The sequence below is a fragment of the Oncorhynchus gorbuscha genome, linkage group LG11 (assembly GCF_021184085.1).
Source record: "Oncorhynchus gorbuscha isolate QuinsamMale2020 ecotype Even-year linkage group LG11, OgorEven_v1.0, whole genome shotgun sequence".
Lineage (NCBI taxonomy): Eukaryota > Metazoa > Chordata > Actinopteri > Salmoniformes > Salmonidae > Oncorhynchus > Oncorhynchus gorbuscha.
In genome coordinates this window covers 52,147,221-52,208,304 of record NC_060183.1, presented here as the reverse complement: position 1 = coordinate 52,208,304, position 61,084 = coordinate 52,147,221, and the positions used below count along the sequence as shown (strand labels likewise).

At 41.9% G+C, this 61,084-nt stretch overlaps 1 protein-coding gene across 2 annotated transcripts; it reads left to right on the top strand.

The window, feature by feature from the left end:
* Nucleotides 1-14,887: 14,887 nt before the first annotated feature.
* LOC124048898 (hamartin-like) lies at nt 14,888-44,824 on the top strand. Of its 2 annotated transcripts, none has more exons than XM_046370066.1 (22): nt 14,888-15,088; nt 28,546-28,792; nt 28,947-29,050; nt 29,220-29,372; nt 29,557-29,701; nt 30,898-31,052; nt 31,203-31,276; nt 31,429-31,607; nt 31,783-31,901; nt 32,988-33,153; nt 34,528-34,643; nt 34,759-34,852; nt 35,003-35,110; nt 35,294-35,921; nt 36,572-36,615; nt 39,669-39,835; nt 40,186-40,368; nt 40,491-40,601; nt 40,802-40,924; nt 41,937-42,124; nt 42,323-42,496; nt 42,846-44,824. In XM_046370066.1, the coding sequence occupies exons 2-22, from the start codon at nt 28,684-28,686 to the stop codon at nt 43,528-43,530; spliced, it is 3,825 nt and encodes a 1,274-aa protein (XP_046226022.1). In that variant the 5' UTR covers nt 14,888-15,088; nt 28,546-28,683; the 3' UTR covers nt 43,531-44,824. The 2 variants fall into 2 exon arrangements, with proteins under 2 accessions (XP_046226022.1, XP_046226023.1); XM_046370067.1 differs by lacking the exon at nt 14,888-15,088 and adding an exon at nt 15,978-16,115.
* Nucleotides 44,825-61,084: the final 16,260 nt, after the last annotated feature.

The window sequence follows — 61,084 nt, the reverse complement described above, 5'->3', positions numbered from 1 at the left end:
CATAGGTACACTTCAACTACAGACAAAATGAGAAAAAATTTCAGAAAATAACATTGTAGGATTTTTAATGAATTTATTTGCAATTTATGGTGGAAAATAAATATTTGGTCAAGAACAAAAGTTTATCTCAATACTTTGTTATATACCCTTTGTTGGCAATGACAGAGGTCAAATGTTTTCTCTACGTCTTCACAAGGTTTTCACACACTGTTGCTGGTATTTTGGCCCATTCCTCCATGCAGATCTCCTCTAGAGCAGTGATGTATTGGGGCTGTTGCTGGGAGGACAACTCGCTCCAAAATTTTCTATGGGGTTGAGATCTGGAGACTGGCTAGGCCACTCCAGGACCTTGAAATGTTTCTTACGAAGCCACTCCTTCATTGCCCGAGCGGTGTGTTTGGGATCATTGTCATGCTGAAAGACCCAGCCACGTTTCATCTTCAATGCCCTTGCTGATGGAAGGAGGTTTTCACTCAAAATCTCACGATACATGGCCCCATTCATTCTTTCCTTTACACGGATCAGTCGTCCTGGTCCCTTTGCAGAAAAACAGCCCCAAAGCATGATGTTTCCACCCCCATGCTTCACAGTAGGTATGGTGTTCTTTGGATGCAACTCAGCATTCTTTGTCCTCCAAACACGACGAGTTGAGTTTTTACCAAAAAGTTATATTTTGGTTTGATCTGACCATATGACATTCTCCCAATACTCGGCCTTGTCTCAGGATGGTAAGTTGGTGGTTGAAGATTTCCCTCTAGTGGTGTGGGGGCTGTGCTTTGGCAAAGTGGGTGGGGTTATATCCTTCCTGTTTGGCCCTGTCCGGGGGTGTCCTCGGATGGGGCCACAGTGTCTCCTGACCCCTCCTGTCTCAGCCTCCAGTATTTATGCTGCAGTAGTTTGTGTCGGGGGGCTAGGGTCAGTTTGTTTATCTGGAGTACTTCTCCTGTCCTATTCGGTGTCCTGTGTAAATCTAAGTGTGCGTTCTCTAATTCTCTCCTTCTCTCTTTCTTTCTCTCTCTCGGAGGACCTGAGCCCTAGAACCATGCCCCAGGACTACCTGACATGATGACTCCTTGCTGTCCCCAGTCCACCTGGCCATGCTGCTGCTCCAGTTTCAACTGGCCTGGGCCCTAGGACCATGTCCCAGGACTACCTGACATGAGGACTCCTTGCTGTCCCCAGTCCACCTGGCCATGCTCCTGCTCCAGTTTCAACTGTTCTGCCTTACTATTATTCAACCATGCTGGTCATTTATGAACATTTGAACATCTTGGCCACGTTCTGTTATAATCTCCACCCGGCACAGCCAGAAGAGGACTGGCCACCCCACATATGCTCTCTCTAATTCTCTCTTTCTTTCTCTCTCTCGGAGGACCTGAGCCCTAGGACCGTGCCCCAGGACTACCTGACATGATGGCTCCTTGCTGTCCCCAGTCCACCTGACTGTGCTGCTGCTCCAGTTTCAACTGTTCTGCCTTATTATTATTTGACCATGCTGGTCATTTATGAACATTTGAACATCTTGGTCATGTTCTGTTATAATCTCTACCCGGCACAGCCAGAAGAGGACTGGCCACCCCACATAGCCCGGTTCCTCTCTAGGTTTCTTCCTAGGTTTTGGCCTTTCTAGGGAGTTTTTCCTAGCCACCGTGCTTTTACACCTGCATTGTTTGCTGTTTGGGGTTTTAGGCTGGGTTTCTGTACAGCACTTTGAGATATCAGCTGATGTACGAAGGGCTATATAAATAAATTTGATTTGATTTGATTCTTGATCATCCAAATGCTCTCTAGCAAACTTCAGACGGGCCTGAACATGTACTGGCTTAAGCAGGGGGACACGTCTGGCACTGCAGGATTTGAGTCCCTGGCGGCGTAGTGTGTTACTGATGGTAGAGTTTGTTACTTTGGTCCCAGCTCTCTGCAGGTCATTCACTCGGTCCCCCCGTGTGGTTCTGGGATTTTTGCTCACCGTTCTTGTGATCATTTTGACCCCACGGGGTGAGATCTTGCGTGCAACGCCAGATCGAGGGAGATTATCAGTGGTCTTGTATGTCTTCCATTTCCTAATAATTGCTCCCACAGTTGATTTCTTCAAACCAAGCTGCTTACCTATTGCAGATTCAGTCTTCCCAGCCTGGTGCAGGTCTACAATATTGTTTCTGGTGTCCTTTGACAGCTCTTTGGTCTTGGTCATAGTAGAGTTTGGAGTGTGACTGTTTGAGGTTGTGGACGGGTCCTTTTTATACTGATAACAAAATCAAACAGGTGCCATTAATACAGGTAACGAGTGGAGGACAGAGGAGCCTCTTAAAGAAGAAGTTACAGGTCTGTGAGAACCAGAAATATTGCTTGTTTGTAGGTGACCAAATACTTATTTTCCACCATAATTTGCTAATAAATTCATAAAAAATCCTACAATGTGATTTTCTGGATTTTATTTTCTCATTTTGTCTGTCATAGTTGAAGTGTACATATGATGAAAATTACAGGCCTCTCTCATCTTTAAGTGGGAGAACTTGCACAATTGGTGGCTGACTAAATACTTTTTTGCCCCACCGTATGTTAGAAATACAGTCTAGAAGCAAAGAAACATCTAAGCACTTTATAAAGGCACAGATCTGATTAAAAGAAGAATCTGATTAATAAAGCCATGATTGGACTTTTGTTATTATCATGACCTATTGTCAAATATGATCATGTATAAGATTTGAATGGTCATGATTTTAATTGAAGAGCTGATTTAAACAAGTAAATACTTGATTCATTTAATCTTAATATACAGTATATATCCCATATTGTAGACTCAATTAAAGTTTAACATACTGTTTCAAATATGTACCATTTTGAACATACACATACATCGCATATGTAATAATTAAGCAATAAGGCCCGAGGGGCTGTGGTATATGGCCAATGCATTACGGCTGAGGACTGTTCTTAGGCACGACGGGACTCGAAGTGCCTGGATGCTGCCCTTAGCCGTGGTGTTAGCTATGGCACCCTATTCCCTATATAGTGCACTACTTTAGACCAGAGCCCTATGGCACCCTATTCCCTATATAGTGTACTACTTTAGACCAGAGCCCTATGGCACCCTATTCCCTATATAGTGCACTACTTTAGACCAGAGCCCTATGGCACCCTATTCCCTATATAGTGCACTACTTTAGACCAGAGCCCTATGGCACCCTATTCCCTATATAGTGCACTACTTTAGACCAGAGCCCTATGGCACCCTATTCCCTATATAGTGCACTACTTTAGACGAGAGCCCTATGGCACCCTATTCCCTATATAGTGTACTACTTTAGACCAGAGCCCTATGGCACCCTATTCCCTACATAGTGCACTACTTTAGACCAGAGCCCTATGGCACCCTATTCCCTATATAGTGTACTACTTTAGACCAGAGCCCTATGGCACCCTATTCCCTATATAGTGTACTACTTTAGACCAGAGCCCTATGGCACCCTATTCCCTATTATAGTGCACTACTTTAGACCAGAGCCCTATGGCACCCTATTCCCTATATAGTGCACTACTTTAGACCAGAGCCCTATGGCACCCTATTCCCTATATAGTGTGCTACTTTAGACCAGAGCCCTATGGCACCCTATTCCCTATATAGTGTGCTACTTTAGACCAGAGCCCTATGGCACACTATTCCCTATATAGTGCGCTACTTTAGACCAGAGCCCTATGGCACCCTATTCCCTATATAGTGTGCTACTTTAGACCAGAGCCCTATGGCACACTATTCCCTATATAGTGCGCTACTTTAGACCAGAGCCCTATGGCACCCTATTCCCTATATAGTGCACTACTTTAGACCAGAGCCCTATGGCACCCTATTCCCTATATAGTGTACTACTTTAGACCAGAGCCCTATGGCACCCTATTCCCTATATAGTACACTACTTTAGACCAGAGCCCTATGGCACCCTATTCCCTATATAGTGCACTACTTTAGACCAGAGCCCTATGGCACCCTATTCCCTATATAGTGCACTACTTTAGACCAGAGCCCTATGGCACCCTATTCCCTATATAGTGCACTACTTTAGACCAGAGCCCTATGGCACCCTATTCCCTATATAGTGCACTACTTTAGACCAGAACCCTATGGCACCCTATTCCCTATATAGTGCACTACTTTAGACCAGAACCCTATGGCACCCTATTCCCTATATAGTGCACTACTTTAGACCAGAGCCCTATGGCACCCTATTCCCTATATAGTGCACTACTTTAGACCAGAGCCCTATGGCACCCTATTCCCTATATAGTGCACTACTTTAGACCAGAGCCCTATGGCACCCTATTCCCTATATAGTGCACTACTTTAGACCAGAGCCCTATGGCACCCTATTCCCTATATAGTGCACTACTTTAGACCAGAGCCCTATGGCACCCTGTTCCCTATATAGTGCACTACTTTAGACCAGAGCCCTATGGCACCCTATTCCCCATGTAGTGCACTACTTTAGACCAGAGCCCTATGGCACCCTATTCCCTATATAGTGCACTACTTTAGATCAGAGCCCTATGGCACCCTATTCCCTATATAGTGTGCTACTTTATACCAGAGCCCTATGGCACCCTATTCCCTATATAGTGCACTACTTTAGACCAGAGCCCTATGGCACCCTATTCCCTATATAGTGCACTACTTTAGACCAGAGCCCTATGGCACCCTATTCCCTATGTAGTGCACTACTTTAGACCAGAGCCCTATGGCACCCTATTCCCTATATAGTGCGTTCCATACATCATTGGGCTCTGGTCAAACGTAGTGCACTATGTAGGGTATATAGTGCAACTGGTAACACAGCGTCTTCTCCAGAAAAAGAAATGGGCATAGCGAAGCCAAAACGTGTTTCTCTGCCAATTTCTCTTCAAATTAGGATGCTTTCGTTGCCATACGAATCCATCATAAACATGGTTTGCATGAGTTAAAATCTAAAAAATGAACTTCTCTATTCATTAAAAAACATAAAACCTTTGACAGGGACCGTTCAATATTCCACACACTGAAAAAACTGTTTTTGACAACTTTAGCCATCCCAAATGGAACACAAAAGCCCTATGGCCCCTGGTTAGAAGTAGTGCACTATATAGGGAATAGGGTGCTATTTGGGACATATATATCATAATAAAGTTTTAGTTTTTTTAATTTTACACTTTTTCCTCCCCAATTTCGTGGTTTCCAATTGTTTGTAAGTCGCTCTGGATAAGAGCGTCTGCTAAATGACTTAAATGTAAATGTGTTTTGGACCATATACTGTATCACAAATCCCCAGAGGTGCCTTCTTGCTATTATAAACGGGTTACCAACATATACTGAACAAAAATATAAATGCAACATGCAACAATTTCAAAGATTTTACTGAGTTACAGTTCATACAGTATACGGAAATCAGTTATTTTAAATAACTTAATTAGGCCCTAAATCTATAGATTTCACAAGACTGGGAATACATATATGCATCTGTTGGTCACAGATACCTTAACAAAAAAGGTAGGGGCGTGGATCAGAAAACCAGTCAGTTGTGGTGTGACCACCATTTGCCCTATGCTGCGCAACACATCTCCTTCACAAAGAATTGATCAGGCTGTTGATTGTGGCCTGTGTAATGTTGTCCCCACTCATTTTCAGTGGCTGGATATTGGTGGGAACTGGAACACGCTGTCTTTCACGTTGCTCCAGAGCATTCCAAAAATACTTAATGGGTGACATTTCTGTTGAGGATGCAGACCGTGAAAGAACTGAGACATTTTCAGCTTCCAGGAATTGTGTACAGATCCTTGCGACATGGGACCGTGCATCATCATGCTGAAATATGAGGTGATGGCAGAGGATAAATGGCACAACAATGGGCCTCGGGATCTTGTCACGTTATCTCTGTGCATTCAAATTGCCATAGAAAAATATGTAATTGTTTTTTCTAGCTTATTCCTGCTCATACCATAACCCAAATGCCAGCATGGGGCACTCTGTTCATAACGTTGACATCAGCAAACCATTCACCTACACTATGTCATACACTTGGTCTGCGGTCGTGAGGCCGGTTGGAAGTACTGCCAAATTCACTGAAACGGCGTGGCTTATAGTAGAGAAATGAACATTCACTTATCTGGCAACAGCTCTGGTGGACCTTCCTACAGTCTACATGCCAATTGCACACTTGAGACATCTGGGGCATTGTGTTGTGTGACAAAAACGGAACATTTTATAGTAGCCTTTTATTGTCCCCAGCACAAGGTGCATGTGTGTAATGATGATGCTGTTTAATCAGCTCCTTGATATGCCACACCTGTCAGGTGGAAGGATTATCTTGGCAAATGATAAATGCTCACGAACAGGGAAGTAAACAAATGTGTACACATTTTGAAGAAATAAGCTTTTTGTGCATATGGAACATTTTATTTGATTTATTTAAGCTCATGAAACACTTTGCATGTTGTGTTTATATTTTTGTTCAGTGTAAATAGAACAGTAAACAACTATTTTTGTGTAATAATTGTCTGACATATCACTGCTTTCAGCCAATCAGCATCCAGGACCCAAACTACATGGTTTATAATCACATTTATCCCATGTTGGAGACTCAATTAAAACAGTTTCAAATATGTAGTCAGAAAATTGATTAATAGTAGTTGTTCTCTATGATTAATAGAGAACAACTACTCATTTATATATCTTATGGACTAGAAGTATTTTTACTGTAGTATTTTTACTTAGAAAGTAAGTACTGACAGCTACCTTTGGACTGCTTGGATGTGTGCACTGTTAACACACCAACCACCTATCATCATTACCCATACTGTGAATCATTACCTGACTCCTGATCAATGGCCTCAATGTTCTGAGTATCCTACTGCCACTGGAAGGAAGGATGTTTCTGGGTCCTTGACAGTTCTTTGTTTTATGTTCACAATGCTGGTGGGGAAGGATTATTATTTATATTGTTATATTAATACAAATGTAAAAAAAGGTTTGGACGGACTGATGAACCTTAATGATACGTTGACATCCTTCTGCCACACACACACACACAAACTCAAGCACATTCCTTGGTCATTACACTGCAGGGCAACTTTCATCTCATGATAGGGCTCTGAATGGTGGTTTAGCTTACCTGGTACACAGATATTTGCAGTTTTGTAATAGAAAAATATTTTAAAATAATTTTACACTGAGGTACTTATGTCACTCATATTTGGCAATGTTTTTATCATTGGGATAAGTCTTGCAATACTTGTCATAAAAGTTTACTAATACTTTCTTTCTTGTGTTATAGAAACTCTTTAGAAAACAAACTTCTCCTCAGGGAAAACAAAGTTCAGCTCATCTAATCTTTTCATGAATAGTGCCTTCGGAAAGTATTCAGACCCTTTTGACTTTTTCCACATTTTGTTACATTAGTCTTTTTCTAAAATGGGTTAAATGAAATCTTCAACAATCTACACACAATACCCCCTAATGACAAAGCAAAACAGATTTTTAGAACATTTTAATACTGGTCTGAATACTTATGTAAATGTGATATTTCAGTTTTTTATTTTAATAAATTAGCAACAATTTCTAAAAAAAAAAACTTTTATTTGTCATTATGGGGTATTGTGTATAGATTGATGGTTGTCAGTTATTCAGGTGAAGGTATAGAATAGCAAGGATTTAATCTCTAATTTATCTCAACAATCTCATGAAATCACGTGATAAGAACAAGCTTCAATAAAACAGCATAATATTTGAAACAGACTTTGAATTATCGATTGAGTTTGCGGAGTACATATGTAACGGCACTTTAATTTAGCATTTACACTGAACAAAAATATAAACGCAACCTGTAAAGTGTTGGTCCCGTGTTTCATGAGCTTCAATGAGTCGGACGGGAGGATATAATACAAACTCCCGACCAGGCCCAGATCCCCGTTAGGTGATGAGCTGAAATAAAAAATCCCCAAAATGTTCTATAGACACAGAAAGCTAATTTCTCCCAAATGTTGTGCACACATTTTTTTACATCCATATTAGGGACATTTGTCCTTTGACAAGATAATTCATCCACTTTATAGGTGCAGCATATCAAGAAGCTAATTAAACAGCATGATGATTGGGCTCCCGATTGGCGCAGGGGTTATAAGGCACTGTATCTCAGTGCTAGAGGTGTTACTACAGACACCGTGGTTCAAATCCAGGCTGTATCCCAACCGGCCGTGATTGGGAGTCCCATAGGGCGGTGCACAATTGGGTTTGGTCGGGGTAGGCCATCATTGTAAATAAGAATGAGTTCTTAACTGAATAAATAAATAATAATATTACACAGGTGTACCTTGTACTGGGGACAATAAAATGCCACTTTAAAATATGCAGTTTTGTCACACAACACAATACCACAGATGTCTAAAAATGCTTCTAGTCCATAACATTAGAGTAGTTGTTCTACATGAATCCATTGAGTTTGCTGTCAAAGTATTAGAAAGGGCCCTTTAATTGCGTATCCAATATAGGATAAATGCCATTATCGCATATGCAATGTAAATAGGTTTGGAGGGGTGCATTTCCAAAATGTTAAAGTAAAAATGCTTCTAGTGCATAACATAGATAGTGGAGTACTTGGAACCCTGACTTGTTCACCGGACCTGCAGTTTCAACCCTCTCTCTCGCTCTCTTTCTCTCACCCTCTGTTTTTCAGCTGTCTCAGCTTCTGAATGCTCAGCTATGAAAAGCCAACTTACATTTGCACCCCCTTTAACCACTGTGATTATTATTTGACTCTGCAGGTCATCTATGAATGTTTGAACAACTTGAAGAATGATCTGGCCTTAATGACCATGTACTCTTATAATTTCCTCCTGGCACAGTCAGAAGAGGACTGGCCACCCCTCAGAGCCTGGTTCCTCTCAAGGTTTCTTCTTAGGTTCCTTATTTTCTAGGGAGTTTTTCCTAGCCACTGTGCATCTACATCTGCATTGCTTGCTCTTTGGAGTTTTAGGCTGGGTATGTTTATAAGCACTTAGTGACAACTGCTGATGTAAAAAGGGCTTTATAAAATAAATGGGATTAATTGAGTAGTTGCTGACTAAGTATTTGAAAATGTCCTTTAATTAAGTCTCCAATATGAGATACATCACATAGGTAATAATGGAGTTTGTGTATTTTCAAAATAGTACATATTTGAAAAAGTATGCTAAACGTTCATAGAGTTTTCAATATGTGATACATACGAGATGAAACTAACCCAGTAATTACTTATATTGGTAATATATTTGATTATTGAACTCTTCAATTAAAATCATAACCATTCAAATAGTATACAGTATCATATTTGACAATAGTTTATAATCACTATAACAATCTAATCATGGCTTTATTAATCAGAATATGATTTGTATCAGATCTGTGCCTTTATAAAGTGCTTAGATATTTATTTGTTTTTCTGACCTATTTCATGATTTCCAAATGCAGTCATCGTTATGTGCAATCTCAATCACTAAATAGGGACTATCCAAACTACCTCCTGGGAGGCATGTGCTTCCTACCGTTTGGGAGGCATGCAGACCCGGCGTCAGAACGATTCAGTTGGATGGGCCTTTGATTTCCATAGGCGGGCTCATTTTTCCACGCGACCTCCTATGTGTGCACGTGTTTTTGAAATGGGTATAATAGTACTGTCACGCCCTGACCTTAGTTATCTCTGTTTTCGTTATTATTTTGGTTAGGTCAGGGTGTGACGAGGGTGGGTATGCTTGTTTTGTATGTCTTGGGTTTTTAGGGGTTTTGTAAGTCTAGGTAATTGTATGTCTATGGTGGCCTGAATTGGTTCCCAATCAGAGGCAGCTGTTTATCGCTGTCTCTGATTGGGGATCCTATTTAGGTTGCCATTTTTCATTTACATTACATTTAAGTCATTTAGCAGACGCTCTTATCCAGAGCGACTTACATGGGTTCTTGTCTATGTGTGGTTGCCTGTCAGCACTCGTTTAGATAGTGTCACGGGTCGTTTGGTTGTTTGTCCTGTGTTCATTCGTTAAATAAATAGAATGTACGCTTACCACGCTTACCTCCTCCATATAATGACCGTGACAAGTACAAGACAATAGGCAGCTCATGAGTTTCAAGTTTGGGGATTTGATTTATCCTACCATTTCTACCATGCATGCCCGGTATGATTATTTTTATATACACATTTTTGAAGAACAGTTTCATTTCAATAATAGGGCCTAACATTTTTGTTTCTCAAAATCATTGTCACGTGGTTAATCTTACAGATCTGAAGTAAAATCTAAAGTAAAAATGTGACTATGGTGAGAGCAGTAGACCCTGCCATATGGATGCATTAATCCTCTGTGATCCATTGGTGGCTAAAGAAATGAGAGCATAGAACTCAGAGAGCCTATAGGCCAATGCAGCAGTAGGCTCGTAACTTCCATCAACTAACTAAAATACATAGGTCTAAAGCTGACAAATAAAAACAGTAGAAAGTATCCTGATGAAAGAACCAGAATTCTCAATGACATGCATCTCTCTTCTCTGCCTCCCTTTCTATCTGTCTTGACTTGAGCTATTGCTAGTGAAGTTCAACATTGCATCAAATCATCACAGGGTCCAGCCAGAAGCTGTTGCTAATGAACTTGCAACATTGTATCGACTAGCCTATTCCGGGCTCTCAAAGTTTCCTGCACCAGTGAGCTCGGGACAGAAAGCTATTTTTGTTTCCAATGAGTGGTGAACGTGGTGAGTTAAGACTCAGAAATGAGACGTTGCCAAATGGGCGTCTTCCGTCATATACATTCTGGAGAGAGATGCACCATATCTTTGCCCCTCTTCATTTGTATATAATGAAGAGATGCTCATGTCTCCACCCTAACAATGGGAGTCGTTGTCCCAAAGGTGGGAAGGCAGGCGACCCGCTTAAGTCTGCATATTAGTCCTATAAAAATGCATTGGGCTTATACTAGACATATTTTAGGGAGAGCCTCTTTGTCTCTTCCTCTCCGCTGAAACTATATCACCGGAGAAAGCATAGACATATTTGCTGTATGGTCATTTTTGATTTTTTGGTCCAGACTATCAGATTTTACGAGACAGAGGGGCACTGATTTGAACTGAGATTGAGTCTTTCTGTCTGCTCATGTCTCGGTCAAATTATCAACATTTTATTTGGATGGGCAAGGAGGTACTGTAGGGCGGGCCAGGCACCCTAAAGCCCGCTCTTAACTCCGACACTGGAGACATGTGCTTCCACATCATCATCCCACAATTCACTGCTGTCAATTATAAATTACTCCTGTCAAGCTTATTCCCCGTGATACCATAATGTGCAGTGCATGCACACACTAATTCTACAATGCGGATGGCTTGATCGATCATTTTCGTTTGTAGGATCGGTTGACCGCTATTGAGCGTAAAAAAAGATATTTGCTTGCAAACATTTGAGTCTGCTTTATTGCTCTGTGTATAGACTATTGAATTGGTTACAGAGCAGTAGGCCTATAAAGTGAACTCATAGGTTTAAGAGGCTTGATGACTAATAGCCTACAATTCTGAGTTAGTTGCAGGATTGTTTGACTGACACAATGTTGGAAGGAAGGATTGTGAGATTAGGCCTTCATCAAGAGATATAGGCCCAGCCTACATAATGTCTTATGTGCCTTTTTATTTCTATTGCCATGCTCAGTTAGGACATGTCCTGAGAGCACCAATTATCCTGGGTGGTTGATTGTAAAGGTGACCAAGTCCCAAGGGGAAGTGTACGCTAGCACAGTATATTACTGCTTAATGCAGGGTTCTACTTAATTGAAGCATAGGGTAATTGTGGATGTGTAACCTTATTTTTAAAATTAAGATTCCATGCTTAAACCAGAATTATTGATTGGTTAATAATGGTATGGTCCTATTGATTGAGTGTTCCAGCTATGCTATTAACCCCAGGTCATTCCCCTTCTGATGAGACAGGGGTAACGTTGCCACACTCAGGGTATGTTTCAGGCATGATTGAAGCCTGTTTTGATTTATTGACTGGTGAACTTGTTTTTTAGTTTATCTTGAGTGTACATTCATAGTCCTGTTTGTTATTTTTGTTTTAAGTGTGTATTTGTCGCCTATAATTCTTCACTAATAAAAGCCTTCACATTGGGCATTTCACTGGATCCATCCATTTGTATGCCTCCACTGATACCGCCACCGCCTAGAGCGCCTCTGTCACAGAGTCAATGTTTTTATTGACAATATCTTGATCATCTGGGGATATTTTTTGGTCCCAGAAGAGGGCAGTGCAAGCATATTGAATGGTTTGATTTGGTTTATCAAGGAGCATTTTGGGGCAGTAGCGCCTTATGTGCAAGCCAATAATGTACTATTGGGTTTTGGTATCTTCTGTATTATTTTAAGCTTCTTTTTAAATATACTAATTCATAAACAACATTAACAACATTATGCTGCCATTGTTTGATCACTAATACATGTAGCCCTTGCCTAATGTGCACTTTTCAAGACAACATGTAGTTAATCAAATGTAATGTCCATAGAAAGCTACTAATAGGCTAGAAAGAAGAGGCATGGTTTTATAGGGAGGCAACATCTGATGGAACAGTTCAACAATGCCTCCCATAAAACCATGTCTTCCCTCCAGCAAAACCTGGGATCTCCTACATTGGATTTATGTTCACAAATCTGTATCTAAACTAATAGCTGTGGTCAAGGAAATCATATTGATAACGTATTTACCACTCAAAGCAGTTTAAGAGATGCTTGGTTTGTATAATGTAATAACAACATCAGCTAACATTTAGAAAATATTTCTGTGTTGCACATTTCAATTTGTGAGCACAAGAATCGGCTATGATTCATTGATTGGATATGTTTTAAAAAGAAAGTTTGCCCTGCCTACTATTATGATTATGGTCTTTCCGGCATCCTTGGGATAGCACCATACCCTAACCATAACTTTAACTATTTTACATTTCTACTTCAACGGGAGTCGGAACTAGGAAACTCGTACATTTCCGACTTGCTAACCGCTTGTAATTATACACGTGTGGCGTTCAATCAGTTATCAAGTCTGGAATTTCCGAGTTTCGACTAGCTCGTGAACCCGGCATTACTGAGGGGATTCTTTTCATCTAGCCCGGGAGTGTTTTGCAACGGGTGAACGTTGATTGTATTTATTTTGAAACCGGGCTGCCTCCCGGGCGTGAACCAGGTGCCCAGTTCAAATCCCATGGCGAAATTGACTCAAACAAAAGTGGCGTAGTTAAGAACCTGGAGTAGCCTAATTAGTAGGATTCTGTGTTTTCACACGCAAGTGATTGCTTTTTATAAAAACGCGTTATCTGCCTTCCTAACGAAAATTAAGTTGAAAATTCAAAGATGTATTTTATGGAAAAGAGATGTTTCAGGACGATGCGGCATGCTGCCTTTTTGACGGAGATATGCAGATTAGGCTACGGTTAAATTTGAGATTGGTGCTCCTCCTTCACCGCTTTGCCTGTACACGTCACGGGCCATTGAACGGGGCCACGAAGGATTGGGTTTTGATGTTGTATATGGAATAATGGGGACATATTGTATAAAAATACTTCTTCGTTTTTAGAATATTGGTTCCGAAATAATATCCTATTGGTGAGCCAACTTGTAAATGCAGAGGGTGTTTTACTTCATTATAAGGCATTCTTATCACTTTACAAGATCCTTGCAACACCTAAAGATTTTGCAATTGTTTTAGATACCATTCCCTCAGGTGCAACCCTGTTGACTCATCAGTAGGAAACATGTGTTTTTCTTTAAGTCCATTCAACAACAATGGAGCTATAAGAGCCTTGTTTCAACAGGGTGTTGTATCCATCTATACCATATGTTTTGCCTTATTAGAATGGTTTTATTGATAATATGTTGGGAAAAGGTGTGGATGTTGCCACACACATACCTACTTTTTTAAACAACTGAAGAAGGTTTGCTTTAAAATTATTCATAAATATTATCCTGCCAACCACTAAAAACACATCAATTGAAATTGTACCTTTTGTAATGACCACACAGAAACAGTTGCATCTTTTTTAGCATTGTATTCATGTAAGGAATCTGTGGCATGACATCAGTAGATTTATAATTTAATACATTTATGAAGATTTTACACTATTATGGAGAGATGTACTGATTGTTTCAATTTATTTATATCATAAGTAGGTGGCAGAGTAGCCTAGTGGTTAGAGCGTTAGACTAGTAACCGGAAGGTTGCAAGTTCACACCCCAGAGCTGACAAGCTACAAATATGTCGTTCTGCCCCTGAACAGGCTCTTCCTAGGCTGTCATTGAAAATAAGAATTTGTAATTTACTGACTTGCCTAGTTATATAAAAAGGTCAAATAAATAGTAAAGAATCTTATTTAATTCATTTCATAATTCTTTTGGCCAAATTTCATATTCACTTATGTACATTTAGAAACAAAACCCCACATTTTGTTATCTTGCAAAAATAAATTGAACTATATTTTAAGACAATTAAAGAATCTGTTAGAATTATAAATGTGTGTATGTCCTTGTGTATTGGGATATTGTACCCCCTAGCAGATGTCCTTTGCATATTCTTTATACATACGTGTGTTCCCCATGTACTTTTTGTATTGATTTTTTGTTAATAAAAAAATAAAAGGATTGGGAACTATTTCAAAATGGGAAGATTTTTAAATGACACTGTGTTTTAGCATAATCGAATCTGGCCATTGTTAGAAAGTTTGCATTATATATTCAGCGCATGCGCTCACTACCTGACTCATGCCCGTCACGCGAAAACCGCAGTACAGATAAATTCATCCCTCCACCTATGAGAAAAACAATGCCAAGTTTCTCGTGGATTGAGGACATGAGTGCGGTGCACTGAAATATGATTGAAGCAGAATGGAAGTATTTAAATGAGCCTAGCTGTAGCATTATTTAGGTAAATAGACTAGTCAGTGTCATATTCTGAATGGCTCGCTAATAAGGGATTACTTTGCGTGCGAGTCAGCGGAGGTTGATTAAAGAGGGATGGGCTGTGATGTGTTCAAGATGGCGGCGCCCTGTGGAGTGTAGAGACTCTAACAGGTAAACAGGTCCATTTTATTGATATATAGAAATATATACTGGGGAATTTCAAAGGGGGAAAAAATCGTTCGTGTAAGGTGTGTGCATTATTAGGAATTTCTGATGCTCTTTCATGACTGTCAAATATCTATTTTTTTTTCTCTAGGTAGTTGTCGGTAATGACTTGTTTTTCTGAATGACAGCTACCGTTAGCTATATGACGTATTATATTTCTACAGACACTGACAATAATGGTTTGAGTCATCGCTACTTTCATGAACATGCATATGTTGAAATCGTTTTCAGCTTACCAATAATAATTCCTGTAAAACAATCGGCTAAAACAACAAAAACCCTGGCCATTGTTCCCCTGAGTTGTTTACGACAGTCAGTGGTCATTCCAGATAGCTGGCGACACAGCCAGCTAGCTAGCATTTGACTGTCATAGTGAGCTTAGTTACAGTGAATGATGTTACTAACCATTTTGTATTCAGCTGCAACTTCTTGAAATGTTGCAGCTGCTTTCTGCGTCACCTTCTGAGCAAATATTGAGGCGTAACGTAGCTACATCTCACGTCAAGCTAGCTAGCTAGGCTAAAGCTAACCCATTCATAGACGCTAGCTAACTACCTTCAGCGTCCATTGAATATCACTTCTCCGGACAGAAGATACTTTAAGAGCCCGATGTTCGTTCTGAACGTCAAAACGCATTGAATTGGTACAGTTTTGTAAAAATAAGTAACCTATTTTTCATCATCAGCTATACTTTTTTATCTCGTAACTGTGCTAATTGGCTATCTGCGTCTTCGAACACCTGTGTGTTAACGAGGACGGATGCCGACTTGTCCCTGAAAAATACTGTGTTAAAACGGTGTACGGCACGGCACAGTGGTTTGCTGAGGGGAGTATTGCTGATAGTAGAGGCTGGAATGGAATTGTATCAACCAAATGGAAACTATGTTAATGTATTGGATACCGTTCCATTATTCCGGCCATTACTATGAGCCCGTAATTCCCCAATTAAGGTGTCGCTAACCTTGGCTGTACAGTAAGTGTATATTTTGTATTTGTGAAATTATTTTTATGTGATATGGAAGTAGAGTGCTTTGTTTTTAGGACAGTACCGCAATTGACAGTCGATTCACGTTTAGATGGAGTATTAGCCTGTTTTGGCTGTCAGCCAGTTCACCTCTAAACAGAACATGTAAGGTCCTTGGACTATAAAGAGTAATGTTAGGCTCCTTTAGTCCATTATTAGGCTAAAGCTACTGCAATCCTAATTTTACTAAGCATCTTCTGTTACCATACCAAAATTCTGACTTCGATTCCAGGTTTAGCACTAGGATACTTGATACCACAGCAAAAAAAAGAAGGCATATTAGCCGAAGTCACACAATATTAGTTCAATATCATTACATTCTAAAATAAATTGTCAACATTTGAGGCATGTATGCGTTAATGAATCAATTCAACAACCAATTTGACTTTAGTAAAAACAATCGAACTACAGAACACCCAATGGTAATAATTTATTTGAATGGTAAATCTTTCAAGTAGTGTGTGCATGTATTGAGTTATTGAGCTTATTTCATGGGGCTACAGATGACAATCTGTTTCCCTTCCTTTTGGGTCTTTTATTGTACTGATCAACAACCTTTGCATAGATTTATATAAAAGTGTATGCTGTCTCTTTAACCAGTAATGACGTCATTCACGAGGTAAGAGGGGGTGGCCCATCTGAGACCTATTCTCTTTTCACTCTCTCTCACACACACATACAGTCTTGTACAGCTAAACTTGTGGGGACACACAATTCCGTCTCATTTAATATCCTATTTTCCCTAACAATAAACCTAAGCCGTACTCTTACTCTAGCTCCTAACCCTAAAACTAACCCTAGATCCTAACGCCAAAACCTAACCCTAATTCTAACCTTAACCCTTTAGAAATAGCATTTGACCTTGTGGGGACAAACAATGTCCCCAGTTGATACAATTTTAGTTTGTTTACTTTTCTTGTTAGGACTTCTGATCCCCGCAAGAATAGTTAAAACACGTCCACACACGCAGCAATCATATGGGCATACTCCTCTCTTCTCGCCTCCTTAAAACCCATTGGAGGTCAGATGAGAGGGACCTCTGACGTTCTCAAACAATGGGTTTTGAAGAGGGGAGAGGAGTTGAATGCAATTGAGATTCTCTGTCAGTTCGCTGAGACAATAGATAATCTTTGGAAGAGACGTGAGCGAGCAACTGCAAATTAATATGGTTTTGGTGGCATTTTGCGTTATGGTATCACAAAGTACTAGGATAGTGAATAGATTTTTTTTTAGCTTCAGCTGTGAGCTAGCAAGGAAAATTACCAGTAGCTTCCAGCTTTGTAGGCTGGATTCTTGCATTGTAAAGTGACATTCTAGTACCAAACATTTTTTTATGTTCTAGTATTGAAAAAGTACCGAAATGTCAGCATACTGTGCAATACTAACTACAGTAGATGACCATACTATAGCTAATTAATTCATTGCATTCAACTGTAAATAAAAAGGCTTAGCTAGCTACCATAACATAATCATTATTTATTTTCTTTGTGTATTTGGGATTGACAGTGCCTTCAAAGTATTCATAACCCTTGACTTATTCCACATTTTGTTACAGCCTCAATTTCAAAATGGATAAATACTTTTTTTTCACCCATCTACTCACAAAATACCCTATAATGAAAAAATGAAAACATTTTTATAGAAATTCTAGTGAATTTATTGAAATAAATCTAATTTACATAAGTATTAACACCACTGAGTCAATACTTTGTAGAAGCACCTTTGGTGCCTGAATTGTGCAATATTTTCCCATTATTCTTGAGAATTCTTCTAACTCTGTCAAATCGATTGTTGACCATTGCTAGACAACCATTTTCAGGTCTTGCCATAGATTTAAGTAGTTAAAAAACTGTAACTCGACCAGGAACATTCACTGCCTTTTTGGTAAGCAACTCCGGTGTCGATTTGACCTTGTTTTTAAGTTATTGTTCTGCTGTAAGGGGAATTCATCTCCCAGTGTCTGGTGCAAAGCAGGCTGAACCATTGTTTTTGCTTGTGCTTAGCACCATTACGTGTCCATTTTTTTATCCTGAAAAACTCCTCTGTCCTTAATGATTACAAGCATACCCATAACATGATACAGCCACTGCTGTGCTTGAAAATATGGAGAGTGGTACGGTAATGTATGTCATTGGGTTTGCCCCAAACATAATACTTTCTATTCAGGACAAAAAGGGAATTGCTTTGGCAGATTTTTTTACATATTAATTTAGTGCCTTGTTGCAAACAGGATGAATAATTTTATTCAATTATACCTTTACAATTATATGTAGTGTTGGGTACAGAGATGAGGTAGTCGTTAAAAAATCATGTTAAAAACTTGCACCGAGTGAGCCCATGCAACTTGTGACATTTTTACTCCTGAACAACATAACTCAGTTTAAACTATTTTAAATTCAGTCTTTAACAAGAAAATGTGGAAAAAGCCAATTGGGTGTAAATAATTTCCGAAAGCACTGCAGCTAGCTACTCTGAAATAAGTTGATACAAATTGTAGTAGGCTAGATAGGGTCTCTCTTTGCGCAAGTAGTCTATTGCACTAATTAGCCTAGCTAACTCATCCTCCCTCCCTTACAACCAGGTCCATTGTCTCAGATTATGGAGAGCACAACTAGGAAATGACAGAATTATTAGAAAATTCTAGTCCAGTTGAGTCCATAGAACTTACCTAATGGCTGCTTCAAATGAATTGAGCTAAGTATAATGCTTCAGTGATGCCTCTTGCCTAAGGCACTGCATCTCGGTGCAATAAACATCACTACAGTCCCTGATTTGAATCCAGGATGTATCACATCCGGCTGTGATTGGGAGACCCATAGGGCGGCACTCAATTGGCCCAGCACTGTCCGGGTTTGGCCAGGGTAGGCCGTGATTGGGAGACCCATAGGGCGGCACTCAATTGGCCCAGCACTGTCCGGGTTTGGCCAGGGTAGGCCGTGATTGTAATAAAAATTAGTTCTTAACTGATTTGCCTAGTTAAATAAAAATGATAATAGATTTTGTTTCTGGTTATTTATGAGAGTGGGGGTGGTGCTTAAATGGTAGGAAGCATGACTTTTTACCCCACCAATTTAACGACATAGTGTGGTCAAATACTTAGTAACTTAGTTGTCATCACAATCTGGTAGTACAAACAAGTACAAACATAAGTGTGTTTTTGACATATTACATATTTATGAATGTTTTTACGGATATAATCTAAACTACCTACAATGCACTATTTGTCAACACCATATGGAGGATCTTCTCTACTCAAAAAGCTGGGGTCTTTTAATGTTGACTACTATACTGACTGTTTTACAAATCTTTTGGCCATAGTATTTTTTTTTGTATTGTTGGTTTGGCAATTCCACTGTCAGCCAGGAAAATATGCGAAGAAGGATTCACCACAGCACACAAGGTACCTGGAGTCAAATATACATGCTTGGATGAGATTTTTTAGGTTGCAGTTCTGAGTCTTGCCCTCAAGACTAAAAAAATATAAAACCTAAGCCACACCCTGTACAGTGGTTTGTCCTTTTAAAAGTGGCAGCGTACTGTGGCACAGCGTGCTTGGTGCCGCAGAATTCTATGGCACATTATTTAAGTGCCAACCACTGGTACCATTAATGTTAATTTGACCACCAGAGGCCTTTTTTGAGAAGCATTTGATAGCCTTCAATAGTAGCTGTACTAGAGAATTTAAAACCTTTTTTTGTAAGAACATAGTATATGGAACTGATTTTAAGAAATTTTGCTTAATATTATGGTGTTCTATTCAAAGAAAAAAAACCTGTGTTTCCGTTGGGATGGAATGGAAAATATGGTGCTGTACAACAAGTTGGTCGGGAGTAGGCTACGGTACTGGGCTATTTAGCTAAAGAATCCCCGTGTTGTGCCGGCTCATGGGTCTCCCGGTGGTCGGCCGGCACGGGTATCTGTAGCAACGCATTTTGCACTGCAATGCGGTGACTTAGACAGCTGCGCCACTGGGGAGGCCCCATCCACAAAGTATCAAATACAGAGAGGTGTTGGTGAAGGTATATTGTCCTGCTAACGGGCCATAATGGGCTATTATAACACTGTACATGGTGTCCAGGTCAGGATAACCAAAACATTTCTTTATTAAATAATATCAGAAAGATTGTTGGTACTTATTTATTTTGATCCAAAGCTATGAATGAGTCACTCAGCTTGATGTAATTTCCGGCTATATGACTGTGCCAACAACTTGATAATATATAATATTTTGGAGGTTAATTTGTTTTGTTTTTTTAAATGAAAGTGAGTGATTGTAATTTGAATGAAGGGCTAAATAATATATTTCTGTTTTTAGAGGGAGAAATGCTGGGCCAATTGTGCGCCGCCCTATGGGACTCCCAATCATGGTCGGCTTTGATACGTAATACTTTTTGTTGTATTATTTGTTTAGGCTTTTCTAGTGGATTAAACTGAAATTGCAACAAATCATGGCCGGTTGTGATACAGCCAACCTAAGAAATACATTTGACGATATAATTCCCCCTACCCTCCTCCTAGGCAAGTTTATTGTCCAGCTACCTGCTAATAGCCATAATGGCGCTGTACAACGTGACTGTGTTTTGAAAGTATTTTTCAGTAAGCAACCATTTGTTTACCTTCAATAGACAACTTTGTTCCAATATTTCTGTAATTCAGTGATATTTATTCCCATAGTAATTCGTTATGGATCCGTAACTAAATAAACATTGGCATTTTGAAAGTATTTTTTTATCAGTATTTTTGTTAACCTCTGGGATATGTGGGACGCTAGCACTGCGCATGCTCTGATGACGTGGCTAGGGATGCCGCCTGGGCCAGCAGCCTTGCGAGTGTTTTACTCACGTTGGCCACGGAGGAGGAGAGCCCACAGGCTTTGGTAGTGAACGTGTCAGTGGTACTGTATTGTCCTCAAAGCGAGCAAAGAATTTGTTTAATTTGTCTGGGAGCAAGGTGTTGATGTCCAACGGGGCTGGTTTTCTTTTTGTAATGTGATTGACTGTAGACCCTGCCACATACCTCTCGTGTTTGAGCCGCTGAATTGTGACTCTACTTTGTGACACTGCTTGTTTGATTGCCTTACGGAGGGAATAGCTACACTATTTGTATTCGGTCATGTTTCCAGTCGCCTTGCCATGATTAAAAGTGGTGGTTCGCGTATTGCGTGAATGCTGCCATCAATCTACGGTTTTTGGTTAGGGCAGGTTTTAATAGTCACAGTTGGTACAACACCGATACACTTGCTAATAAACTCCCTTATAGAGTCGGCGTATACGTCAATGTTATTGTCTGAGGCTACCCGGAACATATCCCAGTTCACGTGATCGAAGCAATCTTGAAGCGTGGAATCCGATTGGTCAGACCAGCGTTGGATAGACCTGAGCATGGGTGTTTCCTGTTTTAGTTTCTGTCTATAGGCTGGTAGCAACAAAATGTAGTTATGGTCCGATTTGCCGAAGGGAGGCCTTTGTGTGCATCGCGGAAGTTCGAGTAGCAATGGTCCACAAGTCTTCCAGCTCACGTCACGCATTTGATATGCTGATAGAATTTAGGAAGCCTTGTTCTCAGATTAGCTTTGTTAAAATCCCCAGCTACAATAAATGCAGCCTCAGGATATATGGTTTCCAGTTTACATAGAGTCCAGTGAAGTTCTTTCAGGGCCGTCAAGGTGTCTGCTTGGGGGGTGGATATACATGGCTGTGACGAATCAAAGAGAATTCTCTTGGTAGATAATGAGGTTGGCATTTGATTGTAAGGAATTCTAGTTCAGGTGAACAAAATGACTTGAGTTCCTGTATGTAATGATTACACCATGAGTCATTAATCACAAGGCATTCAACCCCGCCCTTCCTTTTACCAGAGAGATGTTTATTTCTGTTGGCGCAATGCATGAAGAAACCGGGTGGCTGTACTGACTCTGACAACATATTCCTAGTGAGCCATGTTTCTGTGAAACAGAGAATGTTACAATCTCTGTCTCTCTGGAAGGCAATTTGTGCCCTAATTTCGTCCACCTTGTTGTCTAGAGATTGGACATTGGCGAGTAATATGTTCGGAAACGGTGGATGGTGTGCTCACCTAAGTATGACCAGTAGGCCGCTCCGTCTGCCTCTCCTGCAGCCACCGCGCTGTTTTGGGTCGGCCTCAGGGATAAGGTCCCATGTCCAGGGTGGAGGTCCGAACAAAGGATCTGCTTCGGGGAAAGTCGTGTTCCTGGTCGTAATGTTGGTAAAATTGTCGCTTTTATATCCAATGGTTCTTCCCGGCTGTATGTAATAGCACTTGCGATTTTCTGGGCTAACAATGTAAGAAATAATACATTGTTTTTTTTAAGGACCTGAAGCGAGGTGACGATATCTGTCGCCGCCATCACATATTTTTTTATGTAGCTATTTTGTGTTGTCAATTATTTATTTGTTTACTCTATTTAAACGGCACTTTAAATGTGTACATGATACTGCAACATTTCCCCACGGTGACAGTGAAGTACTTAGTGCTACAGAGTTCAGACGCTAGCTAGCTCGCTCACTAGCTAGCTCAAGCTGGCAAATGTTATCCACTAGCCATGCTAGCATGTAATTGCATTTCAGACCAAGTGTTTGTGGTGAGTTACAATCCACCAATCACGAGGAAGTGTGATGTGCCCCATCTGCTCCTTGTGTACGTGTTGCCATGCAGCATGCTCTTCACAGACCTTTATGGTTGTGTTGTCTAGTGGGGACCCGTTAGGTCAGGCTATGATGGCTTTTTGCCATGGGCTCACAACGGAGAAAATCATACCTGCTTGCTTTAAATATGTAGTACCTAGTCTGTTCTCCTTCTTTTTTTTTTTTGCTTTTTGACATGTTCTCTGTGAAGTAGGCTATGGGAGTTTTGTAACTTTTTCCACCTTGGACATCTGGAATCGATCTATTTTGGATTTCCCTTACTCTTTCAGCCCGGTGGGGTGCCCACCCCCTGCAGTGGTAGCTAAATCAACCTGCGCTCCTTTAACCTCTCTGGGATATGTGGGACGGTTACGTCCCACCTCTCCAACAGCCAGTGAAAGTGAAGGGCGCCAAATTCAAAACGACAAACATCTCATAATTAAAATTCCTCAAGCATACAAGTACTTTACACCATTTTAAAGATAAAATTCGCGTTAATCCAGCCACAGTGTCTGATTTCAAAAAGGCTTTACAGCGAAAGCACCACAAACGATTGTTAGGTCACCACCAAGTCACAGAAAAACACAGCAATTTTTCCAGCCAAAGAGAGGAGTCAAAATAAAGCACAAATAGAGACAATGAATCACTAACCTTTGATCTTCATCAGATGACACTCATAGGACCTCATGTTACAGTGCATATTTATATCAAATCTCATTTTACATTGGCGCATTACGTTCAGTAGTTATAAAACATGCGGTGACTGTGCAGAGAGCCACATCAATTTACAGAAATTCTCATGCTGAAAATACAAGTGTTATACATGGAATTAGAGATACTTCTCCTTAATGCAACCGCTGTGTCAGATTTCACGTTAAGGAAAAAGCGAACCATGCAATCTGAGTACAGCGTCAGACAACAAAGCAGCCAAAAAGATATCCGCCATATTGTGTAGTCCACATTAGTCAGAAATAGCATTATAAATATTCACTTACCTTTGATCTTCATCAGAATGCACTCCCAGGAATCCTAGTTCCACAATAAATGTTTGATTTGTTCGATAAAGTTCATTGTTTATGTCCAAATAGCTTCTTTTGTTAAACAAACAAATCCAAATGCGCGTTCAGGTCCAGCCGAACGTTGGACAAAAAGTTATTACAGGTCGTAGAAACTTGTCAAACTAAGTATAGAATCAATCTTTAGGATGTTTATCACAAATCTTCAATAATGTTCCAACTGGAGAATTCCATTGTCTGTAGAAAAGTAATGAAACGAGAGCTAACTCTCTCGTGACCACGCCTCACGAGCCTGTGGCACTCTGTCAGACACCTGGTGCATTCCCCCCTCATTCGCCCCCACTTCATAGTAGTATCCTGAAACAAAGTTCTAAAGACTGTTGACATCTAGTGGAAGCCGTAGGAAGTGCAATATGACCCCATTTACACTGTATATTGCAATGGCAAAGAATTGAGAAACTAAAAACCTCAGATTTCCCACTTCCTGGTTGGATTTTTCTCAGGTTTTACCTGCCATAATAGTTCTGTTATACTCAGACATCATTCAAACAGTTTTAGAAACTTCAGTGTTTTCGATCCAATACTACTAATAATATGCATGTATTCGCATCTGGGACAGAGTAGCAGGCAGTTTACTCTGGGCACCTTATTTATCCAAGCTACTCAATACTGTCCCCCTGTCACCAAGAAGTTATGTTTTGCCATGGGATAGGCCCCAGCCATTAATCTGTAAATCTCTGTTCTCTCTTTGCTTTTAATCTGCGGTTATGTTTTTGTTGTGTTCTAGCTGGTCTCCTGTAGTTGGGCTCTAGATTGCTGACCATAACTGTGGTGGTTGGCTAGGCTAAGATGCTGGCTAAGATAACTGCATATACATAACACTCTTTGATAATTGGTATGATGGAGTTATGCATTTCCAAAACATTGGTTTACTTTAATGTAGCTGTAGCGACTGATAGCGACTGTCTGACTCATGCACTGCTAACATATCGTTAGTAGGCTAGTTGGCTAGCAACTTTGCAAGTTGTAACAATACATTCAGAATTTAATTTATTGAAACCAGTAGTCATGAGTGAAGTTACATATTTGAAGTTATTTCTATTGGAGTTTATATTATAGGGAAAAAGCTTCTGACATTTTCCGACATGACTTTGGCGTTCAGATCAGTTTTATGTAGTAACTTGAAAAATAGAGAACTTGAAAAATCCATGTTACATGTGGTTTGTTTATGCTACTTACCCTTTAACAGCTTGTACACAGCTAAATGTAATTTCCGGTGTTTATATGGAAGTTCATGGGGCTGCAAAAAGGCTCTTCCTGAGTGTCCCGGAGCCACTGCTGCTGCTGCTTGAGGTCACTGAAGGTTGTTCCTGTTTGTGCCACTGATTGTGGCCCTGGTCCTGCAAGATGTTAAACATTGAAAACACTCTAATTTAATTAAACACACCCAGCCTAACACTAAGACTAAGGAGCTAATTGACCCCTTGGAGACGAGTGGGGGAGTGCCTCAGAACAGTGATGTCTAACAGTTGTGGCTGCCTGTCAACCTTCTCAGCAGGTGCACACACTGACTCAGGAGAGTAGCCTAGTTACAGGATGGAGGGTAAGACATAGGCTTGATGTAATAATGTCACGAGTGGGAATACGAGTTATTAATAATGCTTGCTGTTTTGTCCAAAATATTGATACCATGTAGTATGCACTTCTGATTTTTAGGTTCTTTCTGCTCTGGTTGGTTGTGTTGTGGCTTGCCTTCATTAGACTGTGTAGGCTAGATGTTGAGGGGAGAGTGGTGTTAAGACCTCCCCTGGGGATAATGACCTGTATATTATGATTATTTATGGCCTCTTTTCCTTTGAACGGTTGAGTCACTGGGAGGAGAAGTTCTGTGAAAACACTCACAGAATATTATGGCAAATCGTTGTGGTAAATGGTGGGTGCAGATATCATAGAGATTATGAATATTATGTTTTTCTGTTCCAGTGGGCCAAATGTGGTCAGAGCAAATTTCTTTGAATTTGTCACTGCTTTAGAACTAGTGTGGTAGATTTCACATGGCGTTATCAAAACTACCATTGGTACCTACCGGTTTCCTTATTTATACCCTTTGCACAGGAACTGCATTGTAACAAGCCTAATAATACCAATATGTATGTAGCTAGTCTAAAGGCCATTTAGAACATTGCTCATGTCCTACATTTTGTCAGTACACTATGACTTTTTAGATTAGGCTATGGGAGGGTCATAATCATGTGGTATTGGGCTGCAATTGATGCTTTTCTAGAATGTTTTATCTAATAGCCTACATACACTACATGACCAAGAGGATGTGGACACCCCTTCAAATAAGTGGATTTGGCTATTTCAGCCATACCCGTTGCTGACAGGTGTATAAAATTGAGCACACAGCCATGCAATCTCCATAGTTAGACATTGGCAGTACAATGGCCTAACTGAAGAGCTCAGTGACTTTCAACGCAGCACTGTCATAGGATGCCACCCAACAAGTCAGTCACATTTCTGCCCCGCTAGAGCTGCCCCAGTCAACTGTAAGTGCTGTTATTATGAAATGGAAATGTCTACGAGCAATAGTGGCTCAGCCGCGAATTGTAGGCCACACAAGCTCACAGAACGGGACGCTGAAGCACGTATCGATGTACAAATCTTCAGTCCTCGGTCGCAACACATACTAATGAGTTCCATACTGCCTCTGGAAGCAACGTCTGCACAAGGACTGTTCGTTGGATGCTACATGAAATGGGTTTCCATGGCTGAGCAGCCGCACACAAACTTAAGATCTCCATGTGCAATGCCAAGTGTCGGCTCAAGTGGCGTAAAGCTCGACGCTATTGGAAATGCATTCTCTGGAGTGATGAATCACACTTCACCAACTGGCAGTCCAACAGACAAATCTGTGTTTGGTGGATGCCAGGAGAACGCTACCTGCCAGAATTCATAGTGCCAATTAAAGTTTGGTGGAGGTGAAATAATGGTCAGGGGCTGTTTTTCATAGTACGGTGTAGGCCCCTTAGTTCCAGTGAAGGTACTAGAGGTTGACCGATTATTGGAGATTTAAATAAAAATTAAATAAAAATTATTTGTAATACTGACAATTACAACAATACTGACTGAACACTTATTTTAACTTAATGTAATACATCAAAATCAATTTAGACTCAAATAAATAATGAAACATGTTCAATTTGGTTTAAATAATGCAAAAACAAAGTGTTGGAGAAGAAAGTAAAAGTGCAATATGTGCCATGTAAGAAAGCTAACGTTTCAGTTCCTTGCTCAGAACATGAGAACATATGAAAGCTGGTGGTTCCTTTTAACATGAGTCTTCAATATTCCCAGGTAAGAAGTTTTAGGTTGTAGTTATTATAGGACTATTTCCCTCTACCATTTGTATTTCATTAACCTTTGACTATTGGATGTTCTTATAGGCACTTCAGTTTTGCCAGTGTAACAGTATAGCTTCCATCCCTCTTCTCGCTCGAACCAGGAACACATCGACAACAGCCACTCTCGAAGCAGCGTTACCCATGCAGAGCAAGGGAAACAACCACTCCAAGGCTCAGAGCGAGTGACGTTTGAAACGCTATTAGCGCGCTAACTAGCTAGCCATTTCACTTCGGTGCCACCAGCCTCATCTTGGGAGTTGATAGGCTTGAAGTCATAAACAGCGCAATGCTTGACGAACAACGACGAGCTGATGGTAAAACGCAAAGAAAGTGCTGTTTGAATGAATGTTTACGCGCCTGCTTTTGCCTACCACCACTCAGATGCTTGTATGCTCAGTCAGATTATATGCAATGCAGGACATGCTAGATAATATCTAGTAATATCATCAACCATGTGTAGTTAACTAGTGATTATGATTGATTGATTTTATAAGAAGTTTAATGCTAGCTAGCAACTTACCTTGGCTTACTGCAATCGCGTAACAGGCAGTCTCCTTGTGGAGTGCAACGAGAGAGGCAGGTTGTTAATAGCGTTGGACTAGTTAACTGTAAGGTTGCAAGATTGGATCCTCCGAGCTGACAAGGTGAAAATATGTCGTTCTGCCTCTAAACAGACAGTTAACCCACCGTTCCTAGGCCGTCATTGAAAATAAGAATGTGTTCCTAATTGACTTGCCTAGTTAAATAAAGATGAAATAAAGGTGTAAAAATATATAAAATTTTAAAATGGTGCCCTAAAATACTGATTTCCGATAGGTATGAAAACTTGAAATCGGCCCTAAATAATCGGCCATTCCAATTAATCGGTCGACCTCTAGAAGGGACATCTTAACGCTACAGCATACAATGACGTGCTAGAAAATTCTGTGTTTCTAACTTTGTGGCAACAGTTTGGGGAAGGCCCTTCCCTCTTAACCCCATCAAACACCTTTGGGATGAGTTGGAACGTCGACTACGAGCCAGGCCTAATCGCTCAACATCAGTGCCGATCTTGCTAATGTGCTTGTGGCTGAATAGAAGCAAGTCCCCACAGCAATGTTCCAACATCTAGTGGAATGCCTTCCCAGAAGAGTGGAGGATGTTTTAGCAGCAAAGGGAGGACCAACTCCATTGTAATGCCCATGATTTTGGAATGAGATGTTCGACTAGCAACTGTCCACATACACTACATGACCAAAAGTATCACTGAAGTTCTCTAACTTGTGTTGAGTCAGGTTTGACCCTTTACTGTCCTGTTGCTTGCCCTGTCCTGTAGTGGTGCCTGGAGACTGTATTGGCCGGAGGCCCAGGGAGCCCTCCAGGCAAGACGCTGTGAGAGAGACGACTGGGACACCCCCTGCCCTCCAGGCCTTGACGGAGACTGTCTGCCACCACCTCACCCTCCGCTGTCAACATGGCCAGAGAGCAGCCCAACGTTGGGGACCTCCTCCCTCTCCTGGAGTCCTCTGACATACGCCAACTGGAGGAGATCAAAGGCCTTATCAATGAGCACCTCAGCACTGGTGAGAACTCTGCTTTTAATATGGCGTTTTTGGACTTCAACAGTCATCCTTTTATCCTGTACTCTGTAATAGAGGGCTATGGCAAATGCTATTTTGCAGCCATATTGTGGGCCTTAATGTGGATGTTGGAACTATGTTCATTCTCTCTGTGCAGAGCGAGGGTCAATGCTGCTGAATGGACTGGTGGACTACTTCTTGGAGACTAACTCGGCCCAGGCCATGCATATCCTCTCGTCAGTCAGAGAGCCACATGATAAGGTGAGACCTGCCTTACACCCCAATCCCCTTAATGTACTCCCATTTTCCATCTGTTGTTAATTAAATAACTAACTCTCCATAATTGATCAAAACAAATCATAAAACATTAAGTAACAATGAATAGAATGAGTCTTAAGGCCCAATGCTGTTTCTAATTTGCCCACCACAGCACCTGCTGGACAAGATGAACGAGTGTATGACCAAACAGGCCTGCCGGCTGCCCACCCTCACTCTGCTTGGCCACGTAGTCCGCAAGCAGCCGTCCTGGATCCATAAGATCGCCCGCTACCCGCTGCTGCTCTCGCTGCTCAAATGCCTCAAGGTATAAAAAAAAGAAAAATACTGAATGTTTTATTGTAGGTAGGAGGGAAAGATAGCCACAGAGGTCTCTTTTAATAGATGTTTTTTGTTCTAGGAATACAAAGAAGCACAGGTGTATTATATCAAGTGTCTTGGACCTCTTTAATTTGTATCATGTTAAATGTTTCTCTTTCCTTGGTGTCCAGACGGATTCAGACGTTGTGGTCCTCATTACTGGAGTCCTGGTGTTGATCACTTTGCTACCCATGATCCCCCAGGCTGGCAAACAACACCTGTATGAGTTCTTTGACATCTTTGGACGCCTGGCTTCCTGGAACCTGAAGAACCCAGGTAATCAAAAAAAGACTGAGCTGTTTTATGAAGTCTTAGTCAGGGGCAGTACTAAGCTATATGGAATTGTTTTAAGAAGATCATACCAGGGATAATTTTGCTATTTGATTTTAAAGTTATTTGATAAATAGTTTTTGACTAAATGGTCACCATATATACTGTACTTCCATAAATGTTTTCAACTGGTTCCGGGGGACCTTCAGACAAGTTATATTTCCATAAAGGGGTCATAATAGTTTGTAGGTCAAACTGTTTGGAGGCTACCGACGATTTTGTGAGGACTGATTTTCGGGATGTCTCAGAGCGGTGTATGTCAGACTATCTCTGACACCTTTCACCGCAGATGCAGAAATGTTACATTGACAGATGTAGTGGTTTGAGACTCCCCCAATGCCAACAAAAACAACACCTCTAGCTTAAAGCGGCGGATTTTTGTATTATGTGAATTAATTCTCTCACTATGAGAATATTGGAAATGGTAGAGTGTTGGGGTTTCATTCCTTACGTCCTTGTCAATCATTGGTGAAATTAGCATTATGACATCTTTTAAATTAAATCATTCAAAACCTTTATTAATGCAATTGCAGACAGAAGTTGACAAACAGGAACAAGGCACAAATGTTGCCGAGTAAGTTCTGCATCCAACACAAGGTCTCCAGTGGTTTTATTAAGTCACACCCTGATGATGTTACTGCCTATATCATCATCCTCTACTCCTGGGACCAAAACCATGCCTAGAAAGCTGTATAAACAGGGCCTTTACTGTTAGCTAAACACTTAGCAGTAAATGTCCCCTTCCCCCAAAGTTAATTTATTGTGGAATGTTTACCTAGTCTTATCTCCTTCACTCCCCTGCAGAGTTCTGTCTAAGGGCCTCTTTATAATAAGGCAGAAAAAGAGAGAACTAAAATACAAATGTAGAACAATACTAAACTTCTACAATGAATATATCTATTGTTAATCAGTAGTCTAAAACCCTATAAATGTAAGGGGTCTTAACCCCTCGCCTTCTATTAATAAAACATAAGCATAATACATTTTTTTCTAATACATCAAACATTTTGGTACAACTCTTTTCATGACCCCTTGGGTGAACCTGACAAGAGCCAGGTGTGGTTTTGGATGGACTGTTTTTGTTCACGTTGCTTACACCGACCTGACATCATGTTCTCTCCTGTTCTTCTTGCCTACACCAGGCCACGTCTCCGAGGTATACCTCATCCACCTGCACGCCAGCGTCTACTCTCTCTTCCATCGCCTCTACGGCATGTACCCCTGCAACTTTGTGTCCTACCTGCGCTCCCACTACAGCATGAAGGAGAACATGGACACCTTTGAGGAAGTGGTGAAGGTGACAGATCACAGCTGTTTCAATTGATCAATCTTCAATGTATTATGTTGATTTGTCTTCAGGAAGAGATTCTACCCATAGAAATATAATACGAATGTGTATCTAAATAGTTCTGTAATTATTTTTTGTTCTTTCCCATTTTCTTTGCAGCCAATGCTGGAACACGTCCGTATACACCCGGAACTAGTGACTGGAACTAAGGACCATGAGCTTGATCCCACCAGGTCAGTCAGTCAATCACAGCCCTCAAGCTTCACTCTTGTTTATATACACATTTTTTTGCCAACCAAATCAAGAGATTATCAGCTGTATGAACAAATGAGAAATTATTATTACATTGTTTTCTCAATTGAATTGACGGTTTTGTCCTCTGCAGATGGAAGAGATTTGAGATCCATGACATCGTCATTGAATGCGCCAAAGTGTCTCTGGATCCCAAGGAAGCGTCGTGTGAGGAGGGCTATGCGACCATGCCCGAGAACCTCTACCCCCAGATGCAGCTTTGTCCACAAGACTCAGCCTCTAGCCCCTACACAGACTTCCACAGCAGCTGTGGTGAGATCACCCGCCCCCCCACCTCTCACCTCCCTTTGGTGGATAGGAATGACATACATTTGTTTGGTGATTGTGAGGAGATTATGGTCTTGTTGATAAGTGGAGAATGAATGGAGATTTATTTAACACATCAATGTAAGAGTGAGTCCGACTGTTCCTCTTCTTCTCCCCACAGGAAGCTCCTCTTTGACCCCCTTCTCTACCCCACGCCAGCCCCAACCACCACCCCTGTCCCTGCCCCCTCTGTCAGGGACTCAGTGCTCCTATCGTAGCCCCCAGACCTCCAGACGTCAGGTAACACACATACAGCATTTCTGTTGCACATATTTTCACGGCACTGACCCATAGCAAATGTGTCCAGATTAGTTCCTAGATAGAAAGTGTTTGTTGGAGGCCAGTGTCAGCCAGAGTGAGCAGTCGCTGATTGCTGCTTCTTCTCTATGCATTTCTTGTTGTTTTGCAGAGGGTGTTAACACTTGATATATTGGCTGTGTCAGATGTTCTTAGTCAATCGCTTGTCCCTGAACCCACTGGCCTCCCCCTCTCCCCTCCGAGCCTATGAATCGCCCCCTTGTTTTTGGAGAGGGAGTGCTTTAGCAAGGAGAGCTGAGGGAGGAGAGGCTTTGAGTCATCAGAGTGGGCAAGACTGGCGGGCGGTGGTGTCAGGCCTTAGAAAACAGAAAACATGCCCTTACGCCCCCGTCCTGCCATCCCAATATGGTCTGTCACATGGGCTGGTTGCCCTGGCGACGCTGTCTGTCCCTCTATTTGTGTGCGGCCCACGCAGGGGGTCCTGGTGTTGTTCAGCACTCTGAGTCTGTCTGTCTGGCTGAGGATTTGTCTGTAGAAACCTGAAATCCTGTACAAAATAATGTAGCCTAATTTCCAGTTACAATTAATAGTATACCACATCAACAATTTGTGGAATTAATTGTGTGTGTGTGTGTGTGTGTGTGTGTGTCAACATGATTTTCTTGTGTTTTTATGAGGTTGGAATAATACTGTGAAATTAAATTTTGATAATGCCATTTTAGTGTAAGAACTGTTTGAAAAGACTGCCTGTTTTGGTGGGATGGAGTTTTGGCCTGCCTGGTGGCATTACCAAATTAGTTAAACAGACCAATAGAAAGAATTCCAAACCTCTATGCCAATAACAGCTAGTTTTCAGTTTTCACTCAGACCACTTTGACAGTCCTAGTAAAATTCTTGCATGAGAAAATGCTCTTTGCTAAGAAGCCATTGGGACTGTTGTTTTTTACAATTTTAATTGAAAGCAATCCCAGTAAGGTGCTTAATTGTTACCCAGACATGATTTGATATTGGGATAAAAATGGCTGCATTGGAACTTTAACTGGTAACATTGTGAATGTCTTCCTTCAGAACTCTAGCTGTGAACTCAACTCTACCTGTGGGGGAAAAGAACTGTGGAGCCCCTCCTCCCAGTGTGGAATGGCCACACCCCCTTCCTCCAGGGGCATGTCACCTAACCCAGAGCTCTCCCATAGTGCCTCTTACCTCTCAGGCCTCCGCGTCCACAGCACATCAGGTGAAAAGGGATAATTAATCTAAACAACATACTGAACAAAAATATAAACGCAACATGCAATAATAAAATTAGGTTGGAGGCAGCTTATGGTAGAGAAATGACCCTTCAATTCTCTGGCAACAGCTCTGGTGTACATTCCTACAGTCAGCATGCCAATTGGACATCTGTGGCATTGTCTTGTGACAACTTCACATTTTAAAGTAGCCTTTTATTGCCCCCAGCACAAGGTGCACCTGTGTAATGATCACTGTTTAATCGGCTTCTTGATATGCCACACCTTTCAGGTCGATGGATTACTTTGGCAAAGGAGAAATCCTCACTAACAAGAATGTAACCGAATTTGTGCACAACATTTGAGAGAAATAAGCTTTTTTGCGTTTGGAAAATTTCTGGGATCTTTAATTACAGCTCATGAAACGTGGGACCAACATGTTACGTTTTTGTTCAGTATAGATTCCATAAATATTGACTTATATGATATGACCAACATGCTTTAGAAACCTTTAAAATATGTTAAGCACTATTTGTCTTCAACATCAGATTTTAAACAACTTTTTGCACTCCTTACATAGCTTCATGTGTTTCTGCACCATAGAAATCGAATGGTGTCGGAAAGCCATTGTCTTTACACTATACCACTCAGAGGGGGTTATGTGGTGTAGGAGTGTGTCTCCCAAACTACGTCCAGATGTGGCTTGGGGAAGTCAGATTGGAAACCAGATCTTTACACTGTAAAAATCAAATCAAATGTTATTTGTCACATACACATGGTTAGCAGATGTTAATGCGAGTGTAGCGAAATGCTTGTGCTTCTAGTTCCGACAATGCAGTGATAACCAACAAGTAATCTAACTAACAATTCCAAAACTACTGTCTTATACACAGTGTAAGGGGATAAAGAATATGTACATAAGGATATATGAATGAGTGATGGTACAGAGCAGCATACAGTAGATGGTATCGAGTACAGTATATACATATGAGATGAGTATGTAGACAAAGTAAACAAAGTGGCATAGTTAAAGTAAATATGGCGGTGTTTAACTGTGGGTTGTCTGTCATCTTTTTTTAACAAATTGGTCTTTTGACAAATCAGATCAGCTCTTTTGCCAATAATTGGGCATAAGTCAGAATTGGACTGCCTGTGTATATGTAGCATATGTGTCATGAAACCGGTTTCAAACCGGTGTAGTGTAAAAAGGCCTATTACAATATCTTGTGTTTTTAATATGGATTTCGATAAACAATATTTATTAATAAGGATCATGCTTTAGAAACTGATCCGTACATGTATTGGTGAGGTTTTGCCATGTGATTAATCCTACATGACATTTCCGTTGGTATTTGTTCCTAATTGCTGTTTTCTGTAAGCAGGAGGGAAAGGAACACCTGCCTCAAGTACTCCTGCCACCACCTCCCCGCCCCCCACCCTCTCTGATGAGTTCCCCACCATCCCCCTGACATCCAATACCTCTAGTCCACCACGGAAGGTAGAGTATGACATCCATGCCCACGATGAGCATTATTGGCCTTTGTAGTGTAGGAAGAAGAGAACTTGGTTAAATAAAGGTGTAATACAAATGACAATGAACTGTTCACTTTCAGCATGGCTGCCCTGTAGAAGCATCCAAACCTAGCCTGGTGAGGCAAGAACCAATCCCAGATCCTGAGAAAGGTGGAGAGGTCATCAACAACAGAGGTCAGTCATCATCAAAAATGTGGAGTTGGATATTACATTTGTATGCTTTGTATCAAGTCGTTGGTTCTTAACCTCTGTCGGTCCATGTTCTCTGGTGGAAGATTGTTTTATGTAAAACTGTGTGTTTATTGGCTGTCTTCTGTTTACTAGATGCAAGTGGTGGTGGGACCATTTCCATGACGCTGACAGAACTTTCAGTCTTTATGCAGGAGCAGGAGCTAGAGCTTCAGCTGAGGACAGAGAAGGAGAGGGAAGAGGGTGAGTACACTGTCTGAGAATAGTAGTGTGCTGGTCTAAATGAGACTGACATAAAATGTCAGTTGAATGAGAGGGAACCATATACATTTCATAGCAATAGTCTTCATGCACCAATGACTCAAAAGCCTGTTTCACTACAAGCGTCCTTATGTCCCCTGTTTTACCTCTCCAAAAACACACCAGCTGCCATCACAGAGGAGCTCCTGGAGATCACGGAGGACAAGCGAGACTTTGCTGCCCTGAGGGGCTTTGACACCCCTTTCTACCGCACCACTGAGACCCTGACAGGTACCCAGGAGAAGGCCCTGCCCAACCACCCACTGGGTGGCCTCATGATGCCCCGGGAACCCCACGATGCGGTGTCCACCCCAGACAAGGCACTGGAGAATGCCCAGGGCGCTAATGGTGGTGGGGATAATGGTAGAGGCTCGGCCCTAGAGCAGTCCTGGTCTTTCCAACCCATGTGTCCCTTCAGCCCCATCGAACACCCACTCCACCGGAGCCCCTCTGCCCCGGAGTACGAGATGGCCAAGTTCGGTGGCCTGTTCTCCCCCAGCCCCTCCATCAAGAACCACTCCCTGCCCTATGAGGCCCTGTTTGATCTGGCTCTGCCTCGGGCCGCATCCCTCTTCGTGGGGAGGAGGACATCAGAGGCCCTGGGCAGGGCTGCTCTCGAGAGGCTGTGCCAGCGGCAGGAGGGGCTGGAGGACAAGGAGGAGGAGGGTCAGGGGAGGGTGTCGGCTTCCCCCCTGGAGGTGCTGGATCGTCTCGTTCAGCAGGGAAGCGACGCCCACGACAAGGTGCTCAACAGGTGAGGGGTCCAGCTTTTAGCATCTGTGTGAGATCACAACTGTCTGACCAACTTTATGCTTATCAGTCTCCATCAAAACCATCTGATTATGAGTCGTCTTAGTACCTAGTCCAAGAACATGGCTGTCTGTGTGCCGTAAGTGTTGAAGGCAAAGGAAAGCCAGAGTATGTGATGTGAGCTCACTGTGTAGAACTGGGCTGGGTCCTTTCCACTCCATTGCCCTGGCCCACGGGTAAAACTCAGTTGAACAACTACAGGCACTGTCTGCCCCCCCCCCCCCCCACACACACGCACTGTCCTCGCTCCTAAGCCAATAATACAACAACAGAAGGGACCAGTGTCAGCAGAGTTTGAGCTCTGCACAGAACAATCTGGCTCTGCTCATTTCATCCCTGCCGCCCCCACCTCTTTAGTATCTTCTCCAAAGCTCAATAGCAGGCCATACCCTGCTTGAGGGATATAATTGACTGGGACAGAGGTCCCGTACACAGAAAGGTGTGTCTCCAAGCCCAGATGGGTCCAGAAGACTGGGATCAACCATTCAGATTTTTCTATGGGGGTGTCTGAGTCTGATATACTGTCCCAATGCTGACTCTGTTGAACTGACCCAGTTTTTTAATTAGTCATGACTCTCCCTCTCTCTCTTACAGATTACCTTTGCCAAGCAAGTCAGCTGACTGGACACATTTTGGAGGTAAACAACCACCACCAGAGTACAGCAGCAGCACTGTACTTTCAGCTAGTGCAACAGTGGAACACTGATAAAACTTTCAGGACATTTAGGCCTCATGATGTGTTTACCCTACAATGACTATAAAGTAGTTTTCCTACATCAGGCATAAACTGAGGCTATTTGACAGTGTTCTCCCACTCATAAGTGCCTTTTGGAGGTAGAATTAGTGATGCACCGATATGACATTTTTGGTCGATACTGATCTAATAGCAGCTTGGGTCTTTTGAGTGTCAATAACACTATTTGACTTGTCAAATAAGCTTGTTGACCAATCAGGACCTGAATATGACTGCATGTCACATAATTTAACTCATTCATTAATTTGATGTAGTTATTACACATTGATTACACAATCACTTGTATGTCACAACGATTCATTGATACGTATGCTGTGATGCTGGTAAAGTTGTCTCTCGAACCTAAAAAAAAAAGAAAGCTAGCTAGCTCATGGATGCAAACAATGTTCTTCCCCAAAAACATGGCAAAAAGACATCTTTCAGTAGCTATAGTTAGCTAGCTAACTATATAGCTCGGTGTCATCTAAAATAAATCCTAATTTATAAGACAGTTCTTATTTGATTAATGGTGGGCAAACTCATCTATGTGACGCTAGCCACAATAGTGGACTTTGCAGTTAGCCTTAAATAAAACTGTGACAGTGATGCAAATTAATACAAATAGTAGAATTATGATATAATTGAATATATAATGCTAAATGAGGTTGGAATGTTATATAAAATCAACAAAAGACCATTTGTTCAGTTGACATCTGTTGAAATCATACTTAAGTATGCCCCCAATGCAATTCAAATTTTACTGTACAGCCTTACCTATGGATTGTGGATCAATAATCATATCAGTCTACTCAGTAACACCCAGAGAACATTAGCGTTGTAGGTCTTATTGCGGGACTCTGAAACAATTGTGAATTGAGCCACATTTATTGTCAACCAATGTGTGCTGAACACTAACTCTGAGGAGGACATTGGGAAAAAATATATTGGGTGGTGAGTAGACTGATACCCCATTTGATCCCAATCCTTAGGTAAAGCTGTACAGTGCAATATGAATGTCACTACACACAATAGGCTGACTGGAGACGTGATTTCACAGTCACAGTCCCGCTACAAGAGCTACAACGCTAATTTTTTACGTTTTTCACAGTTGTGTTCTGTGGGTGTCACTGAGTAGACTTATACCCATTTCATTGCTACACATTCCAATCTTGTTTAACATTATCTAGTCTAAATATGGCATGTTTCCACCAATTGTAACCTTCTGCAGCACTTTCAAAGAGGTTCTTTTATTTTTAAGGCAAACTCCAAATTCCACTAGTGCCTAATCCATATTGTGGCTAGCTGCACAACACAACTTGTTCCGGTCAAGCCTCACTAGCCAGATGAAGCTAGCTGGCTGCTTATAACGTTAGCTTTGGGAAACTGGGTTAAGTAGCTTGCTAGCTATTTTCATGAACTGAAGTTCAATTTCAATAGGCGAACAGCAAGTGACAACCTAGCTAACACTTACTCACAAGGATTCCTAAATCGTTGCTAATAATCAAAATGACTGCAGTTTCTACTGGGCATTGTTTTCAGGCAGGTTGTATTGGTGCTAGCTAGGTACCAAGCTAAAGATGGCTACCCCAGAAGTTGCGGTCAAACAAATAATGCTTTATTACCAACACTGTATTGTAAACACATAGTTTGTGGCCGGTGTTTGCAGACTTTTTGTACAGCTTTGACAGTGCTACTTATAGTAGTGGTGGCACCTGGCTTGCACGTGCAAATTCAGCCCACACAACATTCTATGATAAAACTGTAATTTGACATGTCAAATTAAAAGCTTATTTAATGCCTCAAATAGTGTTATTTGACCAATCTTTTCTTGATACGCAAAGACCCAAACGGCTTTCCATAGTGTGTATGTCGTGAAGATAATATCTGTGATGCTATTACTGTATAACTCCAGTAGGGCAACATGTGTACTGGTGCCCAACCAGTCGGCGAAAGCCAACATCACCCACGACAGAGAACGGTTGCTTGTCAAGGGCCACGAATTCCTTTATTCTTGGCTTTAATGGATTTTTCCTTTTGAGTTGTCTGAATGAAATGTTCTTACTCTTTCAAATGACTGCTCGACTTGTTGACTGTTCGATCCACACAGCAGACATTGTGGGCTAGGTTAGGAATGCTGTGTTGCACATGTAGCTTTGTCATCGGCTTTGCACATCGGTGTTAAACTAGACAACGGGCCGATACCAATGTTGCCATTTTTAGCTAATATCGTCTGATTCCGATATATCATGTATTCCTAGGTAGAATAGTATTAAAACGGTACAGAAGCAGTTGGGAGAATCCGAGCTGCTATGTGACGTCATCCCTGGACGGGAACAAAAGTCTCTGTCTTAACCATCTCCTGCTGCTGATCACTGTATAACAGCCTTGTGTATGGGCCAAACCTCCCTCTGCCTGCCAAGTTGGAGCATTGGAATTGAATACATTTATATAAGTCATGTATTTTTGATTGTGTGTGTGAAACCAACTCCACAAAGAGCTTGTGGTTAACTTATGTAAGTTCCCTCATGACTCTGAGAGGCCTTTGTGTAAAGTTCTCAGATTTTATCTGCCGGTTTTATTTTCTATACACCTACTCGGTTCCCTTTTTTCTGTGTTAGTGTGACTACATACAGTGAACTAGTCATACCATAGAGCTAATGAACCATAAACAAAGCTATATCTACGTATTGAACAGTACTACTGTTTGAGCCCAGAAGAGCATTAGGATTGGGTCAGAAATACAATCAATCCATCATAAACTTCACATCTACCCAGTGAAAAAACCCACAACTTGTACAATGTGGAGATGACAGTTAACTCCCGCAAACGATGTGCTCAAAGTTCCTTGTTGACATTGCATGAGAAGAACCAAATGAATTCAGTATTATCATTTTATGACTGTCATCATTTTCCTGGAAGTTGTTAATCTGCTTTGTGCCTGTCCCTGTCCCCCCCCAGGCTCGGCTCCGCTGGACGAGCTGCACACGTTGCGTAGCCAGCTGCTCCTGCTGCACAGCCAGCTGCTGTACGAACGCTACAAGCGAGAGCAGCACGCCGTCCGCAACCGACGCCTACTGCGACGCGTCATCAACGCCACCGCACTGGAGGAACAGAACAACGCCATGGTAATAAATGCACCAGAGCCTCCCCTCCTGAATTTGTCCTGTAGCTTCTCAGAACTAGTGTGAATTGGTTTGGAGGTAGTGGTGTTGGAATCGTGGCTTTCTAAGACGGTTATCTTTGAAAGTATCACGAAGTAGATGTTTTGATAAGTATCACAAAACAGGAGCCTGCTCTTGATCCGTTTCACTCACCGACTTTGTTGCTTGTATTGGCTCAGTAGAGTATGTTTTCCTCTGTTGCATATGGTGAAAAAAAGTTTCCCAAATGAACTGTTTTATTAAAACCTATGCCGTTGTAGATTTCATCAAACGGTGAGCGGTCTGTCATCCTCTCTCACTGTATCTGCCTGCAGAAGGACCAGCTGAACCTCCAGAGTGTGGACATCGTGTCTCTGAAGGAGAGTCTGCAGGTGGAGCAGCAGCGCTGCAGACAGCTGTGGGACGACCGAGAGACCGTGGTCACCAGACTACACAGCCAGGTCCGCCAGCTACAACAGGGCCGGGACGACTACTACACCAAGAACCAGGAACTACAGGTAGACGCATGACTACATTTACACACATGCATGCATGCACGCGCACGTACACAAATGCATAGAATAATGTATATCAAATCTTCCATACACTGTATTGTACCCTCTCTGATGATCCTTTCCAGAGTCAGTTGAATGAGTATCAGAAGAAGATGAATGAGCTGGAGGCAGATCTGCAGAGGTCCAACAACAAGGTGTGTCACACGGGGCACCTTCTCAACCAGATGACTACCAAGGTGAGGCACCTCATCTAGTTCTACTTGCTCTGCTGCTGTAAAATCAATCAACATGGATAAACTGCTTGCCACTTGTAGTAAATCTGATGCTGTATGTGCAAAGATAAAAGGACTAAGAACATAGTGTATCCATAAATAAACCAAACCGAGGGCTTTGAGGTTTGTCTCCATTCTGATTGGTTGTCCCATGTGTCCTACAGCTGAGCACCAGTGAGCGCACCCAGCAGCAGATGAGCTTCCTGAACAAGCAGCTGCTTCTCCTGGGGGAGGCCCACAAGCTGACTGAACAGCGGCAGCAGCACACAGGCTTAGACAATGCCATGGTAAGGGACCAAGGGCCACTGAGAACATATAGGAGGAACTTCGGGTGAAAAGAGGAACAGAATCAGTACTACTGCATGGGTAAAAGCTGTATTAATAAAAAGTTGCTATCGATGTCTCCGCCATGACGGAACACTTGTGTTCCATTGCATTCTGGTAAAAGTTGTCAGGGACATATGTATTTGGAGAGGAACAACAACCTATAGAGCCCCACAGTGGATGTGTCATAGTATGTGTGGTAATAAAACCTAGCAGTCAAACAGGGAAATGGTTCCAATAGTTTTTCCACCTTTCATTTTTCCGTTGGATTTTTTTTTTGATAACCGTGTAAATCTCTCTAAGACAAGATGATATATATATATATATATATATATATATGGCTGTATTTACTCTCGGGTTTGAAAATGCTCATTAGCATCAAAGTAGACATGCAAGACTACAAATCCCTACAGACTCCTGCATCTCATCTATAGCTGACACCTTTGCTAAACAGGTATTGTGTAATTTTAAAACTTACCCAAGACAGTTCACAGAATTGTACAGTTTATAGAAATGTTGCCAATTTATTCATTACTCCATTTAGTTAACATTAGATAGTTAAGAGATTCTTACATTTGCCTTGATTTGGCAGTCTCATCCAGGCATGGCATTTGTAGTTCTGTATGATGGCCAAATTAGCAGCTAATTAGCATTAAAACATTTTTGGGGGGGTGTAAATGCCGGCAAATATATTGACATAAGTCACCTTGTCGGACAGAGATTTACACGGTTATCAAAACGTCACGCCAGGGTAAGCCTACACGAAACACAGCCCTTATTTTAAGTGTTTATAAAATCCGCTACTGAAAAATGAATGGTGGACAATTGGAACTATTTCCCTGTTTGACCGCTGGGTTTCATGGTAACTATGACTCTATGCATACCAGATGATACCTCTCATGGAGGCCACTGGCCAAACTCTGGCCAGACTAGTTCAACAGTTCCCACACCAACACCCTCTCTTTCTCACTGTAGGAGGCCCAGATGGTGCAGGTGTCCTGGGGAAAGGAGGTGGAGAGGCTGAGGCAGAGCCTGCTGCAGCAGGGCCAGAAGCTGGAGGCAGCGCAGCAGAGGGTGGGCGAGCTGGAGACACAGCTCACCAAGAAGGAACACCTCATCGTGGAGCAGAAGAAGTTTCTGGAGGACGTCAAGGGCCGGGCCAAGTATGAGAATTCCGGGTTTAGAGGTTGAAAAGGCCTCTAGACTCATTTAGGTTCATTGTGTTGTTTTAAGGTGTCGACCTTTGGATCGACGCAGTTGGTTTGTGGGTTTTTATGCACAACTGTGTGTTTGCAGAGCAGCTAGCTCTGTTTTTGCCTCTTAAGTGTGTAATATGATCATGTCCATCTGTCTCTGTGCAGGGGCGTGCTGCAGGCGTCAGACAGCAGGTACCAGGCCCAGAGGAGAGTGACCCAGCTCCTGCAGACGGAGCTGCTGCAGCTCTACAGTAGACTGGAAATGGAGGGTCATGCCACCCTGACCACACCCTCCGCAGGGGGCAGCAGTACCGATCCTGGCCCTCCTATAGACTCTAGGTGAGATGGCAGTCGAACTGTTGACGTTTATGGAATGCACATGCAGAATGGTGTATGTGCCAATAGAAGCTAAATGTATATTTAGGAGGTATGGTATGTGGCCAATATACCACGACTAAGGGCTGTTTTGCATGCCGCAAGTGCCTGGATACAGCCCTTAGCCTTGGTATATTGGTCATATACCTCAAACCCTGAGGTGTCTTATTGCTATTATAAACTGGTTACCAATGTAATTAGAGCAGTATACGTTTCTGATATGCCACCAGTATTCAAGGCTTGAACCACCTAGTTTATAATTGAAAGTAATCCCCTTCCATGTTTTCCTCCCTTGTCTCCATGGTAATGGCAGTATCATGGAGCCAGATGAACTTGTCACATCAGGAACCAATGAGTGGTCAGATAACTGCAGACCACCTCAGTCCCCACGACGCAACGGCAGTACTTTATCTCCAGGGCAACCTATGGCAAACAACCCCCCTAAGAAGCCTCCTGTCAACTCGGTCAACGGCACCCAGGAAGTCCCCAAGCCTCTCCTTGTGGAGCCTTCCTGTACCCATACCCCCCTGGCCCCCCCACTGCCCCCTGACGTCACCCCCCTCACTGTTGGCTCCTACCCCAGCGCCAAGAGCTTCCTGGGCATGCAGGCGCGAGAGCTGTTCCGGAACAAGAGCGAGAGCCAGTGTGACGAGGAGCCGCCACACCCCCGCCTGGCCGGCCTTTCACAGGGCCTGAAGACTGAGCTGTGTGTGGAGCCCTCATTTCCCCCACTGGGGAATTCTCTGACGTGTCCTGTCTCTAACCCTGTCCTTAACCTTACCTTTTCCCCTGCCCTTGCCTCTATACTGGGTGCCCCTCTCACTGTGCCCGTGAAGGAGCACCTGCCTGAAACCAAGCAGAGAGCTACCAAGCAGGAGAGTACCAGACGGAAGATGGGAGGAGCAAGGGGAGGGGGAGTGGTGGCAGCCAGTTCAGCACGACCTAGACAGCAACTAAGGATCATGGACTATAACGAAACGCATCACAAGCACAGTTAAAATACAAGAACTGAGAGAGGATGGAGAGGAGAGTAGAACGAGTGGTTGGCCGGAGAAAGAGCTCCTAACAGTAAGAGGTTTGAGACAAAGCTCTTTTTTAAATTCAGTGTTATTTATCCCATTTCCTCAAGTGGACAACAGGATTTGAACCAATGATGTGATTTACTCCCTTATCAAATGTAAAGATGAAGGAAGGTTTAAATAAGGACGTAATGTTACAATATACCAGCAGAGACCACTATCTTTATCTGCTTAGATTTCACTTATATTTTGGAGTTTTTCAAACTATTTCATATAGAGACACCATATTTCCAAATCCGTTACTTGACGTTTTAAATGACCACATCAAAACAAATTAGTCTTGTAGGGTGTGTCAGAAAGGATGTTTCTGAAAGCCCGGTTTTGGTTAACTAATGTCCCTTTTGAGCACCTGTACTGATGTTGTGTGAGGAGGGGGGTGGGGTGATCCTCAAGGCTTGGAGAGTAGATGTACCAAGCATGGGATTGTTGTCTGTAATTCCAACTCCTCTGCTGTTCTTGGGGAGGAATCAGGGATTTTGACTGTTGCTACAGTATAGTTTATATACAATGCAAGAGGATTGCTTTTCCATGCTAATTTCATTAGGCCTGCATTCCTGACAGAAATGTCCTTTAGTATGTGGGTCGTTCCACCATGCCAAAAAAACTTTGGATTTCACCTCATTTTAACATTATGTCATAAAGAGCACATGTTAAATTAAAGATATAAAATAATAGTGGCACTTACTATAGTAAGTGCCAAATAAAGTAAAAGGGTTGACTATTTCATCTTAAATCAGCCATAAATCCCCTTGTGACAGGAGGAATGGAAGCTTGTTGTGTGTAACAGAGTAGTAATTGAATACAAGCTTCACATTTGTACTTTTTGTTAAAACATTTCTAGCCTGTCTATCGAAGGGTGAAAGGGTTGACGTGTTTTGCTTGACCCACTCAATTTTCCACCACAAAAAAAAACTGAAAATGACAGAAAAGAGTAGAACCAATTCAACTGCTTTTACACTGTATTGACTTAAATGTTCAATGCTTCTATTGAAGGGGAAAAAAAAGTTTCATATTAAAACGAGAGTTCAGTTCACGTAACAGGGTTGACCTTAAAATGCGAGACAGACGTAAATTAATCACCAATCACATTAAATACACTGCTCAAAAAAATAAAGGGAACACTAAAATAACACATCCTAGATCTGAATGAATGAAATATTCTTATTAAATACATTTTTTCTTTACATAGTTGAATGTGCTGGCAACAAAATCACACACAAATTATCAATGGAAATCAAATTTATCAACCCGTGGAGGTCTGGATTTGGAGTCACACTCAAAATTAAAGTGGAAAACCACACTACAGACTGATCCAACTTTGATGTCATGTCCTTAAAACAAGTCAAATTGAGGCTCAGTAGTGTGTGTGGCCTCCACGTGCCTGTATGACCTCCCTACAACGCCTGGGCATGCTCCTGAGGAGGTGGCGGATGGTCTCCTGAGGGATCTCCTCCCAGACCTGGACAGTCTGTGGTGCAATGTGGCGTTGGTGGATGGAGCGAGACATGATGTCCCAGATGTGCTCAATTGGATTCAGGTCTGGGGAACGGTCGGGCCAGTCCATAGCATCAATGCCTTCCTCTTGCAGGAACTGCTGACACACTCCAACAGGTCTAGCATTGGGAGGAACCCAGGGCCAACCGCACCAGCATATGGTCTCACAAGGGGTCTGAGGATCTCATCTCGGTTCCCTAATGGCAGTCAGGCTACCTCTGGCGAGCACATGGAGGGCTGTGCGGCCCCCCAAAGAAATGCCACCCCACCCCACACCATGACTGACCCACCGCCAAACCAGCAGAACGTTCTCCACGGCGTCTCCAGACTGTCACGTCTGTCACATGTGCTCAGTGGGAACCTGCTTTCATCTGTGAAGAGCACAGGGCGCCAGTGGCAAATTCGCCAATCTTGGTGTTCTCTGGCAAATGAAAAACGTCCTGCATGGTGTTGGGCTGTAAGCACAACCCCCACCTGTGGACGTCGGGCCCTCATACCACCCTCAAGGAGTCTGTTTCCATTTGAGCAGACACATGCACATTTGTGGCCTGCTGAAGGTCATTTTGCAGGGCTCTGGCAGTGCTCCTCCTTGCACAAAGGCGGAGGTAGCGGTCCTGCTGCTGAGTTGTTGGCCTCCTCCACGTCTCCTGATGTACTGGCCTGTCTCCTGGTAGCGCCTCCATGCACTGGACACTACGCTAACAGACACAGCAAACTTTCTTGCCACAGCTTGCATTGATGTTCAATCCTGGATGAGCTGCACTACCTGAGCCACTTGTGTGGGTTGTAGACTCCGTCTCATGCTACCACTAGAGTGATAGCACCGCCAACATTCAAAAGTGACCAAAACATCAGCCAGGAAGCATTGGAACTGAGAAGTGGTCTGTGGTCCCCGCCTGCAGAACCACTCCTTTATTGGGGGTGTCTTGCTAATTGCCTATAATTTCCACCTGTTGTCTATTCCATTTGCACAACAGCATGTGAAATTTATTGTTAATCAGTGTTGCTTCCTAAGTGGACAGTTTGATTTCACAGAAGTGTGATTGACTTGGAGTTAAACAACACAATGTAAGTGTTCCCTTTATTTTTTTGAGCAGTGTAAATAATCTTCAGAAATGACTTTGTCAAAGCAACAATAACTAGGGCTTTACAATGATGGTAAAAATTTGGAGAAATGTTGATTTAGTGGCTTAAAATCTTCCTAGAAGTCACAAGGTGCACGGAGGGACATGTCAAAATGCTGAAAAGACTTGATTCATATAAAAAATGGGATTTATTGAATTCTCCATTTGGTCTATAATAAAGGGCACTTCATTTAATATAACAGGCTTTTGAAATTCAATATCGGTGCAAAAGAATGTCTACTTAAAATATCAAAGGGCACCCTTTGCAGAACAACCCATGTGTTGAAGGCAGACGGACTGAGTTTGTTTGTGCCGAGTTTGTATGTATGCAAGTTTATGCTGTTTAAGTCCAGTTGTAATAAGAAAAATGTGCAACATTTTAGAAATGCTTTTTTATAAGTAGTTTTTTTTTAAACGGTTTATTATTTCATGATCACTCCCATCCCCAAGTTGTCCTAGCCTTGCAAGGGGCTTTGCAACCTGTAAAGAGAAGGATTTTGGGGATATATTCCATTTACATTCCTGTTAGTGTTGATGGACGTTACTGAAACTTTCAAACATTTATTATCAAACTGGAATATTGATATTACAACAGCATTTTGTTAACGGAGTTGAAAAATACCTGCAAGGTTCTGAAACTTATGTTGCTCACGATATCCATATCTTGAATTTAGGTCACACTCATGCTATGTTCGTTTCAGCAAATTATTTGCAAAACATCTCACTGTATAAAGCAGTGTATTCTGTTCAAGTTCACTTACAGAAAGACACTTTGAATGTGCCAAACATTTGAATCAGATACTAAATACATCCATTTCAGAATGACACGTTCACCTCAAGTATTTCTATTCTAGTTGATACATTATGTATCTGGGTAGGGCTGGGTAGGTTCCTTTCTAAATGTAAGCCGCTACTCGGCACCTGTTAAAAATTGTAATCAGTAATGTAATTTTTGGATAAACCAAACTCCGTAATCTGATTACTTTCCCCATAAGAGGCATAAGAAGAATACAAAAAGGATCCATTGAACGCATTTGTGTCATAGTGGTCTCTGACTTGTGGTCAGATTTGTTCCAGAGGAACAAACTTTAAATTGCGCCTTTTTTCAATGCTGAATTGAATGTCGTTGAGAAACAGAAAGATGTTAATGTTTTACACAACATCCTTTTTAAGGTAATCCACGAAGTAATCAAGTTTTTTTTTTTTTTGTATCTGTAATCTGATTACAACATTTTTGCTGGTAACGTAACTGATTACAGTTCATTTTAAAAAGTCACTCCCCAACCCTGTGTCTCGGTATCCCTCGAATGCTGCATAAAAGGTTTACATGTGTCATCTGTTTTCTGAGAACAGAACAAAAACAGTCTCTGCCAATTGATTTTTATTGGTCCTACTGACCTTTGGCAGTCAGATTTGCCTCTATTATAATATTATTATTTTTTTCAGTAAAAAGTGGAAGAATTTTACTTTGATGTGGACGTTGAAAGTTGGGTCCTTCCATGTTTTTGAAATGGTCATAAATCCTGTTGTCCACTGAACTTCAGCTGTCATTCCCTCTGCCTTGCTATCTAAAGCATGTTCAACAATCCACTTTAATGCCAACAGTATAGTAGTAGGAACTACAACAAACCAAGATGGATGGTACAATCAAGCGTGAACTGAATGGAAAACTTGAGTTGGGACTCCTTTTGGAGTTGGAGATTTTGAAAAAAGGCAAAAAACAAAGTTATTTAAAGCAGTTGCTTGTGTTTTAACTGTGAATAATAAAATAAAATCATCTTCAATGTTTTGCACTACAGATCCTCTTAATGTTTTTCTTTTTCATTAAATGTTCTATAATCATAACTAAGGGACAGATTGCAATTTACTGGGGGGAGCGTAGTTTTTTTATTTTTTAAGTATTGGGCACAGGGGAGAGTAGTTGTTTTTTTATTCTCCCCCTTGTTTACATTCGCTCTTTTGCAGGGTTTACCATATTTTTCCCATCCTAGCCACATTTTTGAATCTGCTTACATGCGCCTCCCCTATATCAAGGTGTTTTGGTACTTCCCTTATGCACTATGCTTTACCATGTGCTAACTTTTTACGACAGTAAAGGTCAATATAGTCTAATAGTCCATCCTGCCCTCTTTACACCATTCATAGTGGCAATTGTGGTTGGTGGATTGTTTGTCCATATCTGCAATAGGCTGCCTAGCAGTCATACTACACAACATTCAAAGCTGCATCATTTTTTAAATATTAATCGACAAGAACCAATAGGAATAGCTGATAGGCAGCGGAGAGGCCAGGTGCACCATTTCGTCATGAAAGAACAGTGAAGACATGAGACACAGCTCAAAAATCTACACTAGCCTACAATACCACAATGCAATGGAGAATTGCATTATTGCTTTCAAATGAGTACCACATTCTATCCTACTCTAGGCTCCAGTGAAAATGTCATTTGAATAACGGCGCAAAGGCCCTGTGATTTGAATATTTCATTCAATTTGGAACAGTCGTTGGTCTACTCACAACATTTTTACAAGGACTAGAAAGGCACAGTAGCAGGCCAGTGACTATTTTTACTTCTGATACCGAATGTTCTGTCTTGCAGATCATTCTCCCAAGTCGTCCAAAAATGATGTGGCCACATATGCTCCCGGCAGGCCCAGTTAATCAGGAAAGCTTAACACCTGCTCTGCCTCCTCTCCAATCAAAGCGGCTATTCGTAACGCTTCATCATCAGCCTACATATTTAACATTTCACTTTAATGTATTCCCTTTTTTTATATGTGGCAAAAACTCAACCAAAGTCTCCTGTAGCCATGAACCTGTTCATCCAAAATGTAATTCCGTCGTCCTCAAGATGGCTTGACATCAACCAGGTTTCAATCAAACCTTTATGTAACCTACATGTCTGATAAATGTCACATCTTGGGAAAGCATGCAGTTTATTAGGCTACAGATGAAATGAGTTGTGAACGTCACAGGGTGGCGAAAGTGCACAGTGATAATGTTGATTCTCCTTTCAATAAATATCAAGGGTCTTATTCTGGTGACATGATGATCAATGCTTGGCTGCCAATTGACATCATCTCGCACTTTTTTGTCTCATTTTGTAAATAATTTAATGGAGTAGGCTATGCATGTACAACAGTGCATTCGGAAAGTATTCAGACCCTTTGACTTTATAGCATACGTTACATACTTATTCTAAAATGTATTCAATAGTATTTCTCAATCTACACACAGTACCCCATAATGACAAAGCAAAAAAGTTGTAGACATTTTGGCAAATGTATTTTAAAAATTATTACATTTACATAAGTATTCAGACCCTTTACTCAGTGCTTTGTTGAAGCACCTTTTGGCAGCAATTACAGCCTCAAGTCTTGGCACACCTGTATTTGGGGAGTTTCTCCCATTCTCCTTAGATCCTCTTAAGCTCTGTAAGGTTGGATGGGGAGCGTCGCTGCACAGCTATTTTCAGGTCTCTCCAGAGATGTTTGATCGGATTCAAGTCCGGGCTCTGGCTGGGCCGTTTCAAGGACATTCAAAGACTTGTCCCGAAGCCACTCCTGCATTGTCTTGGTTGTGTGTTTAGGGTCTTTGTCCTGCTGGAAGGTGAACCTTCACCCCAGTCTGAGGTCCTGAGCGCTCTGGAGCAGGTTTTCATCAAGAATATCTCCTGTACTCCGTTCATCTCTGCTTCAATCCTGACTAGTCTCCCAGTCCCCGCTGCTGAAAAAACATCCCCACATCATGATGCTGCCACCACCATGCTTCACCATAGGGATGGTGCCAGATTTTCTCCAGACGTGACGCTTGGCATTCAGGCCAAAGAGTTAAATCTTGGTTTCATCAGACCAGAGAATCTTGTTTCTCATGGTCTGAGAGTCTTTAGGTGCCTTTTTGCAAACTCCAAGTGGGCTGCCATGTGCCTTTTTTACTGAGAAGTATCTAACTTCTGGCCATTACCATAAAGGCTTGATTGATGGTGTGCTGCAGAGATGGTTGTCTGTCTTGAAGGTTCTCCCATCACCACAGAGGAACTCTAGAGCTCTTTCAGAGTGACCATTTGGTTCTTTGTCACCTCCCTGACCAAGGTCCCTCTCCCCCGACTGCTCTGTTTGGGCCGACGGCCAGCTCCAGGAAGAGCCTTGGTGGTTCCACACTTCTTCCATTTTAAGAATGATATAGGCCACTGTGTTCTTGGGGACCTTCAATGCTGCAGACATTTTTGGTACCCTTCCCCAGATCTGTGCCTTGACACAATCCTGTCTCGGACCTCTACGGCCAATTTCTTGGCTTGATTTTTGCTCTGACATGCACTGTCAACTGTGGGATCTTATATAGACAGATGTGTGCCTTTTCAAATCATGTCCAATGAATTGAATTTACCACAAGTTTTAGAAGCATCTCACCTGTTTTTGCTTTGTCATTATGGGATATTGTGTGTTTGCTAAGGATGATTAAAAAAATAGCATTTTTGAATAAGGCTGTAATGTAATAAAGTGGAGAAAGTCAAGGGGTCTGAATACTTTATGAAGGCACTATCTTTCAAAAAATATGCATGCAATGCCCTGATACGTTTAGAGCTCAAATCTCTGACAGCTGAACCGGACAACTACTGTTTTAGGAACGTAGCCTAAAAACAATTTTAAAAAATGTCTGGTCAATTTGAAATCTTCCCAGACATGTTGTCGGGCACTAAATGTTCCTAAAGGAAACCCTGAAATGTGCATATTGTTTTAATGCAGATTTTAGAATATTTGCATTAAAATCTTTTGCCCATTGGTTGGAAACCTATAGACACCCTAAAGAGTCTAGTCCAGTGTCACCTTGATTATGCCTGCACATCATTGTTCACCGGCAGCCCCAAACATCCAAAGAATAAGCTACAGACTAGGGTTGAATGTTTTCCTGGTATTTTACAAATGTTCCATCCCGGTATTTCCTACCGACCAACAAACCTGCTTTTGTTTTTGCCTTCAGTAACCATCTGTTTTATGTAACTTTACCAAACGTAACATACTAAATGGAGTGTCTCGGATTTACGAAATGCTCTGAGACCAGGTACCGCACATTATTCATGACAGAAAAACATAATAGCCCATAGATTTAGCTCTGATAAAAAAGGTGAAAGCCAGATGGAGATGTGTAAATTAGATGCATTCAGTCCTAGAAATGGAAATACTTTTGTATATTCACTGTATGTGGACACCCCTTCAAATTAATGGATTCGGATATTTCAGCCACACCCATTGCTGACAGGTGTATAAAATTGAGCACACAGCCGTGCAATCTCCATAGACGAACATTGGCAGTAGAATTGCCTTACTGAAGATTAGAGTGACTTTCGATGTGGCACCGTAATAGAATGCTACCTTTCCAACAAGCTAGTAAGTCACATTTCTGCCCTGCAAGAGCTGCCCCCAGTCAACTGTATGTTCTGTTATTGCCAAGTGGAAACATCTAGGAGCAACAACTGCTCAGCTGCAAAGTGGTAGGCCACATAAGCTCACAGAACGGGACCGCTGAGTGCTGATGCGCATAAAAATTGTCTGTCCTTGGTTGCAAGACTCACTACCTAGTTCCCAATGTCAGCACAAGAACTGTTCATCGGGAGCTTCATGAAATGTGTTTCTATGGCCGAGTAGCCGCACACAAGCCTAAGAGCTCCATGCACAATGTGAAGCGTCAGCTGGAGTGGTGTAAAGCTTGCCACCATTGGACTCTGGAGCAGTGGAAATGCATTTTCTGGAGTGATAAATCACACTTCACTATCTGGCAGTCCGATGGACGAATCTGGGTTGGCGGATGCCAGGAGAATGCCTGCCCAGATGCATAGTGCCAACTGTAAATTTTGCTGGAGGAGGAATAATGGTCTGGGGCTGTTTTTCATGGTTTGGGCTAGGCCCCTTAGTTCCAGTGAAGGGAAATCTTAACACTACAGCATACAATGACATTCTAGACTATTCTGTGCTTCCAAATTTGTTGCAACAGTTTGGGGAAGGCCCTTTCCTGTTTCAGCATGACAATACCCCTGTGCACAAAGTGAGGTCCATACAGAAATGTATATTTTTAGATCAGTGTGGAAGAATGTGACTGGCCTGCACAGAGTCCTGACCTCAACCTCATCGAATGTCGTTGGGATGAATTGGAACGCCGACATTGAGCCGGACCTAGTCGTCCAACATCAGTGGCCGACCTCACTAATGCTCTTGTGGCTAAATGGAAGCAAGTTCCCGCCGCAATGTTCCAACATCTAATGGAAAGCCTTCTCAGAAGATTTGAGGATGTTATAGCAGTAAAGAGGGGACCAACACCATATTAATAACCATGATTTTGGAATGAGATGTTCGACCAGCGCGTGTCCACATACTTTTGGTCATGTAGTGTAAGTCTCCGACTTTAGTGCAATCCCAGTTATTTCTGTATGTATTTATTTTTACTGACAAATACAATTAATAATTCCAGACTTTGCAGAGGCATTTTGATGAATGGAAAGAGACATCTGTTACAAAACATCAAAAGTTCAATGACATCCCGAGATTTCAAGCCAAGCCTTCAATACTGAGTTAGCCTACAAGGTAGGGAGGGATGTGTTCTCTGTTTGTCAAGATGTTGAAAATCAGATTTCCCCTTAGCTGATCATTGTTTGCATCCGGCTATAATCATCAATTAATGAAACGGGCAGGGAGAGTGAGCTCCTCTGTGGTGGCTGGCAACCCTCAACCGTCTGGCCTGTACCCCTACGTGGCATCAACTGTTCCACAAAAGCAAAGTGGATATCCATGTTTATAAACACAGGGTCGCTATAGTTGTTATTTGTGGTCGTAAACATTATTTGGAGTTAAGTCTATGAATGGGGAGAGTGTTCAATTTATTTTACAGTACAAGGGGAGGGTCATGTGAAAATATTTATGTTGGACCAGCCCCCCAACCCCAGTAAATATAGATATGTCCCTAACTTCAACCAAGGGTTAAAGTGACCACTAAACATCGTTCTCTATCTTATTCCCCACTAGAGAGCACTGTTGTTCCAAACACTTAGCCTTTTCCTGCAGTGGTTCAATCAACAGGTAAACCAGGCTGGTAGATGTGATGTATAGTTGATGATTGGAGCTAACAAGTCCTTAGACAATTATTGCCAAGTTCAAAATACTGTCAGTGGTAGCTACAGGATATATTTAAAATGTTTGATTCTGTTATTTAGCTGTTGCATTATTCCTGGTCTAATCTATGGTGATGGTTAGTGGTACAAAAAGACAGCAAAGAATGTAATAGCCATGTATCAAACTAGCTCAATTGTATAACACTTAAACCTAAATAGTTTAATGTCTGCCTATTTTCAGCCTATTACCTATTTCTACATTTTTCTCCTTCCTATTACCCAAAACTTGTTTTTTATTTTGTACATTTCTAGTCCATATTTTAACATATTGGGCAAAGAGATTAACTGAATAGTGACAGTTGTTGTATGCAGATATTCAGTGTGTGTGTGTGTGTGTGTGTCATCGACAAAGCTCAGTTTTATGGGTTAATGCTACGGTCCTATGTGTATATCGTTTCGGGAAAGGAATCATTGTGGGTATAACTGAGCAAGTACAATTCGTTTATCAAACGTGTGCCTATGTATTTCATGAGTGAATTTAAAAAAAAAATGGTATGATTAATTTACCAGTACTCGGCGGGGTCAGGCAAATTGATGCAGGATAATTGGGCACAGAGGGAATCCTTGGCAATTTGTGATTTCAGACTGTACTCAAGAAATTAGATGTCAGTGCAAATGTGAAATTGCTCCTCAATGTTCTCAAAGATTTCATGAAAATTTAAATATAAATCTTAAGTATTTCCAGCAAAGGGATTTTTCTCTTTTTGCCAACTTGAAATGAGCCCTGTACAAATGATCTGAATGAGGAAAAGGGTTGCAGAGAAATAAACAGCAGGCTGTGCAAAGTAAAGATTGGGCTCCAAGGAGAATGTCTATCTCTTGGCAACAGTAAAGTCCTGTGGTTTCATTTCTTTTAAGATAATTATTTGGAAATTATTTCATAATTTTCAGAAATATACACCTGTAATGCAGTGTACTGTATTTCTGTGACTTTGCTACATTTCCTATAACACACAGTTGATTTTCAAACCTTAATTTTACACAAAATTGCAGATCTTTCTTAAAAGGTACAAACACAGGTGCTTGAGCAACAGAAAACATTGATGTATAAAATTGCAGGCAGACAATGAATCTTTAAATACGGGACGACATCTCTTTTTACAGCAACTTTCTCATGCATTATATGCACATTTTGAAACTGGTGAGTCTATTAGATTCGTGTGGCCAGTGAAGTTTACAACTTAGCAATACTTAAATTCCTCCTTTCCCTAATGATATCATAATGACATATTTAATGACCAGGAAAGATGATTTGAAGCAGTCCAGAAGAAGGGTTTCCTTAAGTGAGACTGTTTGAAAAGTCTACAGGCACTTGACAAAGTCCTATCTTATTATAGTAATGAGTTTGAGATGGTTCATTCCCTCAATTGCACTGGACATCAAACTCTGTTGTACTAATTTGAGTTTTTTCCTTAAATGATTGAAATAATCTACATTCATAGAATGTCATTGAAAGACCGGACATACAGTGGGTATCATGATTAGAGCCGGATCAGAATTTCTAGGGACATTTTGAAGATGAGGAAATTATGCAGGATCAAGTTAAAATCATGAATGTTTTAAGTCTCCCTCCAAAAGTCTAGTTATATTTAAATGTTTGTGTTTATTCCACATGGACACACACGGGAAGAGAAATGCTAAACAAGACCATTTTTGGTAAGCATACTACATTCTGACACTGTGGAAAACTGCTTCATTTGTCCTCATTAAAAGCTTAAAAGGCCATGAATAAATTATCTTTAAAGAGGATACTTTTAAAAAAAAAAAATTTAAGCGAGGCCTTATGCAAAACACACTACAATAGACTAAATAAATATGCACTATAAAGTTTTTTTTTATTACACATGCCTTACCTCCACTATCACATTTAGACAGCTGACATGCACCTCTGCATTAGACTCTACATTGGTTGCTGTTTTTGTTGGAAAAAAATTGGACCTCTGAGAGGAGAGTTAATGCAATTAAATGAGGGTGGTGAGGCTCTCCCACTTTCTCTCTCTCTCTCGAATCAGTAAGCAAAGCAGATTCAAAACTTAAAAAAGGAGAGAAGAAAAGAGAAGAGGAGCATGCACAGGCCAATCCCTATGGTTTAATTATTTTAATTATCTTTCTTCTTTCAGCTTTCCTAAAAACAAAAAAGAGTCCATTAAAGGATGCCCGTTTGGGTTAATGTGATTAAAAAAACAAGATGGAGGGGAAGATGAAAGACTGCAGATGTCAGAGCTAATCAGGGGAGTTAAAACTGCTATTTGTGAACTGGGACGGTTGTTAAAGTGGGTAGAAAGTGTTTTTTTTCCCTTCACTTCAAAACACCTATTTCCTCATTCTCTGTTAAAACTTCAGTCAAACAGAGAAGCTATCTTCACTCTCCCCACAGCACACTGCCAGTGTATTGACTGACACAGCGCTTGATATTCTGGTGTGCTCTAGAACACCGAGTCTTGGCAGGAGGGACATGGGAAGATTGCTGAAAGATTGAGTTTTTCCCATAATGATACTGAGTTTTCATTTAAAAAAAAAGCAATTATATGGGCAAGTGAGTAATATTAGCTTGGTAATTAGCATCACTGAAATATATTACGTTTATGACCGCAGCATTATCAAATGGAGTGTACACCCCTTCATTCAAGTTCTCTCCAACTAATGAGTAAGTTTTCCAGGCTGTAATGTTGCCTCTGCAGCCAAGTTACTTGTTTGGTTCAAGCCCACTACCAAGTTTTGTAGGCATACTGTTCATCTAGTAATCAGAACATAAACATCTAGTCAAATGAACTATTTGCTGTTATGCTGCATAATATTAGGTCTTACTAAAGATATTCTGTTTTGAGAGCTTGACATTTGTTATTGCCAGAGTGAACACAAAACCAGCACAGGTGTTGAGCCACAGCACGGAGAGGGAAAAAAAACAAAGATCTACTTTCAAACTAAATCAAGCATAAGGAATGTCCTGTGTGTGTGTAGAGAGATGGATGGGAGCCCATGTAATATTAAAACGCCGTGTCTGGCAATGCCAACAGTGCCACTCCTTTCCATGGCTCCCGCCCTCCCTGCTTCCCGGCCATCGGCTCTTCCCTCAAGGTGACACTTCAAAGCAGGCACACAGACGTGGCAGGCCTTGCTGCCGGCATGGAGCCAGCCCCCACTCTTCGCCTTACTCCCTCCTGCCCCCCTCTATCCCCTCCTCTCCTCAAAGACGCAGCGCGTACCCCTGCTGGGCCAGGTCAGCGCCAAGATCCACACCGATTGCCACTCGGGAGCCGCTGTCAAAAACTACCCACAACCTTAATTAATAACAGTCTATTCCTATTGCAAACACTTGGAATCTAGCTGCATTTTATGGGGGATGGTTTGTGGGATGGATACAAACCATAAGAATTATGATGATTGGATTCTATAGAGTATGCATTATTCTCAGTGTTTCCATGGCGTACAGTATTTTACATGACTGTGCCTTTAGTTGTTCTCTTTGGGGTGTCCTCTGGATGATTGGAACATATTGGGTAGCAGCATCTAAGATTGAATAAAAGAATAAGGACTGCCCTCCTAGGCTTCTCTGTCTGACACAAGGAACTTCAGATTGTCATTGCATGCACACACACACGCGCACACATACGCACGCACACACACACTCACTCACCACTTTCTGCATCAGCTGGGCTTGGGCCTATAATCACCTCTCAAACCTGGAGGGAGAATTTTATGGAGCACACCATGATCGATATTTGACGATCCGTCCTCCCACATCAACCCCAAATAAAAGGAGAGAGCAGGAGACAAGGCAGTGGAGGGAGGTCGCGGGGAGGTCTGCCGCGGCCTGTTTGATGTTTGTGGAAGTGCTCATCAGTGTGTAGAGTGGGCCTCACCTCTGCTGTGAAGGAAACAGCAGGTCACTCCTGTCTCACCCCGCGCAGTGCACGGCTGATTGTCTCACTGTTGGGGCGTGTGGATTGGTTTTTCCACGACGAGAAGACATGCATCCTTACGGCAAGCTGGGCTCCAGTTTTAATAGGGCCTGGGCTCCAGCACCTTGGTTCTTGCTCAGACCTGCAGGTTGATGAGGGGGAGCTCATACAGTTTTGGCTGCCTCCCTCCTCGTTGCTTGGAATCTGTATTTTCATTCACTGCATGTGGCGCAGCTACCTAGAAATTCTTATTTCATTTGACCTTTTTTAGGCTCAATGGAAATGGCGCTCATGTGAATCAATAGTCATAGTTAATAGTGTTATGACCTATAGAGGCTACCTTTTCACATGACAACCAAAAGGTTGGCCATGAGAACATTTACGGTAGTTAGGGCAGGATGTTGGACATTTAGACACCTTATGTTTAATTGGGTTGTAATACGTGTGGCAATATCAGCTCAGCTAATGGAGAACCTCCACCTGATAAGGACTCGATGTCCCAATTCCACAGCCATTCAGCCTATCAGGCTGCATTCTCGGCTCGTCCACTAGCTAGTGCACTGCAAACAAACTGGGGAGACTGTAGTAGGCCCAAATCATTGCAATTAGTACACTTACTGCACAGCTAGGGCTGGCATGACAGAGACAGATGCACCCCTGCGCTGCAGTGTCTTTTATACTAGGTCCATTTTTAGCCAGCATGAACACTAAGGAAACTATTGACTTAATTAGCTTTTGGCATGGTCTGTTTGGAATGTATGCTGTGTTATAAGAAATAGTATACAGTATTTACAGTATCATTTCACACATGTTCTCTGTCATTATCTCACGTTAGGCGGCCTAACAAATCAGCCGTGGCTTTTTAATAAACAGAGCTTTACCCACAGACATCCATCCATCATTGGCACCCATGTTGAAGAAGAGATCTAAAGCACAGCCATTGATTCATTGGGCTCAGCCCATATCCGAGGGAATGAGGGGAGGCCATAGACTTATGATTAAGTCTGGTGACAAAGGGAGGAAGAGAGCATGCATATGTTAATTCTCTGGCTGAACGTTGATCAAAGGCTGGAACAAGCCTGGCCCTGCTGATTGCCTCGGGCCAAATGATGCTCCTCTCCTGCACTGGGATGGAGTGGAGGCAGACGAGGAGTAAACAGAATCAATACATGACGTTGGGGCCGCAGCACGGGTGAAGGTCAAAGGGGGAGGACGGCGGAGGCATGTGGCGAGGGCTGGAGACCCAGGGTAAGTTGACGGCCAATTTAAGGGAAGCTTCAACTTATGGAAGAGTTGGAGCTTTATTGGTCAGTTCATTGAGAAAAAATATATACAGTACCAGTCAAAAGTTTGGACAAACTTACTCATTCAATGGTTGTTCTATTTACTATTTTCTACATGGTAGAATGATAGTGAAGACATCAAAACTATGAAATAACACATATTGAATGATGTAGTAACCATAAGTGTTAAACAAAATCAAAATTATTTTTCAAAGTAGCCACCCTTTGTCTTGATGACAGCTTTGCACACTCTTGGCATTCTCTCAACCAGCTTCACCTGGAATGCTTTTCCAACAGTCTTGAAGGAGTTCCCACATGTGCTGAGCACTTGCTGGCTGATTTTCCTTCACTCTGTGGTCCAGCTCATCCCAAATCATCTAAACTAGGTTGAGGTCGGGTGATGGTGGAGGCCAGGTGATGGAGGCCACTCCATCACTCTACTTCTTGATCAAATAGCCTTTTCACAGCCTGAAGGTGTGTTTTGGGTCATTGTACTGTTGAAAAACAAATGATAGTGGGACTAAGTACAAACCAGATATGATGACGTATTGCTGCAGAGTGCTGTGGTAGCCATGCTGGTTAAGTCTGCCTTGAATTATAAATAAATCACAGACAATGTCACCAGCAAAGCACCCCCATACCCTCACACCTCCTCCTCCATGCTTCACAGTGGGAACCACACATGCGGAGATCATCCATTCACCTACTCTGCGTCTCACAAAGATATGTCGGTTGGAACCAAATATCAAACATTTGGACTCATCAGACCAAAGGACAGATTTCCACCGGTCTAATGTCCATTTGTCCTGTTTCTTGGCCCAAGCAAACCTCTTCTTATTGGTGTCCTTTAGTAGTGGCATCTTTGCAGCAATTCGACCACAAAGGCCTGATTCATGCAGTCTCCTCTGAACAGTTGATGTTGAGATGTGTCTGTTACTTGAACTCTGAAGCATTTGGGCAGCAATTTCTGAGGCTGGTAACTCTAACAAACTTATCCTCTGCATCAGAGGTAACTCTGGGTCTTCCTTTCCTGTGGCGGTCCTCATGAGAGCCAGTGTCATCATATCGCTTGGTGTTTTTTGCGACTGCACTTGAACATAAAGTTCTTGAAATTTTCCGTATTGACTGACCATGTCTTAAAGTAATGATGGACTGTCATTTGTCTTTGCCTTTTTGAGCTTTTCTTGCCATAATATGGACTTGGTCTTTTACCAAGTAGGGCTATATTCTGTATACCACCCCTACCTGGTCACAACACAACTGATTGGCTCAAATGCAATAATAATAATAAATTCCACAAATTAACTTAACAAGGCACGCCTGTTAATTGAAATGCATTCCAGGTGACTACCTCATGAAGCTGGTTGAGAGGATTCCAAGAGTGTACAAAGCTGTCATCAAGGCACTAGGTGGCTACTTTGAAGAATCTCAAATGTATTTTGATTTGTTTAACATTTTTTAGGTTACTACATGATTCCATATGTGATATTTCATAGTTTGATGTCTTCACTATTATTCTACAATGTAGTAAATAGTAAAAATATAGAAAAACCCTTGAATGAGTAGGTGTGTCCAAACTTTTGACTGGTACTGTAGCTATAATGACACAGGATGAGACCCAGATGCAGATGTTTCAAGTCTCAGAGATGTATTATATACAAGTGAACAAATGGCAGGTCCAGGACAGGGAGATCAGTAATCCTAATAAGAGTCAGGCAGGCATAGAATGGCAGGCAGGCTCGGGGTCAGGGCAGGCAAAAACAGGTCGGAACCGGGAAGACTAGAACACAAACTAGAGAGAAGGAAAACCACGCTGGGACGACTTGACAAGACAAGAGACAAAGGGCCGCGAGAGAGGTTTAATTTTAGACACATGAAAAGTGGGATGTATATGCAGGGTGCAGGGAAACAAAAGGCAAATATCAGTGTGGCTAAGGATTCAGAGATAGGGAACAGGGCTGATAAAGCTGGGGGACAGTTTATGGGGCTCCACCCTGATGGGCAGATCCCGAGTGGAGAGCCATATCCTCTGCCCGAGAAAATCGTGGGGAGCCAGGGTCCGGTGGCGGTCCGCCTGTCACTGATACCTGTAGGTGGTCTTAAGAAGAGCGGACCGGGCTCTCTTCCACCTACACCGACAGCAGCAGACGAACTTCTGGGACGAGGGTGTGCTGACTTATTCATCTTGCTCGGGGAAGAGCGGAGGCTGGTAACTCAAGGAACACTTGAAGAGCGAGAGACCAGTGGCCGGGCAGGGAAGGGTGTTGCGGGCATACTTCACCTACACGAGTTGCTGGCTCCAGGTAGTGGGGTTGACAGAGACGAGGCAATGACGAGTCGTCTCCAGGTTTTGATTGGCTCACTCCGACTAGACATTAGATTGGGGATGAAACCCAGAGGACAGACTGGCTGATGACCTAATCAGGGTGCAGAATGCCTTCCAGAACCTGAACGAGAACTGAGGACCACGATATGAGACCATGTCAATCGGAATATCATGGATCCGGA

Coding starts and splice junctions, on each gene's coding strand:
- LOC124048898 (XM_046370066.1), top strand. CDS start 28,684: ATGGCCAGAGAGCAGCCCAACGTTGGGGACCTCCTCCCTCTCCTGGAG. Junction 31,902..32,987: donor CCCAGACCTCCAGACGTCAG/GTAACACACATA, acceptor GTCTTCCTTCAG/AACTCTAGCTGTGAACTCAA. Junction 34,644..34,758: donor CCTCTAGTCCACCACGGAAG/GTAGAGTATGAC, acceptor GTTCACTTTCAG/CATGGCTGCCCTGTAGAAGC.